At 39.0% G+C, this 71,875-nt stretch overlaps 1 pseudogene; it reads right to left on the reverse strand.

Annotated features, from left to right (window-relative positions):
• Positions 1 to 33,801: 33,801 nt before the first annotated feature.
• Positions 33,802 to 37,662, reverse strand: LOC148045003 (uncharacterized; annotated as a pseudogene).
• Positions 37,663 to 71,875: the final 34,213 nt, after the last annotated feature.

Below are 71,875 nucleotides of genomic sequence, written 5' to 3' on the forward strand. Positions count from 1 at the left end.
CTCTGCTTAACTGTTTAAAAAAAGCCTCTAAAAACAGTGCCCTCTGCAGGAGGAGGCGAGAGAACCATGTGACTCCTTTCCATAAGGAATTTTTCACCTTTTAACCCTTGCTTAACTCTGCTCAAGTGATCATAAAGATAGTCTAAAGGAGGCACGTGGTTCTCTCGCCTCCTCCTGCAGTTAAGCACTAAGCAGAGTCATCCCCTGTGACTCTGGCAGGAACTACCTTAGCCTTTTTCCTTTTAATTTTTTTTTCTTTTCAGGATGACAGTGGTGACGCCCTGCCTCCCCTGACTGCACGTCCCTGACCCTTTGGAAAATCTTACCACCAGAAGTGATGTGGGCTTCCAATCTTCTGGCCTTCCAAAAGAGTATTAAGACTTGACTCTACCAATTGGCAATTGGAGAGGTGAGAAGAGTGATATGTGACTCTGAGGGTGAATGGTGATATAAGGGTGCTCCTCCCAGTTGCTTTAATCTATAATATTTAATTTGTCCTTAACCCTGTTTTATCTTTGTTTTCATTTATGCTTTTATTTTATTTATTTATTACTTTTTTAATTATAAATCACCCAGAGTCAGTAATTTAGAAATGTGATAATAAAGATAGATAGATGACAGATAGGAGGGAGGGAGGGAGAGAGAGGGGGGGGGAGAGGGAGGGAGGATGATATTAATTGCATTTGGGAATGACTTAAGTATAGCATGAAAATGTATGTATACAATTTATACATACAGTAAACAACTTTTTTTTCTTATAAAAAGTGGACATGGAGAAAACCAAACAGCTTCTGAACTGTGATGGTGGAATTGGGATGAGGGAAACAGCCTTGTCCTTCCTGCTGTTTCTGGGTGGTACTATTTACAATTCAAGGAAAGGTCTCATTGTCGAATTGGTTTCAATCTATGTAATAGATTAAGAATAATCCAAAAGTGAACTTGCATCACTACGAGTGAAATACAGCACTTTGGAAATCAGAAGGGTCTCTGATGGCTCAGTGTGTCAAGAAGCTGAGCTTGTCAGCTGAAAACCCGGGTTTGAGACCCAAGTTCTGTATGATGGGATGAACTCCCATTACTTGCCCCACATCCTGCCAACCTAGCAGTTTGAAAGCATGTAAATGCAAGTAGATAAATAGGTATCATTTCAATGGGAAGGTTCCGGGCACCTGGGATATAGTCATACTGGCCACATGGCCACAGAAGGGTCTTCAGACAACTCTGGCTGCCTTGGCTAAGAAAGGGAGATAAGCACCACCTTCCAGAGTCAGCAACAACTGGAAAGGGGAAATCTTTATCTTTGCTTTGGAAATACATCCATCCATCCATCAATCAATCATTTTCTTTGCCTATAAATCTGATCAACATGTTAGCCCTATATGGTCTATATTTCCTACAAGGTACAATTTTTAATTATCATCCCAATTACATCATCCCATTCCATCAGGTCCAGTATGGAAAGTATGTTGTGGATTAAAGGGCTAATATAACCCAGTGCTTGTGAGCCAAGGCAAAATATGAAAGAAAATAGATACCTTGCTAAATGCAAAAAGATATTTCTTTTTACTACGTCTTAATGTGGGCATTGATGCTGGACTGGATGCACAAATATACTGCATTTATGAAAAGGAATATATCCTTACATTTAAATTGACCTCTCCCCAAATGTGATGTTAGGGTGAACATTTTTTTAAATCAAATTCTATTGGGAGAAAAAATAAAACATAGTATTAAGATCCATACATGTTTAAAATTAAAGATTTTAAATTTTTAATTCTGTACTATATAAATTTAATGTAGCCTGAACACATTAACAGACAATTAAAGATGTCCTCATTTTAGTTATTGAAATCAATACAACCAAAACTGGACTGTATATTTTGAATTCAGGGAGAAATACTGATTTGCCTAGGGAGGACTAGAAGATCTCCAAGGTCCTTCCAACTCTGTTATTCTATTCTATTTTAGTCTTATGGAAGTTGAAGGCAGAGGAACACATCTGTGTAAGCTTTCCCATACAAATGTTTATACATACATAGTGTTATGTTCTGCGCAGCCGCCAAAACAAGGAGTTTAAGCAGGAAGCGATTCGACATCTGATTGGCTGATCGTTTGACAGCTCCTGCATAAATAGGGAGCTGTCCAACGAGCAGCGCGGCATTCCTGTTCTAAGCCGGTTCTGAACTGTTAGCTTGTTCTTTTGAGGGAATAAACTTGTTAGCCTTTATTCCTGTCTCCGCCTCAGTCATTCCTGGCTACCCACAGGTCCTTGGTACACACCACTGTCGACGAAGGTGGGATTGCCAAACTGAGGTGCGAGAAGCTGAAGTCACTTACTGCTGAAGTCGCTCGCTGAGTCACTAGAACCGCGCTTAAGTTTCCCGCGACGAGACGTCGTGGCTCTGACAGGAATGGCCGCGTTGAATTTCGCGCCATTCAACTATGGCTCTGAGACATGGGAGTCCTACACGGCTCGGTTCGAGTGTTTTTTGGTCGCACACGACCTCACCGAGCTGACGGACGAGCGGAAATGCGCATTTTTCCTGTCCGTCTGTGGCAAAGATGTTTTTCATACTGCCAGGGCTCTTACAGCTCCGGAACCTATTAAGGCCGTCCCCTGGCCCGTGCTGCTGGCGAAACTGACAAGCCATTATGCCCCATCGCCGTCCAAGATAGCCCGCAGGCACGCCTTTCATCAGCGGAGCCAAGCTGAGGGGGAGTCCGTCAGCGCTTACGTTGCTGCCTTACGCTCAGCCGCCCTGCACTGTGAGTTCCGAGACCTCGATGAAGCTCTCCTCGACCGCCTAGTGTGTGGCATCCGAGACCTCAAGCTTCAAAAGCGGTTACTGACAAAAACAGATATTTCGTTTCAAACCGCCCTTGATGAAGTTCGGGCGTCCGAGATGGCTGAGGCTTCCCTAGCTACCATCGCAAAGGCCCGGTCTTCCCCTTCCACGCAGGCTGCCAACGCTTTTAACACTGTGGCCGGTTCACCTGACTCAGAAAGTGAAGATTCCGATGCGGACACCCAGGATGAGGACATTAACCGCCTTGAGGAGGCGAACAGAAAGAGCTGGCATCGGCGAAAGGGCAACGCTAAATCTGCATGTAGTGGTTGCGGAGGCAATCACGAAAGAGCTGAGTGCAGATTCAGACAAGCCCTCTGCCAGCGGTGTGGAAGAAAGGGCCACATCGCTCGGGTGTGCCGAGCAGCGCAGCCCATGTCCTCTCCAGAGTCCCAAGCCGAGCGGTCTCGGCCATCTCGAACCAAGAAAGCTAGAACGGACTGCCATGCAATCCTACGCAATTCTAATCACGACCTCTCTTGCCACCTGCTGCAAAAGAAGATCCAACTATCTGTGACGATAGAAGGGAAGCCCTGTGAGATGGAGCTCGACACCGGTTCCGCAACGTCCATAGTGTCTTGGAGCACCATCAAACGTCTCTTGCCTCAGCTGTCCAAACGCCAATTACAAGACTGTAATTTAACATTAAGGGACTATCAGGGCAACCTGATTCCAGTAATTGGCACCCGGAAAGTCAGAGTGCAGTTCAAGGGGTTTGACGGCCGGCTACCCCTCATCATAGTCGAGGGACGACTGCCCAGCCTTCTAGGTCTCGACTGGTTCCAGTCCCTAGGTATGCAAGTCAGCGGAATCCACCACCTCGGCGCAACTGCACTCGACTGCTTAGTCAACGAGTTTCCAGCTGTCTTCGATGGCACTTTAGGCAAATACACAGGAATGCCTGTGTCCTTCAACCTCGACCCATCAGTGCAGCCGGTGCGAATGAAGCCACGCCGAGTTCCAATTGCACTCAAGCCGAAGGTGGACGCCGAGCTGGACAAACTCGTAGCTCAGGGCGTCCTCGAGCCAGTGGATCATGCACGATGGGAAACACCCATCGTGCTGCCAATTAAGCCGGACGGCAGTGTGAGGATCTGCGCAGACTACCGCTGCTCGATCAACCATGCCCTGCCTTCAAATGCGTACCCAGTGCCAGTGGTCCAGCACCTCCTACACACTCTGGGCGAGGGGTCAATTTTTGCGAAACTCGACCTTGCACAGGCGTACCAACAACTGGTCGTGGACGACGAAGCAGCTGAGGCCCAGACAATCATCACGCACCGGGGTGCATTCCGTTGCCGCAGGTTGCAGTTGGGGTGAGCATCGCCCCTGGACTTTTTCAAAGCTTGATGGAGCGCTTGCTCCAAGGACTCCAATGCGTCGTCCCCTATTTTGACGACGTCCTTGTGTCAGCCACCTCCATGGATGAACTCATGGCCCGTTTGCGCATGGTTCTCCAAAAATTCCAAAACATGGGCCTGAAGGTTAAGAGAGACAAATGCCAGGTTGCGGTGTCCCAGATAGAGTTCCTGGGGTTCCTCATTGATGGCAATGGCATCCATCCCACTGCGGCCAAGACCAAAGCCATCCTTGAGGCCCCTGCTCCTACCAATAGAGCTGAATTACAGGCCTTTTTAGGCCTACTCAATTTCTATGCGGTCTTCCTGCCGCATAAAGCCTCTGTCGCGGAGCCACTCCACCGTCTCCTTGACTCGGGGGCTGCCTGGGTCTGGGGCCGGCGGGAGGCTTCCGCATTCAGGGCTGTGAAACATCTCCTGATCTCCAACGACGTCATTGTTCAATACAGCGAGCACTTGCCTTTAGTGCTCGCCTGCGACGCTTCACCCTACGGGTTGGGCGCCGTCCTGTCACACCTGTTGCCTAGTGGAGCAGAGGTGCCGGTTGCCTACTTTTCCCGCACTCTCTCTGTTTCTGAGCGCAACTACGCACAAATTGATAAAGAGGCCCTCGCTATTGTGGCCGGGGTGCGGCGCTTCCATCATTATTTGTACGGCCGCCCCTTCCAAATTGTCACTGACCACAAGCCTTTACTGGGGTTGCTTGCCGGCGACCGCCCGGCCCCGCAGGTGCTGTCTCCCCGAATGACACGATGGTCTGTGTTCCTCGCCTCCTACGACTACCTGCTACTGCACCGACCAGGGAAACAGATCGCTCACGCCGATGCCCTCAGCCGTTGCCCTTTGCCAGACGCTCCTGAAGACCCTACTGCTGCCGCCCCCGTTTTCCTCATTGACGACCTCAACCTTCCAATTTCTGCCGCCGACATCGCCCGGTCGTCCGCAAGGGATCAGGTAATATCCCGGGCACTAGATTGGGTTAGGCGAGGGTGGCCCAAGGACCCCGTAGATCCTGTTTTCCTTCCTTTCAAATCACGGCTGGCGGAACTCTCCGTTCAGCGCGGCTGTTTGCTGTGGGGCCACCGCGTCGTGGTGCCGGCCTCACTGAGGACTACCGTCTTGCAACAGCTTCACCTTGCACACCCCGGCATTGTCCGAATGAAAGCCCTGGGCAGAAGTTATGTCTGGTGGCCCAAGCTGGACCAGGACATAGCTGCCCATGTTGCCGGGTGCCCAAAATGCCAGGGTGCCCAAGCCTTACCGCCCAGAGCCGAGCCCCGAACGTGGGAGCAACCATCCTCTCCCTGGTCGCGAATACACATTGATTTCGCAGGCCCTATTCAGGGCCGCATGCTCTTGATTATCGTGGATGCCTTCTCGAAGTGGGTCGAGGCGATCCACATGTCCTCCACTACGGCGGACGCGCTTATTGCCACCCTCCGCCACGTCTTTGCCACCCATGTGCTACCCGACGTGTTGGTGTCCGATAACGGACCACAACTGACAGCTGCCAAATTTGAGGCCTTCTTAGCTTCCCAGGGCATCCGGCATGCCCTGACGTCTCCCTTTCACCCCTCTAGTAATGGCTTGGTGGAGCGCGCTGTGCGGTCCGTCAAGGAGGCCCTTTCCAAAATGGATCACCTGCCCTGGCTAGAACGCATTGATGCCTTCTTGCTGGCTCACCGCTCCACGCCATCCCCAGAATCCAACACCAGCCCAGCCGAGCTCTTTATGGGACGGCGGCTAAGAACGACCCTTGACCGGTTGCACCCTGCATACTCTACCCCAAAGCCTTTGGATTCTCAGGGAGGGACGAGATCCTTCGCCCAGGGGGAAGCAGTGTATGCCCGTAATTATGGGGGGCATCCCTTGTGGCTACCGGGCATAGTAACTGATCAGACCGGGCCCTGCTCCTACAGGGTCAGGCTCCTCGACGGCAGAACGTGGAAACGTCACTGCGACCAGTTGCGGAGCAGGCACCCAGGGCAACCTTGCCAGCAGTCACCAACCTGCCCAGCGAGCCCAACAGCAGCCCAGCAGTCACCAACCAGCCCAGCGAGCCCAACAGCAGCGGCGACCAGCGACGGGGAACCCAGCGACGAGGAGGCCGACGTCGAGCAGGCAGCCAGCGCGCCAAACCGAAGCGGCGACTTACCTGGTGGGCCAGCACCCTTCTGCGGTCTTCCTCGGCGTCCCGGGCAATCACCATCCTCCGGCGCAGAGTCCTCGGCCGAGGACGAGCAACCAGGGCCTCCAAGCAGGGCAGAAGGGCTCCGGGCATCCAGCCGAATCAGGCGGCGGCCAGCGTACTTGCAAGACTACGCTTGCGCGAACTTAGAAGGGAGGGGTGTTATGTTCTGCGCAGCCGCCAAAACAAGGAGTTTAAGCGGGAAGCGATTCGACATCTGATTGGCTGATCGTTTGACAGCTCCTGCATAAATAGGGAGCTGTCCAACGAGCAGCGCGGCATTCCTGTTCTAAGCCGGTTCTGAACTGTTAGCTTGTTCTTTTGAGGGAATAAACTTGTTAGCCTTTATTCCTGTCTCCTCCTCAGTCATTCCTGGCTACCCACAGGTCCTTGGTACACACCACATAGAGTTAATAATATTTTACTGGACCATTTTAAAATGATTTTAGCACTTTCATATCAAGAATGTAGTATAAACATGTGTTAGAATGATACAATTTTACTGAAACATAGAAAATGAGTTCCTCTAACTTTGGATAGAATTGTGCTTGCTCTCTCTTTATTTTAGTTCTGCTCATCAGTTGCTTCTCTTTGTGAAATACCAGTAGCTAGTAAAGTGGGCTTCCAAAGCACCTCTCCAAAGAAAGGTTGAGGCTATTCCATGAAAGGGCTGGTTCACTTTGATAGTTTCCCCACTGGAAACCTACTGATTCTTCAAGAGCCATTGAACCATTCTATGCCAATGTAGTAGTAACGAGAAGAAATTCTGTATCATTATAGCAAAGGCTGGATGATGCTATGAAGGTATTATAACTGAGCAATAGCAATAGCAGTAGACTTATATACCGCTTCATAGGCCTTTCAGGCCTCTCTAAGCGGTTTACAGAGAGTCAGCATATTGCCCCCAACAATCTGGGTCCTCATTTTACCCACCTCGGAAGGATGGAAGGCTGAGTCAACCCTGAGCCGGTGAGATTTGAACCGCTGAACTGCTGATCTAGCAGTAGCCTGCAGTGCTGCATTTAACCACTGCGCCACCTTGGCTCTGAGGCTTTAACATGGAAATGACTGCCATGCATAATATTGCTAGTTGCAAGGCAAAGCTGCTGATTGGGGCAGATTGGTTCCTACTCACTCAACGCCCCTTTTTGTCTAGATAGAGAAGCTATTTTGCAAGAAATGTCATGGTAGTATAATAAGAGACTCACAGAACAGAATAACTTGGAGGTCGTCTAGTCCAAAAACCCCAGTTCAAGCAGGACACTCTATACCATTTCAGACAAATGGTTGTCCAATCTCTTCTTAAAAACCTCCAGTGTTGCAGCATTCACAACTTCTAGCGGCAAGTCATTCCACTGATTAAATGTTCTATCAGGAAATTTTTCCTAGTTCTAGGTTGCTTCTCTCCAATGTTGTGGTGGTTCAGTGGTTAGAACGCAGTCCTGCAAGCTACTTCTGCTGACTGCAATTTGGCAGTTCGAATGTCACCAGGCTCAAGGTTGACTCAGCCTTCCATCCTTCCAAGGTTGGTAAAATGAGGATCCAGATTGTTGGGGGCAATAGGCTGACTCTGTAAAACTGCTTAGAGAGGGCTGTAAAGCACTGTGAAGCGGCATATAAATCTAAGTGCTGTTGCTGAGTTCCTCTCCAAGACAGTGTCTCCTAGAGACAGTTCTCTTTCCATATGATTCAAGGTTGAGTCAGCTTCCATCCTTCCGTGGTCAGTAAAAATGAAGTCCCAGGTTGTTGGTGGGCATTATGCTGACATTGTAACCCCCTCAGAAAGTGCTTTAAAGCACTATGGAACAGTAAATAATTCTAAGTGCTATTACTATCTCTGCACTCCACCTTTTAGAGGTAGTCCTCAACTTACAAGAGTTCATATAGTGACCATTCAAAGTTAAAACAGCATTGAAAAAAGTGACTTATGACCATTTTTCACACTTACGATCTTTGTAGCAGCCTTTTTGACCTTTGTAGCTTGTGATCAAAATTAAGATCTTGGCAACTGGTTCATACTTATCACCATCGTTGTGTCCCAAGGTCATGTGATCACTTTGTGCAACCCTGAAAAAAACATTGCAAGCAAAATCAACAGGGAAGCCAGATTTACTTAAGAACCAGGTTAATAACTTATCAGCTGCAGTGATTCACTTAACAACTGTGATAAGAAAGGTCATAGAGTGGGACAAACTCACTTAACTAATGTCTCATGTAACAACAGAAATTTAGGGCTCAATTGTGGTCATAAGTTGAGTCCTACCCGTATACTAACACAAGATGCCATCACCTTCACTAGAAAACGTAGAGGAGGTAACACAGGAAAAAAATATTATGCTCATTGTACCATAATTCAACAATTGATTATAAATGTCTATGGGGTACATAATTCACTTTGGAGAGTTTATGTACTTCATACTGTCATTTCTTTCATTTTCATTGCCTTGTTGTAATATGTAGGTATACATTTCTAGACTTTATTACTCCATATTTCACTGGTCCAAGACAAAAATCACCTGAAAGTGAGGTAGCTTCACAGATACTTGAAGAGATCAGAATAGTCACTACTAAATGTTTATAATTCCATAAAGTGTGCAATAATATTCTGCAAGGACATCTGTTATTGCAATTCACATCAAGTGGAAAAAGAGATGAAAGTACAGTGTAAAATTGACTGAAAGATATGGCACACAGTGAATGTAAACATTAAGCTTACAGCTAAGGAAATATACCTGGCAAAGGTAAAAAAAAAACTGTTGGCATTCTGGCACAAAAGCTATAATTATGGCAATCATATTTTTTATCTAAAACACTTATTCATCAAAAGTTTAGCTCGAATAGATTATCTCTCTCTCTATTGAAACATTCTTTAGTTTGTTCTCCCTAAGGCAACGTAAAAGAGCAAATGAAAAAGAAAATTGTTCTGATAGCTTCCAATACAATATATTTGTAGAGGAATACAAATTCATAGCATTTATGGCAGGAATCTGTGGCAAGATGGAGAACTGCCAGGAGGAGATAGGAGTTGGGAAGAGAAGAAGCAGAGGAGGAGGAGGATGGGGAAGAGAAGGAGAAAGATTTTGCTTTCCCTTTCTCTATTTCATAATCCTCTTCCCTTTTTAAGGAGTTCCTTTCCATTAACATTTTGTTAATGAAGCATGTTTTGAGTAGGAGCAAAGAAAAAAGTACGCTTGTGTTTGGCGTTCTTCCAGAACTTATATATCTCTCAATCTGATCAACTTCTCACTACTTCCTTCTTTTTATTTCCTTACTGGAAAAAAAGAGACATCTGCAACCAAACAATAAATAATAATATGCAAATGACAACATTAATTCTGGAACAGAAATAGAAATTTAGAAGAGCTTATTTTGTACAGAACTCCTGAAGTGTTTACTTGGATGATTTCATGACCCATTCCTAAAACCTGACCTATTTACCAACTGCTTATTAATATCATATTAAAATTATTATTTTATATTTCCTGCTCCATTAAAATCATTTAAAATAATTAAAATTAAAATGTGCTGCAATAAAATATCAATATTTTAAATTATTGATAAATATTCACTATTTATTATTTAAATCAAATATAGTTTAATTAAGCCTTTAAAATGAGAAGCGGTATGGTAGAATAAATTAAATTCTGAGCCATTTAATGAATAGATTAAATGAGAGCAGCTCAGCTCATTCTCACTCATTCTTTCTCAGCGCAACCTGTCTCATGAAGTTACTGCTGTGATAGGAAAATTAGGGCTTGTACTATGCTTACATATAACTGCACATCAAGTACAATGACTAAATCCTAAACATCTTTCAATTTTTTTAAAAAAATGCTTTCACTACATTCTAAAGATCAGCATTTGTTGGCTTAACCAGGTAAGAATCAGGCTAATACAATATTTACACATGATAAATAAATTCTATAAAAGTACAACTTAAGGGCTTGCTGTCAGTTCTTTCAGATGAGAATTCTCGATATTTAGAGAGAAAGGAAGAGTGGTAAGAGAAATCAAGGAAAGACAGACAGAACTAGGGTGTCAATCACAAAGAAACAAGAATGACATGAGCAGTTACTTAGAATAGTTTCTTTACTGTTGCTCATCTATAAACAAGAATCTTGCTAAACTAAAGCAAAATCTGCACAACTATCAGATATATCCTGTGAAAGGATAGGGAGGATCTGTTCTGCCTCTCTTCCTGCAAAGTAAGGACTCCAAGCTGATCCGACTCTTAGATCCTTAGGAAAGAGAACCCCTCTCACCCCATTAGGGATCTGATAAAAAAATCAAAGAACTTAACATTTAATCAGAACCTTATATTGATATTATTCACAGCTTAGTGTTTTCAAAATGCAGTTTAAGAAGATCCCAGCCAAATCAGTACAACAACCTATAGCGTTCAGCATTCTGTGTCATACAGTGATTAACCAGTAGTTCGTTCGTTCGTTCGTTCATTCATTCATTCATTCATTCATTCATTCATTCATTCATTCATTCATTCATTCATAAAATTTATTGGCTACCCATCTTACCATAGGGTAACTCTGGGCAGCTTACAATAGTTAAAACATAAAATGTTAACATCAAACCTTTTAGATTTTGGACACACAGGGAAGGCGGGGACGGAGGGGCAATCTGTTAAATTAAGCAGTAATCTGTTAAACAGTATCTAACAGCAGTCTCACTATTTATGAAGTTCTTTAGCATCTTTCTAAACCTGTCCTCACTGGAAGCATCACTGGATACATTGGGGACCACATTCAGGACTGATGAATTCTATATGCTGAAGTTTTCTACAAAATCACAATTCTTTTCCTAGACCCTGCATTTAGAGTCACTGAATAACCCATAGGTTCTCATATTGAGAGAAACAGAGAAAAACCTCTATCTCATGCCTGGTATGGTTTTATGTAACTCTTAAATATCTCCTCCTCCTCTCCCTACAGTTCTTACTAAATTTAAAGTAAGAAGTTTAAGAAGAATTAAGTAAAAAGAATTTAAAGTAAGAACTGAATTTACTAAATTCCAGTATTTACTATTTTGTTTCTTAATGACTTTTTCTATACTTTCTTCTGGCATCCTTCTTCTTGAGAGTAGGGCTCCATTATGCTGCATGGTGGCTGTATTAGGACCCACATCCGAGAAATGCCTGGAAAAGTAGAGCCAGTTTAGCAGAAATATTCACAGGGCAACAGCACACTCTCCTCATTAATGTGTTTTCCCTTCAGAATTAGGATGGCATGATTTACGATGGTTTTACAGAATTGTTTAGTTTTTGTGGCTTCGTAGCATGACTGATTCATATTCAGATGTTGGTGTACTTTACCTACTAGATATTTCTCTGTGAAGTTATAATATATCACAGTCTCCCTAGGGCAATTCTGGAAAAAAACAAAACAGAATGAGAGAGGGAAGATCCTGCTAATCCTCGTATTTGCCTGAAGAATAATCTCATGTCATGTCCTCAAATATCTGGAAAGTGAAAATAAAGCTGATGCCAAACCTAGCAAAGTCTTTTTATCAAAATATAATGTTTCACAAAAGTACATAGAGTAGCACTTTACTATTCTTCTCCTGTATCTTTTAGAAAAATCCATTGTAGTTCTCTGTTTTCCAGTATTGTATATCCTAAAGTAGCAAAGATTATTGATGTTTTATAACCCAGTTGCATGAATGTTGTGGGATACAGTTACAAAACACCCCTATGCATTTTATCCTGGAAACACAAACAGTGGCATTGTCTTAAAGGTACTGTCAAGGTTGCTATTTCTATTACTTGCTCATTTATTGGAAAAGATTATATTCGATGGAAGAATACTTTGACCTTTTCTTGGGATTATTGCTGATATTTTCATCCACAAGGTAGAAGAGAGAAAACAATACAGAGAGATTACTGTAACTTCATTTTTGAATTTCTGTGCTGCAGCATAAATCCTTCAAATAAAGGGCACACTTCTTTTTCCACCAAGTACATAGTTAGAAATGAAGAATGATGGACAAGAGAGATTATGAAATATCATGTTTTTCTTTACTTAAATTTCATTCAGTTGAGCAACACTCATATCAACTTGCAGGCCAATTTTAAATTTGTATTCCATGTAGAACTCACTAAGTTTATATTTATGGAACAAAACGGCCAACTAACTTATAATTTTATTTCAATATCGGTATTCTTCCAATTAAAAGAAAAGTAAACATAAATATGGTGTTTGCCGTATCATTATTAGGGGAAAACAAATTCCTTGTCACACTTGGCCTAATAAAGTATTCTCCCCTCCTCTCCATTCCATTCCATGCCATTCCATTCCATTCTATTCCATTCTATTCTCTGTAATTACAAGAATGCATTGATTAAGTAAAATTACATGCAAAAATATATTTATGAGGAGATACATATATCAGAAGAAAAAGACATAGAAGCACATAAGGCACTTTGCTTGCAGCATTTACAAAAAACACAGAAAAAAACAAAACACACATTGATGGCAAAATGCAATGGAAGAAAGTAAGATTGGAAAAACAAATTAAATAAAACCTGAACAGAACAGAAATTGACCATTTTGTTTATCCCTAGAGAGAATGGCATATTGTTTAGTTATCCATCTCACAGCATATTGTAATCTTTGGACACCTACTGTGAAAATCCTACAATAGACTACCGTCATATTCAGTAAAAACTCAGGAATAAGAAAATGGCATAACTGCCCATTTATTTTCCTTGCATGACATCTAAATCTGTTGTCTGATTCATTCTAATAGTCAAGCCTGGTGAAATGTAAGACATGAATTGAAAAGAGAGATGAGATTATATATTCTGCAGATATTGAAGGTGATTTAACATGGGAAATGAACATGTACATGTGAATGAGCTACACCAAGTTCTAATTCTTGCAGAAAAATCCACACCCCAACAAATATAAGTGAATATAACTAAATCAGAGTGAGAAAATCAATGGCCTGCCTAAGAGGATGTAACTATTGATTGGATTTCAGTGCAATGCTGATTTCATTAAAAAAAAGGTTCCTTGAAAATTAGATGAATCTTTGAATCCATTTAGAGACTCAGAAATTGAAGCTACTGTTAGTTTTACAATTAAAAATGATGTGTTCAAAACTTGTTTTATTTCCTCCCCTTTTTTTGCTGCCACAAGATGGGGGAGTGGACCTGCCTCATGCGCCCTGCAATGGCTTATCTCAGGGCCCCCACAGCCAGGTTATCCATGCCCCAACACCTGCCTCACCTGTTGGCTGTGGCACCAGCCAGCTTTCTTCTTCATTATGGTCACACAAGCAAGCAGAAGTAGTGGGTTGGAGGCCATACTGGTCCTGCTGCACATGGCTCCTGTGGCTGCCGCCACAAGGCAGTTGCTTGGAGTGTGGATGGCCTCGCTGTGGGGACCCTCAGGTAAGCTGGCTCCACCCCCACTTCACTTTGTGGTCACGGCACTGTGAGCAACCAGACAGAATGGGTGGGTTGCTGGCTGCTCAGAGGCTCTTAAATCAGACTTATTTTTTGGGGGGGCTTATATTAGGTGCATGTGTTAAAAACATGCTAGGGCTTATTTTTGGGATAGATGTTATTTTTGGGGTTATGTGCATGTATATATTTGTGGCGGGTTTCGGATCCTGTTCCAACAGGTATGGTTGGAATGGGCCCGACATCACCCACATGGATGCGCATGGTGCCCGCACACATGTGAGCGGTGCACACATGCATCATACCTGCCTGTGACACATCTGTAAGCCTCTGTGATGCTACAGTTGCTCAATGGAGCATCACACAGGTGTCGTACATGCTATGCACATGGGTGATTTTGTGATTTGTGATTTTATTGACATTTGTAGGCCGCCCTTTTCCCTGAGGGGACTGAAAATGCCAAAGGCTTAAAGGACAGGTAAGGAGTTTGGGTGCTCCGGGCAGGCTCTGGTATGCCCGTACTGGGGTGTACTGCCTGCAACCCACCACTTGTATATATGTATGTGTGTGCATACGTATATGTACACATGTCTGTCTGTCTATCTATCTATCTATCTATCTATCTATCTATCTATCTATCTATCTATCTATCATAATATATAATGTTTAGGTGTTAATTATATGTTTGTATGTAAACATGTAATACATGCCTTTGTTATTGTTCAGTAGCTAAATCATGTCCAACTCTTCATGACCCCATGGACCAATACATGCCTAGATGAAAGTAGAAAGCATATGGCAAATGTCTGAGGGGAAACCAATGTGCCTGGATTAAAGCATCCCTTATAGCAGTGTTTTTCAACCACTGTGCCGCGGCACACTAGTGTGCCGTGACATAGTGTAAGGTGTGCCGTAGGAAAAACACCTGCCTATAGTCAATATAGGCACAGAGTTAAAATTTTTTTAACATTTTCTAATGGTGGTGTGCCTCGTGATTTTTTTCATGAAAAAAGTGTGCCTTTGCACAAAAAAGGTTGAAAAACACTGCCTTATAGACTATCTCCACCATCCCTTTTCAAATATTTCCCTTCAGTTAAAGGGGCACATTGGACAAATATGATAGAACCACAACAATACAAATTTGAAATGCCTCTGAATATGATCAGTTCAGAATATACATTGTATGACTTCTTTCACATAGATTTGGTTACTGAATTAACCTACCCTTTGACTTTCTCCAATATGCTAAACCATGAACTGAGCCGAGGTGGTGCAGTGGTTAAATGCAGCACTGCAGACTACTTCAGCTGATTGCAGTCCTGCAGTTCGGCTGTTCAAATCTCACAGGCTCAGGTTGACTCAGCCTTCCATCCTTCCGGGGTGGGTAAAATGAGGACCCGATTGTTGTTGGGGGCTGACTCTGTAAACGGCTTAGAGAGGGCTGAAAGCCCTATGAAGCGGTATATGAGTCTAACTGCTATTGCTATTGCTATGAACTAGCCACACAGATTGGACTAGCATAGCATATTGAACCTTTAAAAAAAGTCTATCCATTCTTAACTCCAACCAATCTGAGCATATTGGGCTAATGGAGCTACGTATAGTGAAACGTCTAACCAGATATGCACATTTGTATGCGTCTCTTTTCAGGAACAAAGGAATGTGGTGTGTATCAGATGACAAAAGTATAAACTAAGCCTGAGTAGTTACCGAACTGAATCATGACTGAATTGGAATTAAAGAGGTTAATCTTTCATTTGGGAATATTCCTGAGAGCTGGGGAAAGGAGAGGGGAAAAACCTGCTGTCACTCTCAGATATACATAACACTTACATTGTATTATAACTCTCAGGCTCTCATGTTTTTCTCTTGTCCTTTTAATTCTATAAAAAATAGAAATCTAACATGTATCTGCTGCATGTATGCAGAGTAAGAGTTTGTGGTTCCTTTCCACTTTAATATCTTTGACTTTTGGAAATCTAGAAAATACTTTAAAGGCTGACTTCAAAGTTAACCTTAACATTTCAGCTGTTTGTTCAACCATGTGAATAAGCTGATATATCAGCTAAGAAAAGGACTTGCCCTTTCAGGAATTTGAAGGGTGAAGGATCCGAGTAGTTGCAATGCTAGAAGCCATGTTGGCTTGTTAACCCCTTCATCAGTTGCATATCAAGTGGGTGAGAGATAGGGAAGGGAGGCAAATTGTAATTTAATTTTAAAAGAATTATACAAGTGTAGAAAAATGAGCTTTCCCTCCAGTACAGCAATTTCTTCTACTGATCCATGGGCTCAGGCATCCTTTTCCCAATAAGATTCATTTCTGTTCTTCCTGGAATGGCATGCCACAAAATTAACAAGCCTAGAAATAGTGGATTCAGCATCTTCATTCATGTGTTCCTTTTGATAGTGCAATTAGATCCCTCCTCACCTCAAAAAAAGCCAGTTTGGTGATGTGGCCTAGAAACCAGGAAACTGTTAGTTCTAGTCCTACCTCAGGTATGAAAAACCTCCTGGTTATTTCTCTCTTAGCCCAACTCACCTCACTGGGTTGTTGTTGTAGGGAAAAGAGTAGAAGGAATGAATATTAGGTATCTTCAATCTCTTTGAGTTGTATATGAAAAAAGGGGGGAACAAAATTCCCAAGCATCTGTGATTGAGGCAGATACCTCAACAATACAATGGTTAGAAGAGACACCTTTCCATAGAGAGGCAGAATAATAAGTGGACCCTGAAATGAATGTTAATGCAGGGACTCAGATACAACTAGACTTAAAATTTTGTAGAGAAAAAGATTTTGTCTGCCTAGATGAATAAGCAGAGCTCTTCTGATTCCAGGCTTCCATGTTTCAAAATTGTTAATGCACCTTGAAGCCTTCTGGAAATGTTCAGATGGGATGGATATTTTTCACTGAGGTTAAAATCCCTGTATGCCATAGCTGAACAATTGCCAGAACTCAAAAGTGTGCCAGCTATTTTCAGAAGCATGGCAATGAATCAGTGGGAAAAAAATCTAGGCTAAGGTCACATTGGGGTTACTTTAATAAACTCTCTAAGCCATGTAAGTAGCTGGTTGACAACACTGCAAATGGCTGGGGAGGAGCTTATCTCATTTCACTGCCTGTACCTTAAATACTGTTTTGAATCTGGGAATGAAGCAATTAAAGTTAAATTAGCCAATACTATCTGTATTTTTCCATTCAAACAATAGATTGCAGCAGCATAGACTCAATTACAGCACAATCATATGCATATTTATGTTTTTTGTGTTTACCATTGCATTCTTAATAAAGAATAATGTCAGATGAATTATGAACAAAATAAATAATTAGAAAGCTGTTAAAATATTGGTGCACTGATTTGACAGCAGTGGGGAAGAGATCTGCTTTGGGCAGAAAAACCATTTCTCATCTTAGGTATTTTAATGAAGTAAATAATATATTTAAACAGTTAATTTTTCTAAGCTACTGGTATTCTTACTACACCACCCACTCTCTGGAAGCGAAAAGAAAACTATCTATCAAAAATGTGTATTTTGTATTTCTTTATTTCTAAGAAATGTCTGGTAGAATGATTTTGTGGCTCCTTGTAGTGATTATTTAAAACAGCTTATACCACTTTTCCCCAATTTAGTTGTTCTAATTCTCTCCATTAAATGTAATGGAGAAGTGACTTAGGTGCTTAGAGGTGAACATACACTAATGCTCTGCCTGAAATTTTATAATGTGAAATTTAATATGAAATATGTAAAATATATACTTTAATATATGAAATTATGTTTATTTATTTGTGCATTAAACTTATATGCTGCCCATTTCGCCAAAACATTGAAAAATAAACTGAGTGTCTCAGTGTTCCCCCACTTTCCCCAACATATGGCAGATTGCTTAGAGCTAGTTCAAGGAATGCACAAGAAAAAGACTCAATTTTTAAAATTAATTGGTTATCCCTACAATTCTCTCCTAATGTTTTAAGATAAATTTCTGTAGCAATGTAGCTTAGATGTGGTTTCAGAAAATTCACCTTCTTCAAAATACTGGGATATTCTCTCCCGCCCTCCTCCTAAAATCCTCTAGAGTTGCTTCAAATATCCTAAGGTAAAATAAACTCAAACTATAATCCTCTCCTGCAGAAAATTTTCATTACAAAGTCAAATTCACACTGGAGATTTCAAACGGGTGAGGAGGGTTGATTAGCAAGGTCAAACAAGCATGTTAGGTGAATGCATTTCAACGAAAGCCATCAATACAGCAACAGTGTTCAATCATTCATACTCCTGCTTAGACTCTAGCTATCAATGATTTTTAAAGATATTGAATGTTATCATGCTATCTTGGGACAGCCATAGAATAGAAATATGCAATTCCGATTGATTTGCTTTATCAATTCAGTAGCTTGACTTGTTACTTCAAAAGAGGTGTAATTTCTATACCAAGATTTTATTGATTTCCATAAATAGGGTACAAAGGTCCCATTCAAAAGATAAGAGGAACAGAAGATGAGAGGACGAAAACTAGAGAGAAACATAAGAACTAGTCTTTCACTTGAAATTGTACTTATATGCAATAGATTGTCTATAAATTATGTGCCAATATCATTTTATCCTCAAGATTGTAAAATTCCGGATAACTAGAAGCAGGGATCATGTCTGTCTTGTCTTCTTTGGAGCCTATTCAAGTTACTTTCCTATTCCCTTTCTCCATTTGACTCCTGGAGGGCGAGATGAAATAGAAACCAGGTGCAGCCAAAAATGAGATAAGGATGTAAACCAAGTATCTTATCTGTATTCTCAGTTCTCTATATAAGAATTCAAGAAGGCATCTGCCTGATCTGACCTAATGAGAAGCTATTAGCCCCACAAGGTAGACCAGACAAGAAGCACAATGTGGAATACAAGCTCTATCTTTATTGTAAGGGGACATTAACAGAATCTTACAATAAAGTATTTCTTCCCTCCTTTTCTTTTAACTATCCAGAAAATTAGGGAAAGTCCGTTCTGAAATGTTTCCCATGCCCTCTCTCATTTTGTGAATTTAGATAACTGCTGTCCAGTCTGTGTCTCTCCTTCGCTCCTGTCTCAGACATTCCTATATACCATTATAGAAGCTCCATGGCAATAGCTTTGTATATTCCTGGCATGTGACCGAAAATGTAATTCCAAACAATCATAGGCAACAAAATTGTCTGGATCCCTAAACACTGAGATTTTTTCCTTATAGGTTTGAATTACTTTCATTGCTAGTGGGAGACATCAGAAATTGTGCAATGTACTAACTCATTGGTGAATTGAATTTTATATTGCTTACAGTGGCATGCAATGGACTTTTAGTTATAGTTTGAACCTTACAATACATGTAATTGTGCACTTCAGCACCAATTTATTTTCCAGAAAGTCTGAGAATAGGGGGAAAATTCTGGAATAGTAAAGCAGTCTTTCTCAAGGACACTCAATTGGCAACACATTCTAATGTTCCATTCTATTCTAGATTTCAGTACTATTTGTATTGGTTGAGAATTTCTATGGAGATTCTCATCGAGGTCATTGGTCAGTCTCAATAATCCAGATCAACCAGGTTACTGATTGACAAGTACTTCCTTATATCCTATGTATATAGGATATATCAGAGATGGCTTCCTCCCGGTTCATATTGGTTTAGCCAAATAGGTAGTAACTCGGCCAGACACATGACTGCACCAGTTCTATCCTGGGTGCCACCATCTTTATTTTCTGTTCTGCACATGGGCAGAACAATCTTCATTGAAAAAATGTAATTTCCCCCCTTTTTAATGGTATGCACATGTGCAAAGCCTTCTAAGTGCAAATGTGCACATGTGTGGGCACAGAACTGGTAGTAATGCTGGCAGGAACCGATCCCTAAGATATATCCAACTTCCAGCAGCAAGTATCTCAATTAGTATAATGTAAATATATCATTGTATATTATACTATTTTGTTTTTATTCTATAAAATTGTGGAAGGGGTGGATGAAACAGCTTCTATTTCTGGAACATGAGCAACAACATGCCTAAAACAAGAACTCCTGCCAATTGGCTTCATTGCAGAAGTTTATAGATTGGTTTGAGATAACCCTGACTCACTAAGAAAGATTATTGTGTTCCACAAAGGTATCTCAGAAGTTTTCAGAGGCTTCTCGTAAAGCTATCAGACAATACCAGGTCAGTTGCTAACTTCAAGCCTATTCTATTTCACTAAGTTACTGAAAATAAAATAAATTTGACACCGAGAAGACATATATTCCTTGCTTAGAACTTTCTGATGCAAAGCAGAAATGTAAGGTAAAATATGTAGGATTTCATATAATATTATTGAGACAATTGTTAACGGCTTTCTCAGGGACAGTCTTGGGACAGCATACAACTTCAGGTTTTCAAGTCTGTAGCACACTGGAACAGTCTAAAGTAGTTGCTCCCAACCTTTTTTTGGCCATGCCCCCCCCCAAGCAACTCTAAAATCCTGATGCCCCCCCCCACCCCATGACATATAATTCTTACTTTACTCAAAAAGTGAACTCTACACATGTGGAGGAAGCTTAAAAGGCCATTAACTTGATTTAAACAGTGTTCAAATTGCCCCCATTAAAAATCAAATTGCCCCCCTGTGGGGTGTGTGGACCCCACATTGGGAACCACTGGTCTAAAGTGAATCTTTTTTTGATGTTACTGGGTTTTTAAACAAAAACTTATGTCTGTTCAAAACAATGATAGAAGACAGTACAGAATATTATTGTAAGTCATCATCCTTTTACATTTCAATATTTCTTTTGGCAAATTCTTCTGTTCCTGTATGCAGTAAAGAACCTTGAGTTGGTTGTCAATTAGGCGGTCTTACAAATTAAGTAAATAAACAAACATCATTAGGTCAAATATTCCCAAAAGAATTTAATTATGACTACACAACATTCTGCATTCACCATAATAATGCTATATGGTTTTGCTTAAGTGATTCAAGGAATGGGCCTTGTTTCAACCTCCTTGGCAATTCTAACTTAGATTTAGAAGCTGCTTGAGGAAAAATTGGGAGAAATGGTAAGTGAATGAAGGAGGCTTCTAGTCATTTGTGCATTTGCTTTTCAGGACAGGAGAGGTCAGTTCCAAAGATTCATTGAGAATCACTTCCATAAGGTAATCTGCCCTTCTCTAAACCTTCAGAGATTTGGAATATGGAATGGAATACATGATTTAGGGAGAACAGCAAACACCTCCAATTTTTTTTTTACTTGCCACAACACTTTACTTCAAGCAAACTAAGATGAGTACATTACAAGAGAAACAGCTTTCAATTACCACACAGATCATATTACACATTTTTTTTGTTCTGGAGTGGGAGGAAGACCTGCTGTGCTAAACTTTGCCAAACTTTTCAGGTTCTTGATTAAAAATCCAGATAGGAAGGGCAATTTTGAACTGAAGAACAAGCAGAAAAGAAGAGTAAGGAATGTTGTTTCTTGTTCTCCCTCCCCTTTCTCTCTTCAAGTGAAAGACTCCAGAAAATTCCAGGGATTAATGTTTCACCTTAAAACACTTCAGCCAACATGAAAAGAGAAAGTAAGCAAAGAAGGAACTTGGCCACATTCCTATAAACAAGAAATGATATTGCTAATGCTCATTATAAGAACACTGCATGTTTTTCTCTTACTTGTTGTCATAATGAAACAACATGATTGAAGCAACTTCCATAAGGGATTAAGGAAGGTACTTAAGATGGATAACACTTCCTAAGTTTGAAAGAGTAAAGGTAAAGGTTCCCCTCACACATATGTGCTAGTCGTTCCCGACTTTAGGGGGTCGGGCTGATCTCTGTTTCAATACCGAAGAGCCAACACTGTCCAAAGATGTCTCCGTGGTCATATGACCAGCATAACTAAATGCTGAAGGCACATGGAACACTGTTACCTTCTCACCAAAGGTGGTCCCTATTTTTCTACTTGTATTTTTACATGCTTTTGAACTACTAGGTTGGCAGAAGCTGGAACAAGTAATAGGAGCTCCCTCTGTTACATGGTACAAGGGATTCAAATTGCCGAATTGTTGACTGATTGACAAGCTCAGTGATCATAAGAACATTGCATTTTTTTCTCTTACTTGACATAATGAAGCGACTTGAGTGAAGAAACTTCCATAAGTGATTAAGGAAGGTATTTAAGATGAATGACTCTTCCCAAGTTTGAAAGAATAGGCTGCTTTGAAAAACTGCAGGTCCCTGTGCTGCCTTCTCCCTAGTGCCAGCACAGCAGAGTTGCCAATAAAGCTACCTTGACACAAGTGTCAGAAGAAATGGGAGAGGATGGAAGAAACGTGTGTTTTGGAAGCTCTGCAGTCACCAGCAGAGTAAAGCAGCCAAATAAAAGAAGACACTTCTCTTTCAAAGGGCATGAATGGTCCAAAGGAAAGGAAGTATAGAACTACAGAAAATAAATGTGCAAGTATAAAAGCACAATGCAGAAAATTGTAAGCACCCTCCATGCTGGCCAATAATAGAGAAGTTTTTTTAGTAGGAATTCCAGAGAACGGAATTAAGGCAGAGCAGTGTTTTTACAAAGAAAGCATTGTTCCATAATATTATCACTATAGCATGTAATATAATAATACTAAGTGAATAGTACTTGCAATTGTTATAATTATTAGTGTAGTAATATAGAAATCATAACAATAGGCTATAGAATTAAGGCAATTGAAAACACATAGTTTTATATGTTTTACATTTCACTTTTATACATAGGGCAAGTTGGATGGAAAGGGTTGTAATAAGAGGGAAAAATGTGGTTGAGCTTAATGCTGTGACTATCACTTTCCATTACTGGATGAAGCAATTGAGATATAGGCATGGTAGAGTTTACTCTAATTATAGCAGACTTCCATAAATACTACCATTGCAAATTGGCCTGGAAGAGAAGAACAGGTATACAATGATACAAGATCTAAATGATCATAGATGACACTATTTATATTCTTGATAATTTATGTTTTTTATGGTGCTTGGGTAATTATGTGTTTTTTTTTACTTAAGTTATCCCTTACTGTAGACATTTTGTTTACTCCTAGATTATAATCATCATGCTTATTGCTGACTTCTGAGAGTCTGATTCAGTTGCCGCGGTATGCACATTTGAAAAGTAAATGAATACAAAAAATTGATTTAGTGTGCAAATCTAAAAAGTTATTTAGAAAGAATTCTGGCAACTCTTACATATCAAATATGAGTTCTAATTATAATACAATGTTCAAATCCTTTCTTCTCTTTCTTGTGTTTATTCTATATAAAAAACTAGAAGTATGAGGTACTGTTTCCAACTTTTTCTTGTTTTTCAATGGCCAAATCCAGTAGGCTTGCTTATGACCACATAATTCTTTGTATTTTAAAATGATATTTCACGATATGGATACGCTTTAGAGTGATCTGCATGTTTCTTGTTTATAGTGACTTTTCAGAATTAATCTCCAGTGCTGCTACTAGTATAATTGTGTTCTGTTTTATCTCTTTTACTGTCTTCCAAAGACTTGGGAAGGCCTGAATATTAATGAAAAGAGATACAAACCTTACAACATTTTATTTCTAAACATACATTTTTCATTTACGACATTGTATAAATTAAAATCCTACCGCCAGATTCTAATTCTCTATCTTAAGTCATTGTCTCCATCTTGGCAACCAAAATTCTGTAAATATTGTTCCCTTGAAAAATTACTTCCGGACCTTTGAATGTTATTGCATTCTAATAAAGCTATTGTACTCTATCACTTGCCTTGCATTTCTTGTTAAATTAAGAGTAACTCACTTTTAACGAACTGGTTGTGAGATTATTATATTTTTCTTTATTATGAGTTTAATCATCTAAAAGTTAGCATACTAAAATAAACATTTAACTACCTTCCTTCCTTTAAAATTGTTAATTGTGTAGGTTTGAGTTTTTGCAAACAACAATTTATTTCTCTGTTGGAAATGGTTGCCTTCTGGGTGGTCCTACTAAGAGATGTTAGAGAGGTAAAGGGAGAGGAGAGAAATACAGCTCTGGTAGTTGGTAGTTTTATCATTTTCTTTTAATTTGAAATTGCAGAGTTTGGGTGTAATTTTGTTTTAGGTTTTTCACTGAACAGAAATCAAACAACTCACATCTGTCTGAACAATTGAATATTCCTTCTCCTCCTTTTTCAGATTTTTTTTCAGATTCACGACAGATGGTGACAGCTCTCTGAGCCTAAAATGTGAAGGTTCTCCCAATGAAGAGTTGTGCATGTAGATTGAAATTTTAGAGTGGAGAACAATTGTGGATGCAAAACACAAGAGTCCCCTATCACCAATGTCAGGATTCCAAGTAACACCCCCAACAAAAGAAGACTCCAAGTCTTGAAGTTCCTCAAAGTTCCATTTTATTAGATATGTCATGTTGGCACATCTGGGAAAACCTGAATCTGAAAGCTTCCAGGTTTTACCTACCCAAATGAAAATCGAAGCCCCTGCCCAGCATCCACATATCTGTCACATGGCCCAATCAGGAACTGTCCCAAGTAGAGATGCTTTCCAGTCATACCCCTCCAGGTGCAGGACAAGATATACTTGACTCTCTGAGAAATGAATGTTACTATAACTATGTATCTCCCATACTCCATATTTCCCACAGCATTGAAAGTGGCAGGCCTGAAGACCCAATGCTTCCAGGCCCGACAACAAAATTGTCTGGTTACTTATATTTGTAAATGTATCTAGATCTTTATCTAAAATGATACTGGGAGTAAATAAGACCAAGGTTTGAGCCCTTTAAATATTGTATAATAGAATATGATTAATAATTAAAATAAAGAGTCCTGTAAGGCAAGGTCAGAGGGATATATGTCCCACTATTTTTCTATATGCATCAAATAATTGCAGGTACATATCCTGATCAGGTGAGGGTTGAGCTATGATGCTATTTTTGTCAGAATGATGAAAGTACTGAGAGTTGCAGATGCTTCTGAAAATAAAGAGTGAACAAAATGATAATCCTTGGAGGTTGCTTTATTCTTCTCAAGAGCTTCTTGAGTGTTTCTCATTCAAAATTTCACATTCTTTCACATCTCTGATCCACAGGGGATGCTGGGCCTGGATCATCCTTTGCACTAGTCAGGGTTCAATGTCTGAGAAAACATCTTAGTGAACACCCAGAGTTAGAAGGCAGGGAGATCAGAGGTGGTATTCCACAGGTTCTGACCAGTTCTGGAGAACCAGTAGCAAAAATTTTGAGTAGTTCGGAGAACCGGTAAAAACCACCTTTGACTGGCCCTGCCCACATCTATTGTCTGCCTCCCAAGTTCCAGCTGATTCAGAGGGAATGGGGATTTTGAAGTAACCTTTTCCTGGAGTGGGGTAGGAATGATGATTTTACAATATCCTTCCTATGCCATGCTTACCAAGCCATTCCATGCCCACCAAGCCATGCTATGCCCACAAAACTGGTAGTAAAATTTTTTGAATCCCACCACTGAGGGAGATGCAAGTTGTGTTGTAGCAAAAGCTGCCTGGAGCTAATAGCCATTCTATTTAGTTAGACTTTGATAGGCTAACTTGGTGCTGAACTCCAAGACTTAGTACCACACGTGTGCTGGATCCACAATTGTTTTCTGTTTCACAATTTCTGATAATGGACTTCTTTTTGCCTGATTCTTGGATGTTATGAATATGATTAAGGATAGCTTAATGTTTATGCTTAACTGGTTAATAATTCTGGGACTGAATCTTTGTGCCCCTGTATTTTGATGAACACCAGCTGTTACTACCATAGTAACCTGAGTTATGACTGATGTTGCCTGTGGTTTGCTGAACAAAAGATGGAGCTATATCCCCCTCCTGCTGTCCTAATTATTAGGGCTGTGCACCCTTCAAAAGTGACTGAGAGGCACTTTGCTCTTTGAATTGAGGGCAGCTCTCTTTGCTATCCACTTAAGCAGCCTGGTTCCTACACCCCCCCCCCATTTCCGTGTCAGCCTAAAAAGTAGGTAGAGCTGCTTTAAGAAGTCCACTTAGCTGAACACAACAGTTCCTTTGTTTCAGGTTTTGTGTGAAATGTAAAAAAAAGAAGGATATGCTACTTCAATGAGTACCAGAGAAGATCTTTGCTCGCTCAAGAAACAAAGCCTTTGTTCTGAATATTTTTGTAGTGCACACAGCCTTACATCCCTCCCTAAGATTTTACCATCAGCTTCATGTTGAAAATTGGTCCTCCTCATTTGCCAAAGTATGGCTCTTCTCTCCCCAATTTCAGGGCGCAATCAGCTGTCAGATCATTTTCTCAACTGCACAAAGGACCTCATCAAAGATAGTGTGCAGTCTTCCCCAGTTAATTTTTACTTGTATTATGTACAAGGTATTTCACCTATGAACACCCAATCTGAAAAAGGCAAGCAGATTTGCTAGTCTTTATATCTCTTTGATTTTTAAGATCAGAAGGATCAGAGACTCTTTTATACAACTCCAAGGTGAAACAGCTTCTGATCTTCTAATCTGTCTTGGAGACCTACTGCTACTGGGAACTGATGCCTGAAGCAGTGTCAGGGTGTCATGCCACATAGTATTGCTGCTCTGAGGCAAGTGCATGACATAGCCACACATTGTGACCCGTCAAAAGCGCGGACGACAAAAGCGCGATTGACAAAATCGCGCCTTTGACGTCATCACAGCGCAACGAAAAAGATCGAAAAATTCAAATAAAAATTAATAAAAATTAAATTAAAGCAAGCCGATTCACATAAAGGTAAGGGTTAGGTTTAGGTTTAGGTTTAGGGTTAGGTTAAGGGTTAGGGTTAGCTTTAGAGCATTAGCGTTAGCGTTAGGGTTAGGTTAAGGGTTAGCGTTAGGTTTTTCGTTACTTTAACGGTTAGGTTTAGGGTTAGGTTTAGGGTTAGGTTTAGGGTTAGGTTAAGAGTTAGGTTTAGGGTTAGGTTTAGGGTTAGGTTTGGGGGGCTTAGGGTAAGGTTTTCGCTTTATTTTTACATTTTTCGAACTTTTTCGTCGCGCTGTGATGACGTCACAGCGCGCTTTTGTCGAGCGCGATTTTGTCCTATGCGCTTTTGTGGTGGAACCGCCACACATATACAGAAAAGGGTGAAATTGTGTTGTGATACTGTCATGGCCACCCTTGCCCCTCCAGTGGATGCTGATGCTTGTTTTAATGGTGCAGTTCACATACATTGGTCGTAGCTCATGAATGTCCAAGTGATAATGGTGATGAGTGCTTTTGTCCTTGATGACATCAAGACTGGCTTATTGTCACATGCTATGTAGAATACTTGAGTATCCCACTCCATTCAAAACTAAAATGTAAAATTCTTAATTCATGATGTTATCTACATAAAACTCACATTTTCCAAGTTTATTGATATTGAGTTTGTTTCAATAGAAATCATCAATGGTGATTAAAAATTATTTCTGATGAATAGATAAACTCATATTGGAAGTAACATTCCTTTGAAAATTGTGATTGCTGGATTTCATAGTCTGGGACTTTGATGACTTGTCTTCTTCAAAGTCAGCTTGCTTTACTCCCCAGTTCATCACTGATGGCTTGATAGCCACATTGGGCTGCAATTTGTGAAAGATGTAACACACAAACCTGGACACACATACTACTAATCTCTAGTATAGGGGTCCCCAACCTGTGGGCAGTGTCCTATTTGCAACCAGGCCATATGAGTGGTGGGCTGGTGCGTATTCAGGCATGCATGCAGCCCACTTACATGAGGGGTGGGCACTGGAACTCACAGCCCCACTCATGTGAGTGGTGGACACCAGCACCCATCACTCACACAAAATAAGCTGTGCACATACACACACACACACACACACACACACACTTACCCTTCACACAAGACCATCCGGTCTTCCTCTCCCCCACCAGTGGTGGGTTTCAAAAAAATTTCAAACCTACTCTATGAGTGTGGCCTCCTTTGTGGGAGTGGCTTGCTGGCCATGTGACCTGGTGGGAATGGCTTGCTGGCCATGTGTTCTCTCTCTCTCCCACCCTCTCTCTCACTCACTCTCTTTTTTCTTCCTTTTGTCTCTTTGTCCCTTTTTCCTTTTTTCTTTCATCTCTCTCACTTTTTCTTTCTTTTTCTTTCTTTTTTTCTTTCTTTCTTCCTTTCTTTCTCTTTCTCTCTCTGTGTGAGTCTGTCTGTCTGTGTGTGTATGTGTGTGTGCGCATATGTCAGTGGTGGGTTTCAAAATGTTTTGGAATCTCTTCTGTACGTGTGGCCTACTTTCTGGGTCCATTGGTGGAACCTCTTCTAACTGGTTCAGTAGATTTGACGAACTGGTTCTACTGAACTGGTGCGAACTTTTCATTTTTCATTTTTCATTTTATTAGGGTTTATAGGCCGCCCTTTTCCCTGAGGGGACTCAGGGCGGCTTACAATCACCAGGGAGGGGGAGCAAATCAAAATAAACAATATACAAACAAAATAAAGTAATAAAAACACAACTTGCATTCAACATTCAACACTCGGGTGGGGTAAATTAGAGACTTATCCCCAGGCCTGTTGGGAGAGCCAGATCTTGAGGGCTGCGCGGAAGGCCTGGATGGTGGTGAGGGTGCGTATCTCAACGGGGAGATCGTTCCACAGGGAACTGGCAGGAACCCACCTCTGCCCCCACCCCATGTGAGGCTGCCAACCTGGAAAGGTTGGGGAATGCTGTTCTAGTATATTTTGTCAAATAATAAGTAGTACCAAATAAGATCCCTTCCTATAAGAAAAAATTCTAAACTTCATTTTTAAAAAATGCAAATAAGGTAAAGGTAAAGGCTCCCCTCGCACATATGTGCTAGTTGTTCCCTACTCTAGGGGGTGATTCTCATCTCTGTTTCAAAGCCGAAGAGCCAGTGCTGTCCGAAGATGTCTCCGTAGTTTTATGTGGCTTGCCTGACTAAATGCCCAAGGCACACAGAACACTGTTACTTTATCACCAAAGGTGGTTCCTATTTTTCTACTTGCATTTTTACATGCTAGGTTGGCAGAAGCTGGGATAAGTAACGGGAGCTCACTCTGTTACGCGGCACTAGGGATTCGAGCTCTTGAACTGCCAACCTTTCTGATCAACAAGCTCAGCGTTTTAGCCACCGAGCCACTGTGCCCCTTAAAATGTGAGTGTATAGTCTAATTAATAAAGAGATAGGAGACAGCTATGCCATATGCTCATCAAATCCTCAATAATGGGAAAAGGATGCACACATGAACTCTACAGTGATCACATCTGTTTCCTACAGCTTAAACTGGCGATTTCTCTGGAAGTAACCATGATGCTCATCCACCTGTAATTCTAATGTGCTTCCACCTCCAGATAGTTCAGCACTGATTTTTTGCACTTACCGGGTATTAGACAGATGCTTTGTGTGTGGCTTTTCTCACTCAAGCTGAATTTCACTGCATTTTCAATTACAAAGGATGGGGTCTTTTCTTTTAATGTCAGGCACATAATTAACAGGCGCTAAGAAGCTCTTTTCATATTCCATTGAAATACAGGGGAAAATTTGCAAGATGCCACTGCCTTTATATTGCTTTGCCTCCAAATTAGAAAAAATGAGCTGATAAAAGCATAGCCAGACAGTTGGCAATGTGCCAGTCTTGCTATAATTAAAGAAATAATGACTCTGAGAGGATGTGAATTACTTCGGTATTATGCAATCACCAGTCAAATGCCTTTGTTCCAGAGGATCAGTGTTTGGGTTAAAATCAGAGTGCTCTGACATTCTGCTTGCTGTCCTTTCCTTGACTTCAAAAAACACAAATTTATGCTGCCTTTGAAACTGCAGTGAAGCTCGCCTATGTTAGCTACAGTATGTTTTTCAAGAGATATGGTTTCAATCGTAGTCTTATATTCCTAAACAGGAATATAACTAGTATAGCTACATATAATAGAATTTAATTACTGTATGTAACTAGAGCCGTCTATAAAGTCACTTAACTGGTAAACTTAAAAATGGATTAAAGAGCATGTGTGTCCTGAGATGAGAAATATGAAATAATATGTGTGGCATGGAGATCCCTATGCACCATGCACTGTCCTTTCTGTGGAGATTCTCAGCCATCCAGGTCATAGAAAGGTGGGTTTTTTTTCTTTCAAAAGGTAACTGGACTGTTTTTTTCCCTTGAGGAAGAAAGACTCAGCCGTAAGTCATCCAGTCTCAACAGTCAGTACCTATCCTTCCACCCACCAACCCTCTGCTATCACAACTAATAAAGCTTCTTGGATGAGAAGCAAAATATTTTTTCCCTCAAGAAAAAACAACAACAGCCCAGTTGCCTTTTGAAGAAAAAAGCACATATGAGTTCCAGTTCCAAGTATAGCCATTTAAACAAGGGTGCAACCTTCCCCTATTACTGTGATGGCGAACCTATGGCCCCACATGCCACAAGTGGCATGCAGAAACCTCTCTGCAGGCACATGAGCTGTCGCCCAGCTCAGCTCCACTGCATCTGTGCATGCGCATACCTCCTACTGGCTAGCTGATTTTCGGGTCCCTGCTGCACATGTAGGAGACACACATGCATGTGGGGAGGGGGGAGGGGGATCGCATGTGCATGTGGTGGTGGGGGCATGCTTTTTGGTCCAGGAGGCTTCAGGGTGGACTGCTAGTCCCAAAATGGGGCACCGGGGTCTCACATGTACGAGGGGAGTGTGCATGTGAGGGGGTGGGGCACATATGCATAGGGGGGCAGGACGCATTGCATTATGGATGTGGGCACACATGTGTGCTCTGTTGTGTGTGCATGCATGCTTTCAACATGCAAGGACAAAAAGGTTAGCCATCACTGCCCTATTAAATGCCCTCTTTAATTTCCTGGTGGATAAATGGCTTGTTGTCAGTGGTTTGTTGATATATATTTTTCAACAGATATAAGCCATATAGGAAGAGCAGTCTGCTTTCACTTCCACCTATGCTGTAGGACCTCCATCTTTGAAAACAAGCAGGAGATGACAGTCCTGGCAAATTGATGGATGTTGAGGTCCAAAGAATTGGAAGCCACTGAATGACTGAACAAGAGACTCTGGTGTTTGATTTCCCAATATCCAATCAAGAACTTTTCGAATGAAATATAGCTGGGGATTTGCAGGAGAATTCATTTCTCTGAGAAATGATGTTCTGTTCAATAGAATTCATATCAACTGACACTCACTTTATTTTATCCTCAAAATAAAATAAAAAATTAATAGAATAAATAAAATAGACCTATGACATGTCAAAGATTTTACAAAGATTTTAAAACATTATCACTGTCTAAACTGAAATAAATTAACACAGTCCTTAACACATTAACAGACATTCAGTATGGCCTATGTAAAACTCTAATATGGTATAGAGCAGATCAAGCTTACTTTAATACTTCTGTTGGCTAATACTTATTAGCCAAAGTAATAATCTTTGACTAAACCTACTGTATTTTCCTGATAATAGCCAATAAGATGTTACTCCTCTTAGTTGACAATTGCTAAATACTGTATATCTAGAAGACACTACATAAACATCAGATATCTAACTGGTTAGCAATCTTGTTAACTTTAACCCTTCCACGGATATTTGTTTAAAACTTTTATCTACAAAGGGTTTATTTATGAACCTTTTACAATTAACATGGCACATTATGTTCTTTGCTCCTGGGCAGCTGGCCCCAAGTACAAAAGGTAACATTGGATTTTTTTTTTTAATTTATGTTTTCTCCAAATACTTCTCAACCACAAAAACAGGATCCGAGGTAGTTTAGAAAAACAAAAACAAAAACTTAACAGGAAATGCTCACATAATCACATTTTCAAATAGTGGGTTATTTTAATAACAATGATCTTGTAAGGTAAAGGTATCAGTAACAATTTATAAAGTCTGTATTTTTTTTAATTTTCCATGACATATAAACTGTCATACATTTCCACACAGAGTTGATTCTCTTAACAGATGAACAGTTTTTATAACTAATAAAATCACCAGAAAAATTACACACACACACACACACACAAACACAGAGAGAGAGAGAGAGAAAGAGAGAGAGAGAGAGAGAGAGAGAGAGAGAGAGAGAGAGAGAGAGAGAGAGAGAGAGAGAGAGAGAGAGAGAGAGAGAGAAGTGGCTTTAGTTAATGAGTAATGAATTTAGATTTATGAATATTGAAACGAATACTTCAATTTCCTCTCTCAAACAATATGTTGATCTAGGAAGTCTGAGACAGGAAACCATGATTTATATATGCCTTTGATTAAATCTCTCAGATATGAGAACTTGGCAAAACATTTTGTCATGATCCAAACAGTAAGCGTTGATTATAGCAAATGTTGGCTTCCACTTAAATAATATTACCTGCAGCCAAAATACACAAAGAACAAGGCTCACAATGGTCCAGGATTGTAAGGCAGCCTTTCATGTTAGTGACTTGGTGACTTACAGTAGAGTAATATTTAACTAAAATGTTACACCATGTGTTAGAGACATATTGCTAAACCAAATCTATATTATCATAAGAGCAATCATCTATGAGCAATTTAAGGGACAAAACTGGCATTGCAGTTTGCAGAATGAACTGGCAAACATACATAGAAGTAATTAATAATACTTTGTGGAACACATCCCATTTAATTTATTCTAATAATCTATTGGTTTCATTATCAGCAAAACTATACAAAATCTTCAGCTTGTTTGTATGTTCTAACTGGATGGGTACAATTGATTGAAGAATGGTACATTCTTATTTTCCTCTTCCATCAAGAGGTTTACTGTTCTGCATTGGAAGTTTTCAAACATAAGTTGGATAGTCATCTATCATGGATGATGTAATGAATTTTGCAGTGTGCATTGGATTGGACTTGATGACCTCCTGGGTCCCTTTCAGCTCTATGATTTTCAATTGATTTTATAATAGCAATAGCAATAACAGTAGACTTATATACCGCTTCATAGGCCTTTCAGGCCTCTCTAAGTGGTTTACACAGTCAGCATATTGCCCCCAACAACAATCCGGCTCCTCATTTTACCCACCTTGGAAGGATGGAAGGCTGAGTCAACCCTGAGCCGGTGAGATTTGAACCGCTGAACTGCTGATCTAGCAGTCAGCCTGCAGTGCTGCATTTAACCATTGCGCCACCTTGGCTCCTTAATTTTAATGGATGGATGTTGTCCAGAGTCATAAACATTGGTTGGATGTACAAACAAAATATGAAATATTTCTGGATCTCATTCTTGGAGAAGGCCCCTATACATTTACAACTATTCCAATGCAGGTGACAATTAAGAAAGTTGAATTTATATGGGGTTGGGGAATACTTGAATTATAAATGAGTGTATATTTGCCAGCATATACCTCTGAAAAGCAGTGAGTTTAAAATTATTTGTCACCAACTGTGATCCTCCATCATTAGATTTCAAGCTAAAAATAATCCCTTGAGCATGCAGTAGAATACAATGTATGTTTTACTTAGAGAATAGCACCTTTATCTAGGAATTCAGAAGGGCTCTTTAGAATATGTGTTTGGTAATGCAGATAAGATTTTTCACTGTTAACAAATAAAGCGAGAAATAGTTATGTTTTAGTTCTACTCCATCTATGAATTATCTGTAAATAGAATTTAAAAGAAGAAAACTTTGTTAAAATTATGTAAATTATCTGGTGAGGAAAAATCAAATATCAAAACTTTTACAGATGTATTTCAACATTTTTTAAAAAGAAATGTTCAGTTTAATTAAGGTTTCTCTCTTTATAATATAGTAGTGTCAGCAACTATCTTGAAAAAAAATTGTCCAGAATCTGAAAGCTGTTTTGCTAAGTCTTTTAAAAGTAGGAGAAAACATACCTGAGAAACCTTATCAAATGTCTGATTTGGAAGGATGCTTTAGAGGTATCTTTGGATTAGTTCAGTAGCTGTGAAATAGATTTAGTTAAATGTGTTCTAAATGGGTGATTTGGCAGTGACATCCAGATTCCTGGGGGATAGTCTATTCTAAGATATTCTTAAATTTCAGACACCTTTAGGATACCATCAGACTCTTCTGGAAACACGTATTTCCTTTCATTCCACACCTATGTTAGAAAGAGACATGTTTCTTCTTGCAAAATTGTAACTCTTTAATTCTATTTGAGTTTCCAAGAATCTCAGCTATTTTGCTTCTCCTATTTCAGGCTTTCTGTACTTCCTTCCTTTTTCGATTTCCTTAGATATTTTTAGCTTCCCTTTTAGGACTTCGATAGCTCTTTCAAGGTTGTTAATGTAGCATAAAATTGTACAGCAAACTTATTGCTCTTTTTAGAACATTCTGATATGAGATAATTTGGGAATATTATTATGCTAGCTGGATTTTGTGTTACTTAGGGTATTTAATGAATTCTGCCTCAAAGCACATGGTCCTCTATGAACCTAGTATGGAATCAAAGACTTGTTAGGACAATTTTTAAAAAGTGATGAGATTCCAATTAAACCAGTTTCAATTCTCAGCTGGTAAGGAAACACTTTAGAAATATTTTATTAAGGTGAATATGAATCCTATGTTAAAGAAACACCCTTCTAACCTTTGAAGGATGTATACTCCAAATCTAATTTCTAAATAAAGAACAAAAAATGGGCTTCAAAGTTCTCCATTACATATATTTATGTCTGGGCATGCTGTATAGCCAGCAACTATTCCTCATAAATGTGAAATATGAATGCACAGGTGAGTTTATGTTAGGCAACAAACTTTCTGTAATCTTATTTTCCCTTCTTATATCTGAGCAGCAAAAAGTGTTTATTCTTGTGTTATCCTCCCCTAGGAAATCAAAATGTGCTGACAAATGTGATGGGACTTTCACTGCATAAGCTGTGCAGTCTTGAATATTTTTTTAAGATTGTCAAGCTGAGTGAACTACAGTTTATTTCAACTCCCCAACATCTAATCCAAACAATCATTTTGTTAGGAAAGCTGATAATGGGATGAAACTGAAAGCAGCAATGTCCATGGAGGATGAGACAATCTGCAAGATGATGGCCATGGCCTCATGACAAAACCCCATCTTTTTTTACATTCTTTGACATTGCATGCACATAGAAGAGAGATGGAGCTTCAAAACAAAGTTGTCTTGAATTTTGACTTTCTTCTATCATTGAGATGATGCCCACAACTGAATCTTGTACTAATCAGAGTGATGTACAATAAGATTTAAAGACTTTTGAAATCCCTGAGATTACCATTCAATACATTTGAATTCTTTTTACTCCTTCTAAGGATCTTGGAAACTGCAGTTCTACAACGACTAAAAAGATCACCAGCTCAAAACCCTTAACAAACCTATAATTGTGTTTTCAAGGATTCTTGAATTATTTTTAAAATTAAAATTATGTTATTGTGCCGAAGAGATAATTGAAAGGGTCTTTTAAAAACTTTAAATTCATTTTACCTTTTATCTCAGTAAGGATTTAATATAATATCTACAAAAAGCATGAAGCCTGTTGGATGTACAGCCAAAATTTGTAAACATATTTATTCTTGAATTTAGAAGTTATGTGGATGAGCAGAATGTTAACACAGAATATCATGATGGATTATGTTTGTTTGTTTGTTTATTGGATTTATATGCCACTCTTCACCCAAAGGACTCAGGGTGGCATACAATATTAAAAAAAAACACATATTACAAAAGTTAAAAAGGACATTAGATAGAGTATCCAAAAACAAACCCAATTAATATTAACAATGACATTTTAAAAATTAAATTAAAATTAACAATTAAATCAATCATTTATTTTATTTTGTTCAGGCCAGACGGGCTTGTTGGAAAAGTCAACTTTTTAGGGCACGTCGGAAGAACCGGAAGTTGGGGATTATGCGAAGCTCTGGGGGCAGCTCATTCCAGAAGGAAGGTGCTCCCACAGAGAAGGCTCTCCCCCTGGGGGTCGCTAGCTGACACTGTCTGGCCAACGGCACCCTGAAGGGGCCAACTCTGTGGGATTGCACTGGATGGTGGGAGGCTACCGGTGGCAGTAGGTGGTCTTGCAGGTACCCTGGGCCTAAGCCATGGAGTGCTTTAAAGGTCATAAGTAGTACCTTGAATCGCACCCGGAAAACAACCGGCAACCAGTGCAGGCCGCCTAAAAGGGGTGTAACATGGGAGCACCTAGGTACCCCCATGATAACCCGCATGGTCGCATTCTGGACCAGCTGAAGCCTCCGGGTGCTCTTCAAGGGCAGCCCCATGTAGAGAGCGTTGCAGTAGTCCAGGTAAGAAAAGACGAGGGCATGAGTGACTGTGCACAGAGCATCCTGATCCAGGAAGGGGCGCAACTGACATACCAGGTGAACCTGGTAAAAGGCCCTCCTGGTCACAGCCGTCAGGTGTTCTTCTAAATTAAGGAGGACTTCCAGATTGCGGGCCCTCTCTGAGGGGGCTAAAATTTCTCCCCCTATCATCAAAGATGGAACAAGATGCACAAATCGGGATGGCGGAAACCACAGCCACTCAGTCTTGAAGGGATTGAGCTTGAGCCTGTTCCTCCCCATCCAGATCTGCATAGCCTCCAGGCATCGGGACATCATGTCGAGGGCATCGTTTGGGTGGTTTGGGGTAGAGATGAAAAGTTGGGTATCATCAGCATATTGATGATACCGTACCCCAAAACCACGGATGATCTCACCCAGCCATTTCATATTTATGTTGAACAGGAGGGGTGAGAGAACCGACCCCTGGGGCACCCTACAAGTGACACTCCTCGGGGTCAATCCCTGCCCTCCAGTCAACACTGTGACCTCCAGTCGACCAAACTGTGACAGGTAGGAGGAGAACCACCATAAAATGGTGCCCCCCACTCCCATCTCCCTGAGTCGTCACAGTAGGATACCATGGTCGATGGTATTGAAAACTGCCAAGAGGTCTAATAGGACCAGGACAGAGGAGCAGCCCCTGTACCAGATCCGCCAGAGATCATCGACCAACACAACCAATGCTGTCTCCGTGGTGTACCCAGGCCTGAAACCCGACTGAAACGGATCCAGGTAGATGGCTTCATCCAGGTACTGGGGAAGCTGACATGCTACCACACTCTGGACAACCTTCATTACAAAGCGAAGATTGGAGAACGGATGATAGTTGGCTAAAGAAGCTGGGTCCAGGGAAGGTTTCTTAAGGAGGGGCCTCACCACCGCCTCCTTCAAGTTGGTGGGAAAGAACCCCTCTCTAAACGAAGCGTTGGTAATTGCCTGGAGCCAGCCTCGTGTCACCTCCCAGGAAGCCAAAACTAACCAAGTGGGACACGGGTCCAGCACACAAGTGACAGCATTTAGTCTCCCCATAATCCTGTCCATGCCCTCAGGGGTCACAGGGTCAAACTCATCTCAGATAGTCTCCACAAGATTCATCCCCGTTGGCTTGCCCAAATCTACCCAGTCAGAGTCCAAGCCTGTCAGGATCTGAGCGATTTTATCCTGCAGATACTGAACAAATTCTTCAGCCCTACCCTGCAAGGGGTCTTTCCCAGTTCCTTGGTTAAGTAAGGAGTGGGTCACCCTAAATAGTGCGGCTGGGCAGTTATATGCGGACGTGATAAGAGTGGGAAAATGTTGCCATTTTGCTGCTTTTATCGCCACTAAGTAGGATTTAATATGAATTCTTACTAGTGTTCGATCAGATTTGGACCGGCTGGCCCTCCAACCACTCTCTAGGCATCTTTTCTGGTGTTTCATCTCCCAGAGCTCCTCGGTAAACCAGGGAGCTACTCAGGATCGACGCCGGGTCAGAGGCCACAAAGGCACAATCCGATCCAAGGCCCCAGTGGCTGCCCTATTCCAGGCTTTTACTAGGGCTTTGGTCGAGTTGGGAGCAAGGAAAGTCCCAAGCTCCATCAGGAACATTTCAGGGTCCATCAGGCGCCTGGGACGGGACCATCTAGTTGGTTCCACCTCCCTGCGGTGAGAGGTAGCAGTATGGAAGTCAAGCCTGATGAGGAAATGATCTGACCATGATAAGGGTTGGATTGAAATATCCCCTAAATCTAAATCATTCATCACTGCCCAGAGACAAAAATCAGGTTGAGCGTGTGTCTCCTATTATGGGTGGGGTCTTGAATTAAATGAGTTAGGTCCATAGCCGAGGTGGCACAGTGGTTAAATGCAGCACTGCAGGCTACTTCAGCTGACTGCAGTTCAGCAGTTTGGCTGTTCAAATCCCACTAGGCTCAAGGTTGACTCAGCCTTCCATCCTTCCGAGGTGGGTAAATGAGGACCCAGATTGTTGTTGGGGGCAATATATGCTGACTCTGTAAACCGCTTAGAGAGGGCTGAAAGCCCTATGAAGCGGTATATAAGTCTAACTATTGCTATAGCTGTCATGGAAGCCATGAACTCCCGAGCTGACTTGGATATCTCACCAATGGAAGGCAGATTGAAATCCCCCAGGATCATAAGCCTGGGGAAATTAATGTGATGGAAAGTTGACAGTAATTGAACAGTATTGAATCACCAGCTCAAGTCTGACTCATCCTTATATCCTTCCAAGGTTGGTAAAATGAGGACTCACAACAATGAGGATTGTTGTGGACAATATGCTGATTCTGCAAACCACTTAGAGAGGGCTGTAAAGCGCTATGAAGTGGTATATAAGTGCTATTGCTATTTTCTCTTTGAGATTGAATTACTAAATATACATCAAGGCAACCATTTACAAATAATGTATACAAATAATATATCTAATATCTTCATTATTTGATAAGATAAAGAGACTTTGATTTCAATTGTTCAGCATAGATATCAATATACATTTCAAATGTTTATTCTTGTCTCTATTTTAAAGATAAGCAGACTTGAATAGGCACTTTACTATTTTGAGTCCAGCTTCAGGGGTAGGTAATGACAGAGGACCCTTATAATTCCATATAACTATTTATTTATTTATTTATTTATTTATTTATTTATTTATTTATTTATTTATTTATTTATTTATTTATTTATTTATTTATTTAAGGAAATTTATTTTGCCACCTATTCACACATGGCGACTCAAGGCGGCTTACAGGTTAACTATGATTATCCATTTTGCAGTTATAATTTTTTTATTTCTCTTGTATGCAGATGATACAGCTGCTATTTTTGTATTGAAACTGATACAAGGTAGTAGGACTGTGAATGTTTCAAAAATTATTTGGAAGAACTTTGGACCTCATATTATTTGGACACACACAATACCTTCCTCCTGTTTTCTAAAGTAGATGACCTTTTCAGATTTCCAAACAAGCTAAGGGTGGAAAAAAGAGCTGCTGCCTTAAGGAATCCATTCATTAAAGTTAAATTTTAAAGCATCAGCATCATTTCTCTCCCCCCCAGATTCTAGTTTTCTTTTATGCAATAATCAAGTGAGGACCACAGTATTTTTGTAGTATGCAGAACTCCATGAAGAAACTAGTAAGAAGCTATGAACATATTGGAAAGCAGTATTCATTTTGATTATTCTATTTGCTAATTGGCCTAGGCTACACAATATTATGCACAGTTAGATAACAGTTTAAAAGTTTTGGGAATCCAGTTTAATTAGTGCTATAGTTGGCATTTGTAATCCAGAAGCCTCTTAACTCCTCAAGTGACTAAAGTGGCATTAATTTATAATAGTTTATGAAAAAGTAGTTTAGGATCCCTTGAATTTAATATTTTGAAGGGAAATTGTACTTTAAATGTAAATGTGCAGCTGGGCTAATGCTCAGTTGAAAATAGTGAAGCTACTATATGATCATCTTATTTCCATAATGTAATTTTTGTTCTAACTGAATGCCAAATACATAATTGCCCAAAATAAAATATTTGAAGTGAATTTCTAATAATCAAAATTTGTTTAACTTGATTCCGGAATTTTGAAATATAATTTAAAGATTTGACTTTTCATTTGATATGTTAGTTTTAAATAATGCAATTTTTCTACTTTCATCTCTCCCTACCCTAACCTTAACCGTCTCCCAAAAGAAGAAGAAAAATTCCAACCGTTCCTATTTCAATGCAGTTTCCATACTACTGGATGTCTGCCTATTAACTTTTGGAAAGAGTGGAAGTTGAGCTGCAGTCTTAATCTTTTAAGTCCTGCTTAGATTTGGCCTACTCAGTTAATATATATCAAAGTATTTGTTAGTTTGCTAGTCTGAGATGCTACAGTTCTGGGGATTCCAAACTACAGTATGCCTGTTGTATATTTAAAGGGAAGACATATTGAAATATAAACCCTCAATTTATGACCATTCATCCAATCACCGTTCAAAATTAAGAAGACATTGGTTATTATTGTTCCTCATAGTTCTGGCAATCCCAGGATCCTTATGGTCATGTGATCACAATCTGGGCTCTTGACTACCACCTTGCATTATGACTGGCTGTAAGTGCCCCATTATCACATGCTCGTATCTATTGGTTCAATAGCCACCAAATTCAACACTGTGACACTCTTGGAGTCTTTTTCAGTTAGCACTTCTTTAGCACTTCAGACAGTACTTTTTTAGGTTCTTCTTTAGTCACCCTGGTTGCGAGGAAGCACTGCAACAACACCACTACCCTTCCTGAGAATCCTGCACCCTGTCAGAGTAAGTGCCTTGCAAGCAAGTAGAAAAATGCTGAGTCTGCATGCCTGGCAAATGGTGAGTATGGAAATCTTCAGCTGTGCATTCTCAGGGAGGGCAGAATTTAAACTGCACAGGGATTGCCTTCAAGTGCTGGAAGTGACTTTAGCATCTGGTTCGTGCTTCATGAATTGCTGCTCTTGACTCCTACTTCATTTTGACTTTGGAGTGTTCCTGACCAAGTCTCTGGCTCATGTATTTAATTATTGATAGTCTGACTCAGATTATGCTTTTTTCTCAGCCTATAGTGAGCTATCATGGATGCACACTCTTTCTCCTGCTTCTCCAACTCCTATTCTGTGGCCTCCTCCTGCCTAATCCTCCATCTTTCCAGATAAGACTTCCAGACATTTTTACAAGCCTTGTTGAAAACATATTGGCCTAAATGCTCTCCTCCTTCCACAGTTTATGTCAGTGATGGTGAACCTTTTCGGCACCAAGTGACAAAAAGGGAACATGCATGTTTGTCTGGACCGCAAGAAGAGGAGCTGCCCAGGGGACATGTGCATACCAGAAAATAAACTTCCAGTTTCCGTCACATGCATGTGCACCAGCTAGCTAGTCTTCTGGTTACTGGTGAGCATGTGCACATGATGATCAGCTGGCCAGCATGCATGCTCATGAAAATGGAAGACCAGTTCTTCCACTTTCTGGCACTGCCACACACACAAAGGACAGCTGATCATCACATGTGCATGCGCACCAAAAACCCAGAAGAGGAAAAGGTGACACCGCATGTGCCAGGTGACACGGCTCCACATGCCACTTTGGGCAGGTGTGCCACAGATTTGCCATCACGGGTCTATGTATTCCCACCAAACATCTATTTAAGCCTCAATCCCAAGCATCCACATTCTGCCTACATTTTATTTGCCAGTTACATGGGCATGTTCTCTCTTTGATGAAGTCAGGATATGAAACCTTCATATCATCATGCATCCTTGTACATCTTCCTGATGCTCAATGCACCTCCCTTTCACCCTTGGGCAGCCTCTGTATGCTGGACTGCTTACAACTCACCTGAGACTTGCAATTTCTTACCAGCTTCCTCACGGTCTTATTATATGCAAGAACTCTGCACCATAAAGCCAATGGATCGAAAATGATTTTGTCACACAAAATGGGATGCAACAACCATCGATTTGCACCTTCTGCAACGTAGTGCCCTCCAGATATGTTGGACTTTAGCATTTAGACAGGATGACTGAAAATTACAAACCTTATTGTAATGTCCTAGATCACTTATGATGTTTAGCAAATTAATAGGCCTGATTGCGAAATACAGTTCTATGGCACTACTAAGAATCTTTTCTTACATATTTGGTTTTAAGATTTTTGATTAAAGCCACAACAGTTGCTTTATTGCTTTAAGACATAGTTTATAGAAACAGTATTGGTATCTTCCTAATTATTACAGTAGCAGGTGAATAAGTTTGATTTTTAATTATATAGTTTTTGATTTTTTTAAAGGTTACTATTGCAACCATTACTCTAAAACAACTATTGAGGATTTGTATACATTGGAATAAAACTCAGCCTGTGCTGCTTGTCATACAGCTTCCATCAGCAAAAGCATTTCAGACTGTCAAAGAATGAACTATTTGTAAATCTAATTTGCTGAGCTTTCCACAGTCAGCCTCTTCAAAAATACTACACACCAAGAAAAACCAACTACAACAATTCAGAATAAATCAAGATTTGCTTGAATCTGCAACATGTAGTGTATGTATGTAAGCCATAGCTCCATTTTGGCATTAAATACAATAATGCAAAGTAGCATATTTTTTTTCTTGTTTAAACAACAGAAGCTAATAAAAGTTCTGGAGTTAAGGAAAACATGTAATTCAGCAGAAAGAGGAACAAACATTTCAAATACAACACAAAACATAAATTCCAAGCAGCGATAATATCAGAAATAAAAAATAAGAATTCTAGAATCTGTGTTCTTTTAGCAGTTGAGCTTTTGAAAGAAGTTAAATGAAATTTAACTGCTTTTCAGATAAAATGTTACAAAAGGTCATCTGTTGTATTTTAAGAGAGGGTGATAAGCAGTGGTGGGATTCAGCCAATTTGCACCACTTCAGGAGAACTGGTTGTTAACTTTCTGAGCAGTTTGGTAAACTGGTTGTTGGAAAAAATCATTAGGGCAGAGAACTGGTTGTTAAATTATTTGAATCCCATCATTAGTGATAAGTGATTACAATTGTTTATAGTTGTGAGGAAAGGTAAAAGATAAAAAGGTGTTACAAAAGGGTTGAGTCTGTTAACAAAGTATCTTTGGTAAAGGGCTCCATCTAAAATGCTGATCGGAAAGCAGATGAGCTTTACTGAAATTGAAGCATCAGCAATAAGAGAAGATGGCTTCATCAAGCCTAGATCAAGCTGAAAATGATCAGATAAATTGGAAGTTAATACATTAATGCCACTTTGTCCATCATGAGAAGACATCTACCAAGGCAAGCTCTTGTTACTAATTATGCACACATGCTCTCTAACATGCATTTTTAGCTTAGTCACTTGTCGTATTTGCACATTTTCTTTGTTTGGGAATTTGTTTAAAATATACAACAAGCAGATGTTTTAAAACATACTAATATCTGCAGTGGGGTTGACAGTAGGGGTGAGGGAACCAGAACTCAGTCTTTTGACCTGCTCAAGAATTTTAAGAAGCGATCTAATGACTGGGAAAAATATGAGACTAGAAACAGAAAGCCGCAGAGAGGCCAAACGACTCCTATTGTTGCCCTAAAAATATCTTTACAATCTGTTAAAAAGAAAGATCTGGAAATGGGAGTGAAGTTTCCTTTGCCTTCCAAGAGTGATCTCAGCCAATTAGTTTGCTTTGGTCATGTGATCACTGATAAGAAACACACATATAATAATGTAACAAACAAAATATTGACTGATAAATAAAACACATTTACATTAATGTTTCACCATAAATTAAGGCAATAAACCAAATGTGAAAAATTTATTTATTTATTTCTCTTTTGTCTTTATTATGTTTATAAATAACTCAAGGTGGTAAACATTCATAATATTCCTTCTGCCTCCTATTTTTCACAGAAAAATCCTTTGAGGCAGGTTGATCTCAGAGTCAATGACTGTTTCAAGTCACTTGGTCAGTTTTCATGTTTAAGCCGGGACTAGAACTCACAGTCTCCTGGTTTCTAGTGTGGTGAATGAAAAATAGCCATAGAATTTTTAAAATTTACATTCCTAGTTTCTGCCTCTTCAACTGAATGGGTAAACATTTGGTTTAGTGACATTATTTAGGCAGTAGTGGGATTCAGCCAGTTCGCACCACTTCAGGAGAACTGGTTGTTAACTTTCTGAGCAGTTTGGTGAACTGGTGGTTGGAAGAAATCATTAGGGCAGAGAACCGGTTATTAAATTATTTGAATCCCATCACTGACCAAAGATAATTCTGGGCAGTGCACAACATTACTCAAAACCCAGGTTGTCTGTAGCCTGTATTTACCCAGTGGCAAATTAGGCTTTTTGCTATAAAATGTAAGATACTGCCAAGGCATTAACAATAGCAAAGAATCAGTTTTATGTTTGAATGTTTCTTCTGATATTTTTTTAGCCTAGTACATCCAGAAAGTTGTCTCTAAAAGGATTTCCCAGATCACCAAACTGCAGTTGTTTTGCTTAGAGAACACAATAGCATGAATGTTACAACAAAGTCTGTTATTTTTCATTTGTTGGGTGGAAATCCAGGGCCTCATTTCCCCCCATGTTTATTCAAATTCTGTTGATGCCATTATCAATAATGCACTGGTATACAATGTTACAATCAGGCCATAAATATAATACATGTCTTAACATTCTATTGTAAGAAATAATAGCTTGCTGACAGTGTCATCTAATAAATGTGAGTCCAAAAGGATTGGTGTTTTCTTGCCATTATACTGATTTAGTTATAAACACAGAAGACATTTTAATAAACATGTCTGAATTGTTTATTTCCAGCTAAGGAAGTAAGCACTTGACATTCATTAGCCTGAATAGATGGGATCCCCCCTCTGAAGTTTCACACAATATGGCTTTTTTGCAGCACAAGTTGAAATCCCTATCACGAATGCCTTCTGGAAAGTTGCTTGAAATGGGAAAAGACTGTTAAAAATGGTCAGATTTTTGCATGCACATGTTGATCTTCCTGGAAATAAATACATAAATAAATAAAGATATATTATTTTATTTCAAAGAATATGTTTAATGAATGAAGGTGAATATATGTGTCCCAGGATAATGTAGGATCCAATCTGGGTCAGTCATGGGGACCAGAGGTTTACCCTTCCCAGCTTTCGGATTTGTGCTGGAGCCCGTCATCAAGGAAGTTCCCTGAAGATGGACTCCAGCATGAGTTTAAAGCTCAGATGGTTAAACCTATGGTCCCAATGAACGACCCTCATTGGATTCTGCAATATGTTTAATGAACGTAAATATCGCCTTCTATGTGGAGGCCAAATACACAGCATTAAGCAGTCCCAAAAGTACTGAAAATCTGACCTAGATAACTGAGAATCTCCATAGAGTTTTAGCATTAAGCAGTGTGACCCAACTCTCTGCAACCAATGCAATCTAATTGATTGCCTTATTTATCTTGAGATCACCAGTTTCTGCATGGGTGGTCAAGGGTAAGACTTCTGGTAGTGCAAAGCCCTGCATTTCTTTTGTATGTGCTTTGATGTTGCACAAAGAATAGGATTTCAGTCGCATTGCTGTAGCTGTCACCATGCCTTTTCTGACCACCCATCCAGATGCTGCTAATCATCTTCCCCAGAAAAATAAATGACAGTGATAACTTATCTAATATAAATATCCTGCCCTGAGCTGTCATACATTTGACTGGTTCATTTCTCTTCAATTTCTTTAAAAAATAAAGTTATTTATTTATTTTTCAATTTTAAAAATATAAACATTTCATCTTTCCATAAGCAGTGTGTCATCTGAGTACAAGTATTTCTGTGCAACATTCTTCCTTAAATTATAATACATTGAATAGTTAAAGCATTATAAAGCTCTACATTTCCTTCTTAACTTATCTTCTAGTAAAAATACAATAATAACATTAAACATAGTTCTTCTCACATTTCTAGTACTAACAATTGTCATTTAATATAATCCTTTTCGGGTTGCCAATTGATACTTTATTCTTATCTCTGTCTTAATATATTTTCTATTCTTCTTTTTACCTTCTTCTATTTCCAATTTCCTTTTTTATTCTCTAATCATTGATAAAACACTTCCCATATCATATAATTTTTTTTTATTTTTGTAGATGCTATTTAGTGTTTAAAAAAAAACAGATCACATATGATTTTTTATTTTAGACAATAGTGAACGAAAGGCAAGGCAAGGGAAATCAAAGTAGTGAGATTTGGATTGAGGATTAAGTCAAATCTGAGAACCTAAATAAAACCTTTTTTAAATCACCACATCTATAATGGAAGCAAAACAGTCACAGGTAGTCCTCAACTTACAACAGTTCATTTAGTAACTGTTCAAAGTAACAATGGAACTGAAAAAGTGATATCATCATTTTTCACACTAATGACTAAATCCACTAATGGATTTTGCAGTATCCTTCCCCTGCTACGCCCACCAAGCCACGCCCACAGAATTGGTAAAAAGAAATTTGAATTACACCACTGAATATCATCCTTTTCGGGTTGCCAATTGATTTTTGGTAACTGGGACTCTTGTCATGGAATCATGGTTGTTTTCTGGAGAATGTTTCTTGAATTGGAAACCAATGTGATTTTCTGTCTTAAAAATGTTAAGTCAGCTTGCTATGCTGTGCATAATTACATGAAATAATTATTTTAAAGATACATTATAAAAATGCTTCATATCCATGAAAGTATCTCCTGAAAGTATCCTCTGATGCCAACCAGAATTGACATTGTGCCGTGGATGAATGCATTGCCCAAAAACCTTTTACAGAAGAAAGAAATGGTTACTTTTTTAAAAAAGTAATGTTTTTTTATGTTGTGTTTTATATATATACACACTTTGTTGAATTCAATGGGCCGATGTGAAATCATTTTTCTCCTTAAAAAGCGATCGGAGCCTGAACTAGGATGCACATGACACATTTCATTGTAGAGGTGTCAGCTAGGATTTTGAAGCTCAGAAATAATATATATACAGAAAATATCTCAGAAGCGCTATATAACGTAATAGGAAATTGTTTGCTGGTAAAACGACTATTTTGGACTATATCTGTGAGCACACATAAATCAGCTTCCTGGTAAATGTATTGCAGTTGGGTGGTGAGTTCTCTGATGAAGAATGGAGACTCCAAAGAAAGCTGTCAACTTGTCAAGTATTAACTCAGCAACTGATGAATTCCCTCTTTTTTATTATTATTTCTAAATAGCTCTGCACACGAATGCATAAAGTGCCTTTATTGGGAACTTCTGGCAAGAGATTAAATGTTATTTCTACTTTCTTGATACTGACCATTTGGGTACCCTTCCCAGATCCTTCTAATGCTGACTTAAAAGGAATTAGAAAGGAGTGTTCTATTTCATTGTCTACTTATTAGCTAAACAAATGTTCTCTATCTACAGAGAAGTTTTGAAACTCAAGGACTGAGAAAAAGCAAAGACAATTAATAGAACCAATGCCAGTGCATTTCAGAAGAGTGTTCTAGGTAAAAATATTTCCCAATATTACTGGCAAATCCCAACATTGCTCAAACTTTCATACTAATAGATTATATTTTCCCAACATTGGTGTCTTTCATGCTCACTGTGAAATTCTCTGACTTGGGAAGGTAATAACAGCTGACATAAAGAAAGCCATTTTTAGATGTATTTTGTATAATTCATTGCACAGAAAAATATTGAATGGAACACATAGCAATGATCATCAGAAAGGGGTTTAAAAGTGGAAGCATTAGCAATTACATTTTCTATAAATAGGTCTATTCAATAATGTAGAGATCTTCATTTTTTGACCTCCTGAAACTAATTTTGTAAAAATATTAAACTCATGTTAGTTCACTCTACTTTTATACAGGTAGTGCTTGCTTATCAACCACAACTGGGACTGGTAGCTCTGTCACTAAGTACAGTGGTTGTTAAACGGAAAATAATGTGACCCTAATGGACTCACAACTTCCATTTCCATTGTTAAGCAAATCATTATGGTTGTTAAGCATAAGTCATCGTATGACTGTGACTTGCAATTTCACTTCCACATTCTCCATTAATTATGATTGTTGGAAACCAATTCTGAAAGACGCAAGTGGTGATCATTTGACCAGGATATGTTGTAACAGTTGTAAATGTGAGTGTTGTTTGCAAAACAACACATTTTTTTCAACCATGTGACTTGGAACAGTCACCAAACAAATTTGGACTACTTGTGTATTCATATACATATCTTATGTCTCAGTTTTCATAAAGTGTCTGGGACAGATTGCTGGGCGCTGAGATATATGGGCCATGACTGATATAGCTGTGAGGCATCCTCATTAGAAATTCCTTTAGTCAATTCTGTCAAATGCTTGATTGTAAATAGTAGAAAAACAACTGGTAATTCTTAAAGCACAGGATTTACATCTCTGAAAAAATAATATATTCTTACCTAATGGGATTGCCAAGGACTATTTTCAAAACTTCAGTGAGGCTAAATTCTCAGCATATCAGACTATAGAGTTTAAAATATAAATGGTTTGTCCTTGTAAAAGTCCAGTGTACATATAATGAAGGAGAAATATACATATTTTTGACCCGAGAGCATGTTTATAAGTGAATGGATCACACCTTTGGCAGCTTTTGAGGTAGAAGTATTATTTATCCAGTTGGAATGTACAATTCTCAATTTTCCTATCAGCTATCATAAACACCTTGGTAAATCTAAAGTGCTCCCTTATAAATAAGATGACCCTGAACTTTAATTTCGCAAGATATTTCATTCTTATTTTTCCTGTGCTTTTTAAATTTCATGCATACTGATGAAATTTTATAAAGGTAAAGTTTCTCCCATCCAGTCATGTTTAACCTTAGGGGGTGGTGCTCATCTCTGTTTCTTAGCCAAGGGCCAACAAACGATTATTGTCCAAAATCATTTTCTGTGGTCATGTGACCAATATGATTTTATGTCATAGCACATGGAATGCTGTTATTTTCCCACCAAAGGGGTACCTATTTATCTACTTGCATCTACATGCTTTCAAACTGATAGGTTGGCAGGAGCTGGGGCAAGTAATGGAAGCTGACCCCATTGTGCAGTGCTTGGGTTTTGAACCTAGGCAATCTGCTTTCCAGTTGACAAATGTAGTATTTTTAACCACCGAGCCATCACATCCATGATGAATTTTTATACTGAATTCCACATTGTCCTACTTCCTTACCAGACAAAATGCTTATGGGTATAGCCTGCCCATGGTAAAGATGAAATTAAGCTCCTTAAAGATTTTAGTGATGAATCCTTAGCGTTCTTTCTACATTATGGTGCCACCAGAAGTGGGTTCCTACCAGTTCGCACCTATTCGGTAGAACCGGTTCGTCAAATCTACCAAACCGGTTAGAAGAGGTTCCACCAGTGGACCCAGAAAGCAGGCCACACCTACAGAAGAGGTTCAAAAAATTTTGAAACCCACCACTGGGTGCCACAGAGAAGCTATAATACATTGGAAGATACCTGCAGAAAAAAATCCTTAAATTAAAAATTCTATAGATGGAAAATTCAAGAATAGTCAACAGGGAATGAGAGTTTCTGTTAGTACATTGGTAATGTGGCAGAAAAAGAAGTATGTTTTTTGCTAATCATTCTTGCCTCAATCTTACAAATACAATTGGGAAATTTCATATTATCAAATTTCACTTAATGAAAGAACTGAAATGCATTTGCCATAGTCTCCTTTTCTCCTCCCGCTGGCCTCCCCCATTCAGGCTTGTTTTATAATTTACTAAATTAGAAAACCAATTATGTACTTGCTCCTTGTACATTACTGCCTCTTCCTTCAAAGTTAGCTATTATTCTTTTCTAAAGTAGTTCCACTGAAGTATTATGATTTACCATTGATTTATCCTATTTTGTTCACACATTAACAGTGCCATCTAAAACTTGTTTACTTAGAAGTAGGGCCATTCTTTGATAATCTCTTATATTTGTAAAAACACAATTTCTGTCCTAAATTACACAGAATTTAATTGACCTATACTCTCATAACTCTATCCTTTCCCCTCTATTACATAAGATATAACATCCCTGATTATTATTATTGTATGTATCACATAAGATAAACTATAAAACAGTATTCTTTTAAACTTTCTATGAATAATGGATTTGATGATGAGGTGTCCTTTTTCCATTTATTTAGGGTTGTAGAAGTTTTTATGATTGTCCTAGTCTTTATGTATTTTTCTGACCATGCTTATTTATATCGATTTAATAATTGTAGCGTAGCAGGAACAGGATGGCTCATGTATTAGGATGCTGGGTTGGAGGTTAGCAAGACTGTGTTTGATATTTGAGCATTGTTGCTTAGTTAGGTGAACTCCATTCACTTGCTCCAGCTCCTTTCAAAGGAGCCCACACAGGCATCCCGAGGCAACAGTGATGTCACCACCTACTCCTTTCAACCCGGAAGTGCCTTAAATGGTGCCTCTGATACAAATAAGATGGGGAATTTGTAATGTAGTATTGATTGGTTAATTTTATTGCACTCTGCTTTGGGGTTGGCTATTAAAGCAAAAGTGCAAACTGGATATTAAGATACAGAGAAAATTACTTCTGCTTCCTAAAATCATGTGATTCTAAGTAGAGATGGGAACATTCCCATGTACACAATGTTTGAGTCCATTGATTATATTAGTCTTCTCATCGTTCCTATCACCCATCTCTTCCCACTTATAACTGCAGGACTGTCAACTTTGTGACTTGTATCCTTACGATTTATATTGATATTGATTGTTTCCTGATTGCTTATTTGTACCCTATGACTATCATTAAGTGCTATACTTTATGATTCTTGACGGATGTATCTTGTCTTTTATGAACACTGAGCATATGCACCAAAGACAAATTCCTTATATATCCAATCACACTTCGCCAATAACGAATTCTATTCTATTCTATTCTATTCTATTCTATTCTATTCTATTCTATTCTATTCTATTCTATTCTATTCTATTCTATACATATTTCAGAATTATCTTTAGTTATTGTAATTATTTTCCAGGGAAGCATGATATGTTCCTCAGTTATCTCCTCATAGTAACTAGGTAGGTCAGATTAGGTTGAAAATGTCCCAACATCTTCCAGTAAGCTTCAAATCTTGACTCCCAGGACCAAGTGAAGCTACTTCATCAAAAGGGAATGTATGTCTTAACAAGTGAGTCAATGTTAGCACAGCAAGATTAAGAAGCTACTATAAAGAAAAGTCCTGCTGATAAGATTTGGGCAGGATAATCTTTTTAATGTCTTTGAATTATTCAGTTAACACTGAGAAACTTTCCAAACTAAGTGAATAGTTATATTTCTTTTAATTGTACAAGGAAATTTTGAAGTGTCATGGTGTTTTTTTTTAATCTCAATATTTTTTTTAAATTATTGATGTGGGAATATCAATCTTTCCTGCAAAACAGCCTAATAATTTAAACATTTGAAGTCTCACAGTAAATGTTGAAACCCCAGGGTCAATATTTAATGCTTACCATGGAAATAAGGCAGAATATCAGAGAGTGGGGAATCTGCCAGATTCAAAGACGCTAAAAATTGTACAAGCTAGAATGGTAAGCTACTCTCAAAGTCACTTGGCTGAGATAGAAAGCTGTAGAAATTGAATAAAATCAAATGTGGTCAGTGAGAAATTGTCTCAAGTAGGGTTGGAGGGGGATCAAGTATATCTTGACTGGCTTCTTCTCTGTATTTTTTCTCCTCTTCAAACTTATGTTGCTATTAATCTGTCCTGCCCAGTAGTGGGATTCAACATTTTTAACTACCAGTTCTGTGGGTGTGGCTTGGTGGGTGTGGCATGGTTTGGTGGGCACAGCTTGGTGTGGAGGATTCCCACCACACTCCAGGGGAAAGTTACTGCAAAATCCCCATTCCCTCCTGATCAGCTGGAACTCAAGAGGCAGAGAATAGATGGAGGGTGGGGCCAGTCAGAGGTGGTATTTACTGGTTTTCTGAACTACTCAAGAACTGGTCAGAACCTGCTGAATGCCACCTCTGGTCCTGCCATTTCTTTCTTACATTCTTAGACTTATAGAAAAGGTATTTGTCCAGAGAATTAATTTCATCTTAGTTGCTTTAAATTTAGCTTTGATGGGATAGTCAGTGCCAATCTGCAAAAAGTCTGCTAGTTGGCTGTTTTGGGTTCTTTCAAGACTTCACAAAGAAAAGACAAAACAGGGGTGAAAATAGAGTGCACATAAGCCAAGTCAACACTATTCAATCTTATAAAAAGCTAATAATAATTTATAACTTCAGCAACTACTTAGGTGGCTTCCAACATCTGTTCCGCAATTATACTGAAGTGTACATTATGTCTCTAGTACACTATCTTTCCAATATCACATGCAGTTCTAGCTACTATAAAGTCTGTCTGGAATTTTGCAAAAAGACTGGGAACTCACACAGTGGTGAAGATTTATACAGTAACTATCTATAATAGCATTCAATCACTGCTAAAAGCGAAAGCCCTTCTCGCTGCAAGATTTCAATGATTTTTTTAAAAGTAAACAGTTAACTATATCAGTTATTTCCATAGGAGTTTCATCACTTTTCCCCAGAAAGAATAAATCTAAACTGGACCATAAGCTGAGTCCTTTCAGTATGGAAGAGCAGTGAGATCAGTTTGACCATTTAGCTTTATGGACAAATTTAGTTTCCATATTTTTCAGAGTATAAGACGCACTGGTGTATAAGGTTTTACACCAGGGTTTGAAGAGGCAAATTAAAAAAAAAAGTTTTTGCACTCCCAAAAACGGCCCATTTTTCACGAAAACAGTCCCGTTTTTTGTCAAAAAAGGGCATGTCTAGCCTTAAGGAGCCTTGCAGAGTGCTCCTGGGGGCTGCGAGGGCAAAATTGAGCAAAAACCAGCCCATTTTAGCTCATTTCTGCCCTCCCCAGCTCCCAGAAGCACTCTGCAGTGCTCCTAAAGGCTATGCATGGACATTTTGATAAAGGAGATGGGGTTTCTGGAGGCAAAAAATGCTATATTCAGTGTATAAGTTGCACCTAGATTCTCAGTCTCTTTTTTGATGGAAAAATGTGCTTCTTATACTCAGAAAAAATACGGTACATATTTTTGTTTTTAGATCTGGGCTGAGGTTGATGAAGAACCCTGCAGTCTAGAAAAAAATCAATCAGAATATAGTTGGAAGGGACCTTGGGGTCTTCTAGTCCAACCTCCTGCACAAGCAGGAGACCCTATACCATTTCAGACAAGTGACTGTCTAGACTCTTCTTAAAAACCTCCAGTGATGGAGTGCCCATAATTTCTGGAGGCAAGCTATTGCTTTAATTATCTTCACTGTTAGGAAGTTTCTCCTTAATTCCAGGTTGCTTCTCTCCTTGATTAGTTTCCATCCACTATTTTTTGTCCTGTACTTTGATGCTTTAGAAAATAAGTTGACCTCCTCTTTTCTGTGGCAGCCTCTTAATTACCGGAATACTGCTATCATGTCCCCCTAGTCCTTCTTTTCTCTAGACTAGCCAAACTCAAATCCTGCTGTTGCTTAGAGTTTTAGTTTCCAGGCCCCTTAATCATCTTAGTTGCTCTTCTTTGCACTTTTTCCAAAGTCTCAACATCTTTTTTGTATATTGGTTGCAGTATTCCAGATGTGGTCTTACTAGGGCTTTGTAAAGCGGCACTAATACTTTACATGATCTTGATTCTATGCCTGTTTATATAATCCAGGATCATATTAGCTTTTTTGGCTGCTGCTGCACATTGCTGCCTTATATTCAAATGATCATCCACTAGTACTCCAAGGTCCCCCTCACAGTTACCCTTTTTGAGCCAAGGCTTACTTAATTCATACTTTTACCTTTGATTTTTCCTGCAAAACCATGCTATTATCCACATTAAATTTCCTTTTGTTGGATGGGGCCCATTGCTCAAGTCTGTCAAGCTCTTTTTGGATCTTGAGCTTGTCTTCTGGGCTATTGGCTATTCCTGCCAGCTTAGGGTCATCTACAAATTTAATGAGTTCTCTTCTAAAAATGTTCAGATGAGCTCCAGAAATTGTTTATGCCAGCTAGTTTAATGAGATGGCTTCTGCAGCCATCAATGTATACACATTTCTAATTCTTCTGACTAATCAGAAGTTGTTGCACTGAATGTATAGCTAATCGGAGCATAGGAGCAGTGATAAATCTCATCTTCTTACTATATTATATTATGCATGCAAGAAATCATCTGATTTGTTCCATTTTCTGCTATATATATATATATATATATATATATATATATATATATATATATATATATATATATATATATATATATATATATATATATATATATATATATATATATATATATATATATATATATATATATATATATATATATGTAGGTCTCTAGTTGTTCGGGTTTTCTCCCGCGTAGAATTGGATATGTCTTTGCGACGTTTCGACGAAGTCACATTCGTCATCTTCAGGCTGCTGCTGACTACTTCAGGTTTGGTGTTTCCAGGAGTAGTGTGGGATCTTGGCTGTTTGTCCCTTATAACTGCTGGTAGGGGATTAAATTTTAACTGCCAGTAGGGGATTAAGTTTTAACTGCCAGTAGGGGATTAAAACTGATTGAATGGGGGCTTGGGTGTGTCTTGATTAGGTGGAAGTGTGTCAATATTTGGTGGAAGGGTGTTCTGTTCTGATTGTTTGGGAGGTTGTGTTTCCTGTGAGGGTAGGAGGGGTTTTGAAGAGGCTGATTGTGCTTTAGCAGTTTGGCTTCTGGTTCTGGGTCGTGCCTCCTCATCAGTTTGTGTTTTTGGTTGTTTTCTTTGTGGATGTTTTTTGGTAGTATTCTGTGTGGCTATTGTGAGTGTGGGCCTGGTCTCATTCTTCATGTTTGGGGTTCGTTTGTTAATGAGGGCGGGTTTCCAAAGGGCTGGCAGGCGGGAGGTGTCGTCACGCCTGTTCATGCTATGTGGGTGTTTTTCTATTTCGATTGCTTCCCTGATTATACGGTTGTTGAAGTGTTCGGCCTTGGCGATGGTTCTTGTCTTATTGAAGTCAATTTTATGTCCTGTGGCTTTGAGGTGTTGGACCAGGGAAGAAGTTGGTTCTTCTTTTTTGATTGCATTTTTGTGTTCTTCAATGCGTGCACTTATTCTTCTGTTGGTCTGTCCGATGTATGTGGCGGGGCAAGTAGTGCATGGGATTTCATATACTCCTTGATTTTCTAATTCAATTTTGTCTTTGGGGTTTCTTAGGATGGTGGATATTTTCCGGTCTGTGCAGAATGCTGTCTTGATGTTGTGTTTGCGGAGGATTTTGCTGATTTTGTCTGTGGTGCCTTTTATGTATGGGAGGAGGGCTTTTCCATTTTCTTGTTCTCTGTCCTGGACTTTAGTGGGGGTTTCTTTTTGGATTAGGTTGGTGATCTTATTTCTTTGGAATCCATTGGATGTCACTACGTTGGTGAGAGTGTGTAGTTCGGTTTTTAGGTGTTGTTCATCAGCTAGGCGTTTTGTTCTGGAGATGAGTGTCTTGGCTACGGAATTGATCTGGGCTGGGTGGTGGTGTGAGAGTGCGTGCAGATAGCGGTTAGTGTGTGTTTTCTTCTGATAGATGGTGTGTCCTAGGGAGCCGTTAGATTTCCTGTAGACTAAGACGTCCAGGAAGGGGAGTTGGTTGTTTATTTCTGTTTCCATGGTGAACTGTATTTTGGGGTGTAGGCTGTTGAGGTGTGTAAGGAAGATGTCCAGTTGTTCTTTCCCATGTGGCCAGATTATGAAAGTGTCGTCTACATATCTGAGCCAGAGTTTAGGTTTGTGATCAGATTTTTCCAGGGCTTGGGTTTCAAAGTTTTCCATGTAGAGATTGGCAATGACAGGTGAGAGGGGTGATCCCATGGGTGCTCCTTCCATCTGTTTGTATCTTTGTCCATTGTGAATGAAGTATGTGTTAGATAGGCAGTGGTTGGTTAGATCCAGGATGTGTTTGGGGGGGTTGTATTTGTTTTGGATAGCTGTTAAGGCTTCTTTGATTGGTACTTGGGTGAAGAGTGATACGACATCAAAACTCACGAGTAGGTCACTGGGCTGTAAGTTTTGTTTCTGTATGATTTCTATGAAGTGGAAAGAGTTTTTTACATGTGAGGTGATGGAATCTGCATAGGGCTGTAGTTGTTTGGCAAGAAATTTGGCTAGATTTTGTAAAGGTGAGCCTATGGAGCTGACTATTGGTCTAAGTGGAGTTCCTTCTTTGTGTATCTTGGGTAGACCATAGAGCTTGGGACATCTGGATGATTTTTCTCTGGGAATGATTCTTTGTTGGATCTCTTCACTGATGGGGGAGGCTTTTATTTTGGTTCTAGTGGTTTTTTCCAGGTAGGTGGTGGGGTCCGTGTTTAGGGGTTTGTATGTGGAGTCTTGGAGTAGGTTGGTTAATTTGGTTTGGTAGTCAGAAGTGTTCATAACCACCGTGGCATTGCCCTTGTCTGCTGGTAAGATTATTATGCTGGTGTCTTCTTTCAGATTATGTAGTGCTGTCTGTTCTTCTTTGGGTAAGTTGCTTTTGGGTGGCTTGCTGGTGCAGAGGATGTTGGTGATTTCGGATCTGATTCTGTTAGCGTCATCAGGGTTGATTTTGGTCAGGCTGGTTTCAACTCCGCATATAATGGTTTCAGTGGGGATGTATTTGGGGGCGACTGCAAAGTTGAATCCTTTTGAAAGGACATTGGTTTCGGCTTTGGTGAGGATCCTATCTGAGATGTTATGCACTGTTTGTTTCATGTGTGGTTGTGTGTGCGGGGGGGTTGGTTTCTGGCGTTCTTTTAGTCTTTGGAGTTTGTTGGTGTGTGTTTCTGTCTTGAGGGTGGTCTTTGTTTCAGCTCTCCAGGTGGCGAGTTGTTTCGATTTGTCCCAAAGTGTGGGGTGGATCTGGTTGCTGAGTTTGAGGTGGAGAGTGAGGAGATCTTTATTGATTCGGTCTAGGAGGAATCTTTTCCTGTGAAGTTCATTTCTGATTAGGGCCAATTCTGTTCTTTTCAGGATGCGTTTGGTGGCTGCAGAGTTGCAGTGGGCTTTCAATTGGAATTGTGTGGGGATTAGGTTTTCATAAGGGACAAACAGCCAAGATCCCACACTACTCCTGGAAACACCAAACCTGAAGTAGTCAGCAGCAGCCTGAAGATGACGAATGTGACTTCGTCGAAACGTCGCAAAGACATATCCAATTCTACGCGGGAGAAAACCCGAACAACTAGAGACCTACATACTAATACCCGCGAAAACCTCAGAAAACATATATATATATATATATATATATATATATATATATATATATATATATATATATATATATATATATATATATATATATATATATATATATATATATATATATATATATATATATATATATATATATATATATATATATATATATACTTTTAAAAACAGAAATTTTAAAAAATGTATAATAAGGTGGTGGGAGAAGAGGATGGTGAGGTATAAAGTTTGGATGCATGGGAAAAGATGGCTAAAGGAAATTAGTGAACAAGAAAGTGGAAGGGAGAAAAGGTGAATTAAACAAGGTAGTTAAAGGTAGCCTTCTCCAGAATCATTGCTGGGGCCTCTCAAATTGCAACTGGCAAATTGCCAATTGCTGAGAAGTCATGATCATGGGAACCAGGAATTAATAGAGTGCTAATATAAAATAAGTTGTTGCCAGAGGCAAAATTACCAAAATGCATCCCAGCTAAACCACATTGGTCAATCTCTCTGTTTATTTTAATTTACTGGCTTTTCTTAAATCTCTGCAGGATATTATACATTCAAAAAGTACCATTTAAATGAAAATACCAAAGTTCTTTGCAAACAAACAGAGAGTCAAGTTTAGACAGTCAAACCAGTGGTGGGTTCTCAATCCTGTTCCCAGTAAGGTGCACATGCATCTTACTGTCCAGCGACACCTCCGCAAAACTCGGTTATGCTCCAGCTGCAGAGCAGAGCACAGGCACTGTACGCACCGTGCATGTGTGTGGAAGTGCCGAAGACTTTAATGACAGGTAAAGAGTGAGGGTGGGTGGGTGGGCCCTCTGGAGCACCGTACAGGAACAGTACCTAGTGTTCCGAGCAGGCTCCAGTACGCCCGTACCGGGGCGTACTGCATGCAACCCACCACTGAGTCAAACCATCCCAGCTTGAAAGGACTTATAGCACCACACATTTGCAGGACACTAGGGTGGGAAAGCCAATTTTAAAGATTTTGAACTATTCTCCTTAGTTGAGATATGAGTAATATGAGATTTGTTTTCTTGGGGAAACTCTCCTTTTAAAAGCTTTGTGATGTTTATATCACAATGTTTAAAATCAATTAGTTTCTGCAAGTCAATTGAGCTGCGATTTCTGTCATGAATTAATGTACACATGATTTGAAGGGGAATCCATTCTACCTGGCCATATTTGCAACGTATGTAAAAACCACCTTGTTTAGCATTTTTTACTTCTTAAAATACTGCATTATGTTGGTCAAATTATAGGCTTATTTGCTCTATTATATATTACATACTGTAATCAACTACCAAGCTCTCAAATTGTATGTATGAGTCAAGAACTGACATTTGAACAGAATTTTAAAGCAAAGCAAAAGGAAGTTAGATGTTTTGATACCAAAGTCTTTTTTCTCAGCAGATTAATGTGTCTGCCTGTGGTTATTTACCAATAAGAGAAGAATTCTCTTTTAATGCTCATGGCATATCTCTAGATGAATGTTTCTCAACCTTGAAAACTCACTTGCTGGAAAATTCAGCCAGTTGAAGCTACACATCTTAAAGTTGTCAAGGTTGAGAAACACTCTTCTAATCTAACAAATCCCAGATTAAGAAGGACTTCTGAGGTTTGAGATTGGATGAGTTGAACATAATACTCCTGCATGAACATTTGGAAAAAGGATGGAGAATGTTATTGAACCCCAGCTACCCTCAGTTCTAGATGGCATGGCCATGCTGAGGGAATCATAAACATTACAATCTGACAATATCTGAAGGCTAACATGTTACTCATCTCTGGTCTAGGAAATTGCTTTCAATATGGCAAAACGGTATTTAATTAAAATTGTTCAGTTCATTGCTGATAGGATAGGAATGTCCTTATTTATATTGAACAATCTTCTCTTTGAAAATGTAGGTAGACCACTGTTAACTGTTCTTGTGTAGCTATGAATGATAATTAGATTTTGGTATGTACAAACAAGTTTTCACAAATTTGCCATTTTTTTTTTACCTAGTGAACAAAATGTCAGAATGGTTTTTATGCATGAGTTTACTATTTTGTAAAGTATAAAGGTTATCTTATCTATGGTATGCAACCATATTTATTTCTCTCTCTTTTTGCTCAGCTGCAATGGTTTTCACTAGAACAGTGAGGCTCCATGGGGCTTTTTCATGGCAGCTATCCTTCTTTGTAGTATATGATGTGGAAAAGTTAGGCAATATCACATGAACTCCTAGACAGATACGTTGAGGCCTGAGAAATAACTGGAGATGAAATAGAGATCTGCACAGTTACAAAGTGCTTCTTTTTTGCTCAGAGAGTAACAAAGGAGGTTGAGCTGGCAGGAAGAGAGCAGTTGGCATTTTGGCACAATGGAAAAGAAGATGGGTAATGAATCAAGATGGGTTTAGAAAGCTTGAGCTGTTGAAGATGTGCTGGTTCCAGAATGGAAGGAAAACTACTAAAGATTTGTAAGTTCCTTGGTGAAGAAAAGATCAGTGATGTTGGAAGAGGACATAGTTCAAGGGGTCTTGTCAACTTTGTTCAGATGACCAGAGGGATAAGGGGTTTGAAAGAAAGAAAATCAAGTGCTATTCATCACAAGATGACCAAGTAAAAGTAGTCAATGCACTAGGCCAGGGGTGTCAAACTTGCAGCCTGCAGGCTGGATGCATCACCTGCTAGCCATGCCCACCCCTGGTTTAGTGAAGGGGGGAAATGTCGCAATACGTCACATGACAACAACATGATGCCGTGAGTTTGACACCCCTGCACCGGGAGAATTGGGAGAAAGGCAATCTGTTTCTGCAGCTGCTTGAGCTAAAATGCTGCTAACATGATTGCATGATTACTTCTACTTAACTGAAAGAAAACAATGCTTTTTTATCCTGCAATGTAACAAATTTAAAAAAAAAAACACAATTTCACACTAAAATTTTGGCTGCTAGATTTCCATGTGATTAGATCAGTGGTTCCCAAACCTTTTCCTTCAACATCCCAAACTGCTTATTAGAAAATCCTTCTTACTCAGTGTTGATAAAACACTTGAAGTCAATTTATACTGTGACTTGTTGTTATTAATTCATTTCTTGTTACAAAAAACCTCCCCTCTTTTACCTGATTTTAGATAATTTACTCAGATTTCGGAAGCATGGGGTTAAATCCAAGCAATTTTTCACCCCAATCTGTGACTCAACAGTTCACTCTGGTGGCAATGGAGTGAGCTGCAGTCCAGGGGGGGCATTCTGGCATTTCCGCTCCAATATCTCTTTCAAGAGAAAAGCTTCTCAACTGCACTATGGATATCAGTGCTCTCTTAGGTCACATGACATTTTTAAAAATCATATTACTGCATGCTAGTCCTGCCTACTGACTGCTTGCAATTTTGCACCCACCTGCTGACCTGCCAATTGACCCGGAGTCCCAACAGCGGTGTATCATCCTGGAGGTGGCCGTTGGATTAAGAAAAGCCCGCACCTCACCCCATATACTTCATGTTCTCCTCCTCCCCATCTTTCAACTGTACCTGTACTTATTAACTTGTATATCTTCTTATTGTTATTTATTCTTTTATCACTTTAATATCTATTGGTTGTAATGTTTGTAGGCTGCCCAGAGTCGCCTCTAGAAAAGATGGGTAGCATATAAATGTAATAGATGTAAATGTAATACATGTAATCATTTATTTAATTTACAGGATAGTGGGAGTGATAGTCCCTTATGTGTTTCACCGACCACCACTGAGCAAATGGATTGTGAACCAAATTTCTCCTGCATAGCCCGAACACATAGTTTTGTTCCAAAGCACAGGTATCCAGCTAGTAAATAAATAGAATGGATAAAAATGATATTACCATGCAAAGGAAAGTCAGTACATGAGTTAAGATACCACAAACAGTGGTGTCATATGCCATCCTTTCTCCTTACCCCTATGGATAGTTCTTTTGTTTTGTTATATCATATGCAATGAGGGATATGTTCAATCTATAGGAATCAAAAAAGAAGTCTAAAAGATTGAGAGGGAAATTTGCAGGTGCTAATCATGTTTCTACTAGCTTCTTAAAATAGGTCCATATCTTCTGAAATGTCATGATAGCTGAGAGAGGGAAGAACCAATCCACAAGTTTCACAAGTTGTCCAAAGCTGTTAACTTTGAAGTCAGCGTTAATGCATTGTCAGAAATTTAGACTGGGTTGTGAGTCAAATTTGGGTCCTTGTGGAATTCCAGAAATATGGAATACCATGCTCCATTTGAGAGTCTCTGCATTTCCCCTTTTCTATAAGCCTGAACAAGGCATAATTGAGTGTCCTTCCTTTCTTATCAGTTCAATTATTGTCTACGACCCAGGAGAGTCAGTATATCTGTTTAGGATCAATTAAGAACTGCAAGGGATTTTATTTGCTCAGAAGAGGGCTTAGTTTGGGATAAGCTTCATTCCCCTGATATGCAAGGTTTACTGTTAAAGAACTGTTGTGCAGAAAGTCCTGGCCATTATTTTGGTCGACAGTATAGGTCCTTATATAACATATGTTTCAAGTGTGATGAAACAAAATTCTAATACACACACAGACACAGACACAAACACACAAACACAGACACACATACAGACACACATACAGACACACACACACACACACACACACACACACACACAAACACTTTATTACTGACATGGAAGTAAAAGTAAAAGCTTAAAAGACTGCAGATGAGATTAGATTTGCAACACGGTTTTGCATGTTCAAAATGCTAATGTTAATGAGAAAAGTAGAAAAAAATAAAAATGATGCGGCATAAGTGCATAATCATGACCTGATCATTCTCATTTTTGCAATTCAAGCAAAGAGAAAAAGGAAAGAAAACCATTTTGTAGTCCAGCCTTCAAAGGTCTACTGATACAAACTATAGCCAAAATTTATACAATGTGATTGTGCTCTTATTTTAAAATGGAAATAAAAGGCTTGATTGTCACAGTTAAGAGGAAAGGAAAAGTTGTGAATTGTTCATTTGTCTATTGCTATATATGGGAGTATCGTACATCAAGTAAAAGAGCACTGATTATAAAGAGTATATTCAAAGAGAATAAACATATTTACTATTATTATAAACAAAAATATGGTGCGCAAGTTAGACATAAAACAAAATCTTCTCTCAAAAAGCTGTTTCAGGGTTCAAAGCAAGTAAAATTCACTCAGAAAAAGTGATTGAAATCGATGAGAAGTGGAAATACAATCCAGTCACCATGTAATTAGTTCTTATAAGTGTGGCCCAAAAAAGAGAATTGGACTCAGTTTGGAAGGCCATCACTTGATATTTCAAAAAGGATATATGTGCAATGTATAAAATGGAAGAGTGTTGCATGCTGTTACTGATCTATTTTAAATACTCATATTCTCATGTCTTGATTGCTGTATCTAATGATTAAAATTAAAATAAACCTTAAATTCCAAAAAGCAAAGTTCAAATAAAAAACAGCTGCAATAAAATAAATTTTCATGTTACATTTTTTAGCTGAATATTTATGTCTTGAGTTGGCATCAAAAACATGAAATTTCTACAATTAGAGATCTATTATGGACAGACAGGGATAATCAGGTAACATAAGCAAGCTGCTGAGTGATTTGTCTGAAAAGATGGGCATCTCCCTTTTATAAAAAACAAACTTCAGAGACAATATTGGAGAGTCACATACTTATTTCAGTGTCTTCAGTTATTGAAATTGGAATTTTCCTAGGGAGGCATTAATGGGATTCTTTTAATCTATTAAACAAGAGTTGTGTATGTGTAGGGCAAGCTGATTGTAACTGGAACCAAAGTAGGCCAAGATGTCTTCACCAATACTTAATTTGTATCAAGCTCCTCTACTAAACAATGTAATATTTCTAAAGAAAATCACAACGTAAGAGCAATCTTACTATAGTGAAGAGTACAACAGTAATTATTAAAGAGTAGGTTTTTAAAAAGTTTTTTTTTATTTAAATGAGGAAAGCTATTATTGTCTCATGAGATTTATTTAATTTGTATGCCACCAAACTTTCATGACTGGGCAGTTCAGAAGTAAACAATATTAAAATCAAGGAAAAAATACAGTAAGAGACAGAAAGGAACAAAAAATGGCAAAGATGACAAAAACAAAAATAGAGAAACCAACCCATGCAACCCAAAGAAAGCTTCAGAATGCCTTGAAACAACAGTAGGGTGTTTGGATCTCAGGAGGAGCCTCATTCCATGAGACAGGCACTTCTACAGGGAAGGCACAGTCCCAAGATCCAAAAGATGGCCTTGTTAAATTGAAGGAGTCCAGAGCATGTCAATCTTGCTAAATCAGATCAACCAGGGAGATACTATGGAAGACAGGTCCTCAAGCAACCAGGATCATTCTACCATGTTCTAGATTAGTTGAAGCATCTGGATGGACTTCTAACTGAAATCTAATTGTAGATTCCGTTATATTTTTTGATGCTTCTTTCAGTTGTTTATTTATTTTGTGGTGCTTAACACACGAGAGTATAATGCCATTGGGGCTGAAGAAGGGACCTGATCTTTGATCTAGTTAATATAAGATACAAAGAAGCTTTGTAGAAATAATCAGGAGAAATGATGTAGGATATCCTCTTCATAAATGTATAATTATGTTGGCCTTGGTACATTAAAAAGGTAAAATCTCATTGATTTCTTATTAGAAGTCTTAGGGACTTCATGAATACATCCAGTTTTCTTCACAGTACAGGAGCGGTTTATCACTGCCTCCTCTTGGTGTGTGTTTTGAATTCCCAGTTCAGCCTATAATACAATCTGTCATATTTCAGAGAGATTGTATAAGTTTTCTGGAGAAAGTTTTAATGTTGGGAAAGATGGAAGGAAAGAGAGGAAGGCCAGCAGCAAGGTGAATGGATTATATTACAGTGGCAATGGTTGCCCGGTGGGGAGTCCTGAACAATCAGGTTAGGGATAGGTCATCATGGATAAACACTGTCTTATGTAATTGCTCAAAACCGACAGTGATGTTGTGGCACACAATTTAGTCTAAAATGCTATAATTCTCTTATGGGCTTCTACCCAAGTATTAATCAAGCCTTGCCCTGCTTATCCTTCACTGATTAATCCATGTTGGATTAGAAGGGGTGATGGAAATAATCATGAAAGTAAACTTCTGGAGGCTTTTATTTGTATCACTGAGATAATTTTGCTTTTTGGCGGTCCCTCAGTTTTATGTAAATTAAGTCCTTCAACCAAACATTGCATTGCTGTCAGGACTATATGTCAATACAAGGAGACTGATGCTTTGTTTCCTGATTTTGCTTTGAAAGGTTGCTTGTCTCAAGTTTTTAGTGGAGCATAGATCCCCTTTGAAGAGTTTCATAAGAACAACTTAATATGAAGATAATTGTATTGATCATATTCTGCAGAGAACCCTAGAGAATGCCAAAGATTCCACATTTTTTATTGTTCTTAAGAAAAGTGAAGAACTAGCAACTAATTTTGTTTCTTTTCATATGTATTGGATGGACATGTATAATAAAATATTTTATCTCCCTGTTTTTACTTTTGTATTAATCCCTGTTATAATATGAATGTTTTATTTATTACATTAGTTGTTTTGATGTATTAATAACTTTAATAATTTTGTAGGCTGCTTTTGAATTGACCACAAAGCAAAAAAAGAGAAAAAAAGATTTCCAATTTTCTAAAAAAATTACATTGAGTGATCTTAGTTTTTTTTTAAAAGAAGCATGTGCTTGTATGATCATTCACACTTGAACATCCATTTTGCTTCACTCATTTCTCACTTATATTCCATATTAACATAAGATTATTTCACAAGGGAAGAAAAGCTAATTTCTAACAAGAGCAAGAGCAGTTCAGTTTTTTAAAAAACCCTGTATGCTAGTATGTGCATCACAGTTGAGTAGGTGGAAAAAATAATGAAACAATATAGAATATTACATTTCCAAATCCTTTGGGGATAAGTCCTTCAGGCTCCAATTGAACTATTTTAAAATTGGGCATCAAACCTTTTCAAACTTACTAGTGTGTAAGGATGCACACACATGCATACACTACACTCAGGAAATCCTGGATCTGCCTCACCTTTTTTTTTCAAAGAATTTTTTTAATTCTCTTACATATCATTCACATAATTGTTATTCTTTACATTTATCATTCTTATATATTTATCATTCTTATACATTTATTATTTCACTTAATAAGTTATAATGTACATTTTGAGTTGTTTTATTTAACATCCCTTCCTTCTTTTGTAACACCGCCTTTCTTTTCTCTCTCCCTCCCTTCTCTACTTTCTTCCTTCCTCCTCTCCTTCCCCTTCTTTTTTCCCTTGCCTTTCTCCTACTCCAGCTCTTCTTCTTCCTCTTCCTACCCTCTCTCCTCCCCTTTCTCTCCCTTCCATCCTCCTCTCCTTACCTCTTTCTTCTTTCCCCCATCTTCCATTCTTTTTCTATTATTGTTGGTGTATATTTCAAAAGTCAGTTTATATTTCCTTGGGATGGTATTTCCGCCAACCCAAATATAATTTAGTATCATTTCTTATTCCCTTACCTTCGCTAGTCTACCTTAGTTATGTTTCCCCCTTTTATATCTCATTTTTGAATATATACATATATTTAATATTTTCTTTTCTGTTTTCCTCCCCCCCTTTCCCCCCCATTTAATAGTGCGTTGTCTAGGTACTTTATCTTCTCCCTACTTTCTTTTCTAGCTTGCTTTCTCTAGCCAATCATAAAATCTTCTGCACGTCTTGAAGTACTCTAATTCCTCTTTATCCTTTATTTTCATGGTCAACCTGTCTCTTTGTATGTTGGTAGCTTAATTATGTTCCACTTTTGGGCAAATACAATTCTTGCTGTTGTAGTTACATGTATAATCAAATAAGTATCCTCTTTCTTGAATTTCTCTTGGATAATACCTACTAAAAATATCTCTAGTCTAAATTCTATTGCTTGTTGTAACATTTTCTTTAACTATGCTCTTATTTTAGTTCAATATTTCCTTTCTTCTGCACATGTCCACCACATATGATAGTATGAACCTATTGCTTGTTGACATTTCCAATATTTCCCTGACTTGTCTTTAAACATCTTTGCTAGTTTTCCCAGTGACATATGCCATCTGTAAAACATTTTGTATAAGTTTTCTTTGTAAGCTGTTGATCTGGTTAATTTTATAATTCCTTTCCCATAGTTTTTGCCACTTTTCCAGTTCAATAGTATGGCCAAAATTATTTGCCCAAGTTAACATTGTATCTTTAATCACTTCTTCTTCTAACATAGTTCTTAATAGGTAGCTATATAGTTCCTTGATTATTCTTTCTTCAGTTCCTATAAGTATTCCTTGTTCCCACTCCGAACTTCCTAGGTTAAAACTATAATCCCTTTTATTTTTTTCATATCTTGATTGTATTTGCAGTTGTGAAAACCAACCTATACGAATCCCTTGTTTTTCCAATTCTTGTTTTTTTTTGTTCCCCCTTTCTGTTAAGATATCTTTGTATCTAATAATATTTTTCATACTACTAATATTTGGATTTGTCAATGTTTCCATTGTTGAAAGCCACATTGGTATTTCTGAATAATGTTTCCCTTTCACTCTTTCCCATAATGTTAATAATGCATTCCTTACATAATGTCTTTGAAAATAGCTAAAAAATAACTTTTCTCACCTCACCTTCTTGAACTCTTCACCCCACTTCATCTATCTGAAATGGTATAGGACCATGATGGTGAACCTATGGCATGTGTGCCAGAGGTAGCATGCAACACATGTGCGTGGCCTCTTGGTGGGCATGCACGCCATCACCAGCTGCTCTTCTGGGTTCTGTCAAACACATGCATGCCGGACAGCTGGTCTGGCACATATGCACACTGAGCCAGCTATCCGGCACGCATGTGCACAACAGAACCTGGAAGAGCAGCTGGCCACTGCACACATGAGCACAAACCAGCTGCTCTCTTCTGGGTTCCAGCACTCCAGCGCATGTGCGCATGCCCAAGCACATGCTCCAGTTTTGGCACTTGGTGTCAAAAAGGTTAACCATCACTGATATAGGTCCCTTGGTTGAATGGGGGGCTGGACTAGAAGATCTCCAAGGTCCCTTCCAGTTCTACTCTGATTGGAAACCTTACATCAGCCATTAGTTTCCTTCCAAAGTGAAGCCCTAATCTATTCCTTGGCACTGCAAAATAATATACATAGCGCATAACATTTTTAAAAATTCTCTCTAGGGGAATTTCATCTCCATCAGGGTATATTACATTGAACTTGTGGGAGAGAAAAAGAATAATTAACATGTCATTGTTACAGCAGGCATTTATATGGCATAAGTTATGGTATGCACACAGATCAATGAGTTATCAGCAGGTATTTTCCAGATATTCTATCATTTGTTTCTTTCTAAATATTTATGTGACACTCCTGATTTGGTTAAGATGTGTAAGTGTGAAAAAATTAAGCTGATCAATTATGCAAAATGTCTAGCAAGGCACTGAGCTGGAAATGTAGTTGTGACACTTGTGTTAGTTTCTGGACTATAATCTAATTGCCTTGAGCCTAGTGAGGATCAGGCAGTATACTAATTGCTCTCTAAGGTTAATGATTTTCCAGTTATGGTGGATTGATACCATGCTGCCTGGCAGTCTAATATCTTAAAACTGAAATTTCACTTTGCTCGAGAGGAAAAATCAATGAAATTATGCCCACCTTCCCTTTCAAGTCTAGAAGTTCAAGTAGTAGTTGTTCTGAACAAATGTTTCCTGTGCACAATGGCCACTGATACACTATAAACCGGGTCTTTTAGTGCATCAAGTCCTCCCCAAACTGAAAAATCATACACTTGCGTAAGTATTTCATTCATCATCTTGAGAAACTGTATATGACCTTGAAATACATTATATTTAAATCAGACCCTTAAACCTGAATCAAATTGTAAAGGTGGAAAGGGGGGAGGGGGACAAGGAATAATCCCAACTCCATCCCTTTAAAAAAAATATAATATCTTTTTTATCCTATAGGATTACATTAAAGCAATTAGTGAACAAAGTTGGATCAAGAGCCTTTCTTCAAATACCAATTGCTTTTTTGTGTGTGTATTGTAGGAAAATGTAGTGTCTTGCTGTGTTCATTACTAGTGAGTAATGTTAGTAATGAAGGACTGACACAACAATATAGTCCATTTAAAGTAGACTGTCCCAATCTACCACTTTCCATAATAGTTAGGATTATAACACCCAGAATCCCTAACCAGCAGGTAGGTATTTTGGAAGTTATGTCTGGAGGCATTAGAGAGAGGAAGGATGTTTTTTTAAAAAGATTAATATTTTAAAATTTTAATATTTTAAAATTATACCAGTAATTTTACACAAATATTACACCTAAGGTTGATGCTTGAATCTGTGGGTTTATGGCAAAGTCCTGCAATGGCTCAACTGGGATTTGAACCAACATTTACAGTAACTGCATCTCTTTTGAAAAGTGATGCTACATTAGAGAAGTAGATTGGTCCCTTTAAAAAATGACACTTATTTTATAGTTAAGAGTCTATTTAGTAAAGAAATATTCCGTGGCTTCTGGATGCTTTATGTCTTAAACGATATGAAGATGTGTTGATTGCAGCAGCCAAAGTCAATATGGGAGACAAAGTTGGCAGAATTATGATCCTCCAGCATAATGAAACAGGAACAAGCTGTAAGTCAGAACAAAATGTGATCTTATCTACTGTACTAGGGATGACTAAAAAATGACTTGGAGATTCTGAATGCACCCTTCATTTAAAGCACAGTTCAAAGGACATGCATTTTTCAGTCTTCCTACACAGATGTTCCCAAGAAAAGCCTGAAATGACTCACTATGGCTAACAATACAGTGTCTGAATTATTTACTATGGCACTTTGAAAGATCAAATAGCAGGAAGGATGTAAAACAATATGTGCTTGGTCCTTTGAATTGTCGTATTTTACTTTAATCTAGACACATTGAAACTTCCAACATTCCCTTAAACTAAATAGGACCACTGGACCACCCAAACAGATACTTTTTCTAGCCCGCCTGGCTAAACTTTATTATTATTATTATTGTTGTTGTTGTTGTTGTTGTTGTTGTTGTACAATTGTATCACAGCGGCCAGTTGTTTCGCCGGATTTGGCATTGGTTAGTCGGGCCCCACCCAGGGGCCTAGGACGTCGTAACGTATTTTCGTAATATGCGTGCAGATCCAAGCAGTGCGGCTTTTTGCATTTGACTGATGGTGATTTTGTCAATTTTTAACTGTTTTAAATGTAATTCCAGTGCTTTTGGAATAGCACCCAGTGTGCCAATTACCACTGGAATTATCACTGCTGGTTTGTGCCATAGTCATTGAATTTCGATTTTTAAGTCCTGGTATCTTGCGATTTTTTCATGTTCCTTCTCGGCGACCCTGCTATCACCTGGTATTGCGATGTCTATGATTGTGACCTTATTTTTCTCAACCAGTGTGATGTCTGGTGTATTATGCGCCAGTATTTTGTCGGTTTGTATACGGAAATCCCACAAGATCTTGACCATCTGATTTTCGGTGACTTTTTCAGGCTGATGTTCCCACCAGTTTTTTGCTGTTTTGATATTATAATTTTTGCACAAATTCCAATGGATCATTTGTGCTACTGAATTGTGCTGCAATTTATAATCAGTCTGCGCGATTTTTTTACAGCAGCTGAGTATGTGATCAACAGTTTCATCAGCTTCTTTGCAAAGTCTGCATTTGGCATCATCAGAGGATTTTTCGATTTTGGCCTTAATGGCATTTGTGCGGATAGCTTGTTCTTGCGCAGCCAGGATTAGTGACTCTGTTTCTTTCTTTAATGTACTTGTTGTTAACCATAACCAAGTTTGTTCACTGTCCACTTTATCTTTTATTTTTTCCAGAAATTGGCCATGCAGTGCTTTGTTCTGCCAACTCTCCATTCTTGATTTTATCACATCTTTTCTGTATTCTTGTTTCGTCTGTTGGGCCTTTAGTAGATTTTTGTTCTTTACTTCGATTAATAGATGTTCTTAACTTTCTTTTAAATAATCAGCCAGTGCATGTTTTTCTTCTTCAACTGTTTGCTTCACTTGTAATAATCCTCTGCCACCTGATTTTCGGGGCAGATATAGTCTATCAGTATCACCACGTGGATGTAAACTGTAGTGCATTGTCATTAGTTTCCTGGTTTTTCGGTCCAAAAGGTCCAAATCAGCTTGTGTCCAGTTAACTATACCAGCTGTGTATCTTATAACTGGTATTGCCCAGGTATTTATGGCCTTGATTGTATTTCCACCATTCAATTTAGATTTTAAAATTTTCCTAACTCTGTTGGTGTACTCTTGCCTGGCAATAGTTTTTACTTCTCCATGCTTGATGTTATCCAACTGCAGAATGCCTAAGTATTTGTAGGCTTCATTTTCTTTGCATTTAATTAATTGGCCATTGGGCATTTCAATTCCCCCACATGCAGTGATTTTGCCCCTTTTTATGGACACAGTGGCACATTTTTCCATGCCAAACTGCATTGAAATATCGGTGCTGAATACTCGGACTGTGTTTGTCAGTGATTGGATTTCTATTTCTGACTTTCCATAGAGTTTCAAATCATCCATATATAGTAAATGCGAAATTTTTTCAGCTTCTTTGGCTGTTTGGTAGCCTAATTTCATTTTTTTTAAGATTACTGATAGTGGGATCATTGTGATGATGAAGAGAAGAGGTGAAAGTGAATCACCCTGGAAAATTCCTCGCTTGATATTAACCATTCCGTAGATCTCATTCCCTACCGCCAACTCAATTCTCCATTGTTTCATCGCCTTTTCAGTAAAGGATGTAATATTTTTGCTAATGCCAGTTGTTCCTAAGCATTTTATGATCCAACTATGTGGCAGTGAGTCAAATGCCTTTTTGTAATCAATCCAGATCATATTCAAGTTCGTTTTTCTGTTCTTACAATTTTCTAATATCATTTTATCAATTAGAAGCATTTTCCCACAATTCTTTCCGGAATTCAACTGTGGCCTGTTTTTCTGGTTTTTCACTTTTGGTGTCACCATTTACATTAAGACTTTGATAAAAACGCCGTTGGTCTGATCGAAATTGCTGATTTTGTTTATATTGGATGATTCGTGCCTCATATCTTTCAATTTTTCTAGCTGTTGCTGTTATCTGCTGTTTTACAATCTCTACAGCTTCATTGGTGTTTCTTGTATCCAATCTATATCTCCTGATTAGCCAATCTATTATTTTGTTGTTTTTAAGCCGTTGCTCATGCATGTTCTTTAAGTTACTAGCATCTGCCCTTAATTTTTTGATTTTTTGTTCTAAACGGATTTTCCACTTTGGCTTTGATGCTTTTTCTGTTGTGTGACTAGGTACTTTAATTTTAATGCCGAGTTCATTAGTGACTATTACAGCTGCGCTGTACATCAGTTGGTTCAGTGATAACTGGTTCTAGTGGTGGTGATGTTATTTCCTCCCCGAGAGCTTCTTCTGGGAGTTCTACTATAATGTCTTTAGTTGTGTCTTGAATATCAGTTATTTCCGCTTGTGATATTGTTTTTGGGGTTTTGCAATTTGCCTGAATTTCCTCATGTTCAACTTCACTAAACACTTTATTCCGTATAATAAATCGCCTTTGATCTGCTAGTTGTTGTTCACTAACATTTGAATGTGGATATTGTTGTTTCCATAATTCATACATTCTCTTTAAATAGCCTCTTTTTTTTTGGCTCTGAGTTGTAGTAACAGGCCATTATGGCACGGTTTTCATCTGCACTATATTTTTGTCGTTTTGTTGGCTGGTCCACTTGTAGCCCACTTGTCGACGGATGTCCAGGGACCCCAACATCCACCGCGGCCCTTGTTAACCCGCGCGACGACCGATGCGGTATGGAATTCTTATTTGTTTTTTTCACCATTTTGTATGGGTTGGCGGGTTTTTTTTTACGGGACCAGATGCCAACCTGACCCCAACCTTCCTCCTTTCTCATCCGGGCTTGGGACCGGCAACGCCGGAGTTGTTGTTGTTGTTGTTGTTGTTGTTGT

Source organism: Thamnophis sirtalis, unplaced genomic scaffold (assembly GCF_051295495.1).
Source record: "Thamnophis sirtalis isolate CommonGarterSnake01/CBP01778 unplaced genomic scaffold, rThaSir2_p1.2 scaffold_6, whole genome shotgun sequence".
In the NCBI taxonomy this organism is placed as follows: Eukaryota; Metazoa; Chordata; class Lepidosauria; order Squamata; family Natricidae; genus Thamnophis; species Thamnophis sirtalis.